The 72089-nt window shown below is 39.3% G+C and overlaps 1 protein-coding gene across 1 annotated transcript; it reads right to left on the reverse strand.

Moving 5' to 3' along the window:
- Window positions 1-7108: 7108 nt before the first annotated feature.
- RHAG (Rh associated glycoprotein) lies at window positions 7109-37739 on the reverse strand. Its single transcript, XM_004605958.2, has 10 exons — window positions 37595-37739; window positions 22275-22458; window positions 21220-21370; window positions 19454-19601; window positions 18639-18805; window positions 15687-15824; window positions 14970-15091; window positions 8337-8410; window positions 7814-7887; window positions 7109-7390 (listed from the first exon to the last, which is right to left on the reverse strand). The coding sequence occupies exons 1-10, from the start codon at window positions 37737-37739 to the stop codon at window positions 7316-7318; spliced, it is 1278 nt and encodes a 425-aa protein (XP_004606015.1). The 3' UTR covers window positions 7109-7315.
- Between the last annotated feature and the right edge of the window lie 34350 nt (window positions 37740-72089).

Below are 72089 nucleotides of genomic sequence, written 5' to 3' on the forward strand. Positions count from 1 at the left end.
ATTCTTCATGATGATCAGCAAGGGAGATAGCAGTGGAATTTATGTTTATAAATGAACATGTTTCAGAAAACTTACTTGGGAGAGAAACTGATGCATATTGAAATATTTTATTGACCTTGTAAAATATTTAGTATTGGAGTTGGAGTGATAGCACAGCAGGTAGGGCATTTGCCTTGCATGCGGCTGACCCAGGTTCGATTCCCAGCATCCCCCGTATGGTCTCCTGAGCACCGCCAGGAGGAATTCCTGAGTGCATGGAACAGAAGTAACTCTTGTGCATTGCCAGGTGTGATCCAAAAAGCAAAACAAACAAACAAACAAACAAACAAATAAACAAATAAATAGATTAGGATCTCTACTTGGAGTACTTTTCCCATAGAATCAATACTATATTATTCAGTTTTCAATTTTTATGTTCTAGCATTCAGATTCTAAAGTTTTGTTAATTATGCTAAGACTGATTTGTTCATGAGTACTTTGTCATATCCAGGGAATATTTTGGAGTAGTGATAATACAGGCAAGTTCCTAACATTTTCAAAGAGGGTAAAAGTGTTATTTGGGCTTAACCCCTGCACCATCTTTTCAGCAGGTCACCTCCACGTTTCTTGGACCACTGTTTGGTGCTCCAACCCTCCAGTTGAGGGAAACCTCCTGGGTGACATCCCAAGGTCTTTTCCAGTCTGGAAGCAGATTCCTTCCACCTGGGTCCCAGTAGCCTCCATGCCAAAACCTTTTTGCCTTAATCTCTTGACCATGTCATAGCTTTACTCATCCTCATCGCCGCTCACACAGCTCACACTTACACACATTCTGTTCTTAGGTGAAAACAAGTAGAGCAAGAAAGGAGCAACATGCTTACTATTTGCTCAAAGACTCCCAGGGGGAATGACTAGAAATATTTACCCGTAGCACAGCAGGGACCCAGCAAACACAATGGGGAAGACACTTAGAAGCCAATGAAGTTCAAAGATAGAAAACAATAATAACACAGAAGACTCTACCAGTTGCAACCAGTCCTATAAACTCTCAGAGAGTTATTTTACTTACCACAGTTAAGGATCTTTAAGGAGCTCAAAGAAATGATGGCACAGGTAGTCAGCAAAGCACAGAAAGTATGAGTGAAAATAAGAAAACTACATTCAGAAGTGACAGATATGAGGAGTATGGTTAGTGAATAAAACTCACTATAGAAGGTTCGAGGAGCAGAATAATAGCAGCTGAAGAAAAGATTAAGGAGCTCCACAATGAGTTGCTAAGAATCTTTAGAGAACAACAGAAGTCGAAAAAAGCTTGAATGGAAATGAATAGCACATCAAAGAACATTGGACACCAGCACATTCAGACACAGATCACACATCAGGTCAAGAAGAAGAATACTAGAAGAATCATCGAAGTCCCTATAGAAGAGAATAGCAAATTCAATGAAGAATGATTAGTTAAGAGGGTTGGAAGATGGAAGGCACCCAGATCCAAGAAACCAGAAAAGTCCCAGAGAAAATAGAATCAAATAGAAAAACTTCAAGATAAATTATAATCAGAATTACAAAATAAAAAGATAGAGACAGAATATTGAAAGCAACAAGACCAAAAACAGGAACTTATGTATGAAAGAAAGACCCAAAGATTAATTCAGCAGATCAATGGCGATTCTATGAACCAAAGAAGTAATGATGGTATAAAGTAACAAACAAACAAACAAACAAAACCCTCAATGAAATACAAACCTCACCAAGAACACTTTACCCATCTGGAGTATCATTCAGATTTAAAGGAAAAATACAGTAAAGGAGAGTCCCTTTCTCCCCACATCCGCGCCAACACCGGTTGCTTTTGTTCTTTTGGATGTGGGCCAGTCTCTGTAGGTGTGAGGTGATATCTCATTGTTGTTTTGATTTGCATCTCCCTGATGATTAGTGATGAAGAGCATTTTTTCCTGTGCCTTTTGGCCATTCAGATTTCTTCTTTGAGAAAGTTTCTGTTCATTTCTGATGGGGTTGGATGTTTTCTTCTTGTAGAGTTCAACCAGTGCTTTATATACCCTTGATATCAACCCTTTATTGGATGGGTATTGGGTGAATATCCTTTCCCATTCTGTAGATTGTCTTTGTATTCTGGTCACTGTATCTTTTGAGGTGCAGAAGCTTCTTAGTTGAAGAAAGTCCTATTTGTTTATCTCTGTTTCCACTTGGTTGATCAGTGGCTTGTCATCTTTGAAGATTCTTTTAGCTTCAATGTCGTAAAGGGTTTTGCCGACCTTGTCTTCAATGTATCTTATGGATTCCGGTCTGATATTTAGGTCTTTAATCTATTTTGATCTGACTTTTGTGCATGGTGATAGGTAGAGGTCTGAGCCCAGTTTTTTGCATGTGGCCGTCCAGTTTTGCCAGTACCATTTGTTGAAGAGGTTTCCTTGCTCCACTTCACATTTCTTGCTCCCTTATCAAAGATTAGATGATCATATTTTTAAGGGTGTGTGTAAGGATATTCTAACCTGTTCTATTGGTCTACTGCTCTACCTTTGTTCCAGTACCATGCAGTTTTAATCATTACTGTGTTGTAGTAGAGTTTGAGGTTGGGGAAGGTTATGTCTCCCATCTTCTTTTGCGCCAAAATTGCTTTAGCTGTTTGTGGGGATTTGTTGTTCCATATGAATTTCAGGATTGTTTGTTCCACTTCTTGAAGAATGTTGTGGATATCCTTATAGAAAACGCATTGAATCTGTATAATGCTTTAGGGAGTATGCTCATTTTGACAATGTTAATTCTCCCAATCCATGAGCAAGAAATATGTTTCCATTTTCTCGTGTCTTCTTTTATTTAGTGAAGCAGAGTTTTGTAGTTTTCTTTGTACAGGTCCTTTACTTCCTTAGTTAAACTGATTCCTAGGTACTTGATTTTCTGGGACATGATTGTGAACGGGATTACTTTTTTATGTCACTTACCTTGGTCTCATTATTTGCATATAAGAAAGCCACAGACTTTGAGGCATTGATTTTATAGCCTGCAACTTTACTGTGCAAGTCTATTGTCTCTAGGAGTTTTTTGGTGGAGGCTTTGGGCTTCTCTAAATGTATTATCATATCATCTGCAAATAGTGATAGCTTGATTTCTTCCTTTCCTATCTGGGTGCCCTTAAGATCTTTTTCTTGCCTAACTGCTATTGCAACTACTTCCAGTAATATATTGAACAGAAGTGGTGAGAGTGGGCATCCTTGTCTTGTCCCTGATCTTAGAGGGAAGGCTTTTAGTTTTTCCCCATTGAGGATTATGCTTGCCATAGGCTTGTGGTAGATGGCTTTCACTATCTTGAGGAAAGTTCCTTCAAAACCCATTTTGGTGAGAGTTTTCATCATAAATGGGTGTTGGATTTTGTCAAATGCTTTCTCCGCATCTATTGATATGATCATTTGATTTTTATGCTTTCTTTTGTTGATATTATGGATTATGCTGATTGATTTCCAAATGTTAAACCATCCTTGCATCCCCCGGAGATGAATCCCACTTGGTTTTAGTGTATGATCTTTTTGATGAGCGGTGGATTCTATTTGCTAATATTTTGCTGAGGATCTTTGTGTCCGTGTTCATCAGGGATATTGGCCTGTAGTTTTCTTTTTTTGGTAGTGTCTTCGTTTGCTTTTGGTATTAGGGAGATATGTGCCTCATAGAAACTGTTTGGGAGAGTTCCTGCTTCTTCAATTTTCTGGAAAAGCTTGAGAAGAACTGGCAACAGTTCCTTTTTAAAAGTTTGGAAGAATTCACTAGTGAATCCATCTGGACCTGGGCTTTTGTTTTTAGGTAGAGAGGGACAGACATAGAAAGATTGCACTCATTTGTGGAATATAAAGTAACAGAAAGGGAGCCTAACACCCAAGAATAGTAGAGATAAGCACCAGGAGGATTGCTGCATGGCTTGGAAGCCGGCCTCACATGCTGGGGTGATAGGTAAAAGACCTATCACAGGCAGATAGGTAAGAGACCACCAAATAAAGGGTGCTTGGAGGGCCCACTCAGGATGGGAGATGCTTTCTGAAAATAGATTATAGACTGAACACAACGGCCATTCAATAACTCTATTGTAAACCACAACACTCAAAATGAGAGAGAGAGCAAAAGGGTATGCCCTGCCACAGAAGCGGGGAGGGGTGGGGAGGACAAGGTGGGGGTAGGGGGAGGCACACTGGGATCATTAGTGGTGGAGAATGGGCACTGGTGGAGGGATGGGTACTGAGCATTGTATGACTGAAATATAAGCACGGAAGTTTGTTAAGTCGATAACTGTACCTCACGGTGATTCACTAATAAATTTTTTTTTAAAAAGTAAGATGCTCAAAAATATAAATAAAACTAGCATAACTACAAATCCATCTAACAGGAACCAATTATAAAACTGTAGTTAATATATATAATGAAATACTATACTGCAAGGAAAGTGAATAAACTTCAGCTACTATGTGATGTAGTAGATGAACATATACATTAAGAAGAATTTACTCAGTAATTATTATGATATTAGTATACCTCAATAAGTAAAACAAAGATTACTACATTCATCAAGAAAAGTGGTATGCTAGAAGGTAATAAGTGCTTTGAAAAAGAAAAATATACAACAGGTTAAGGGATGATCAGAAGACTAGTGGTAATACACTTGTTGCAATTTTGAACTTGGTTTGGGTAAGTCTCATTTAAAAAATGTCATTTCAATGAAGAAATGGGGAAATAAAGTAAACTATCATATCAATATTAGAGTGAAGACACCAAAATAGGAGTATGTCTCAAAAATTTAAAAAAATTGGAAATCACACAAGTATTAGCAGTCTCTTGTAGAAGAAATCTGATAAAACACAAATATCTGGAAATTAAATGACATGTGCCCTATATATCCATAATTCATAAAACTTATATAGGAAAAATTTAAAATCCTCAACTAAATGCAGATACAGAAATGTCAAAACTTATGGCTAAAACTAAAACAATGCCCATAGAGCAATGTTTAGCTTTAAATATTTGTGACAGAAAAAAAAAAAGAGAATGCTTTTCAAAATAAAACCTAAGCTTCCAACTTGGGAAGCTAGAAAAGAACAAACAGAAACCAAAGCAAGCAGAAGAGAAACAGACCAACAGAAAATAGAAACATGTAACAGAACAATGAAAGCAAAAGCTGCTACTTTGAAAAGGCTTGCAAAGTGGCCAACCCCTAGTTAACTTGAAGAAAATAAGAGAAGACAGAAAAATGACTAAACTATAACTCTGCGAACTTGTCTATAGAATGGACTTAACGGCAATGAGAAGAGGGGAGAGGTTGTGAGGCGAGGAGGTGGGGAGGGATATAAAGGAGTGATCCAGGAACAATATAGAAGGGAAATGGGCACTACGGTGCAAGGCATGTGTTGGAACACTGTATGCATAAAACCTACCATTGACAATATTGTAAAATTGTAAATCACAGGGGCTAAAATAAAATTTTATAAAACAGAATTAAATAGGTTTCTTACCCTATAGAAATGGAAATATTTATAGAGGCAGGCAGGGGATGGGAGATGGGGTATGATGGGAGGGAACCTGGGTGCTGGGAAATGTACACTGGTGGAGACGTGGGTGTTGGAATACTGTATGACTAAAATCTAATCATGAACAGCTTTGTAAGGGTCTATCTCACACTGATTTAATAAAACAGTTAAAAACAATAAAGGAAAAATACATGGCTTCATGAACAGACAACAGCTTAGGGAATTCATAGCCTAAAACAAGTTTTGCAAGAAATACTAAAGGATCTTCTTTAAAAGACAAGACAAACTACTCAGCTTAGGGAATTCATAGCCTAAAACAAGTTTTGCAAGAAGTATTAAAGGATCTTCTTTAAAAAGACAGGGCAAACTTCTCAGCACTTTGCCATTTAAATGTGGCACTCACTCCTGGTGCTTATGGTAGCTTCTATAAGATTCATAAAGGTCTGTTTATTCTGAGATACCTAAGGGATTTTATATTTTTTGATAATGAATTAATATTTCATTTATATTGAATAAAGTGATTTAATTTTCCGAAGAATGCTTTTGCAAGCCTATGTTAATTATCTTCTAAAACTCAGCTATCTAAAACTTATCCAACAATGCAAACTATTTGTTTGATATTTCTAGTAAATGATATTATCATTTAGTTCGATTCAATATGGACCAAATAGAAGAAATGTATATGTGTGTGCATGCTATTAAATATCTACCAACAAAAGCAAGGGAAGTCAAAGACTAATGTTTGAAATTATTTTATTTTGATTTAGTTTTGCTCTGGGGATCAAACTCAGGGCGTCACATGTATGAAGCATGCATTCTACCACTGAGCATTCTACCACCCATCTCTGTTTTTTTTTTTTATAATATTTCATCTATTGAAGTTTAATACAAAATAAACTTTGTTTTGGTAATATTCAATCTTTTGCTGCAAATAGTAAATATGCCAAAGGAACCAAACATCAGAATACTCAAGGAAAGATGTAACAACATTAACTAGATTACCTTAAAAGTAAAAAAGTTACGAAAAACAATATTGATACAGCTTTACATACATATTTTTGTTTATATAGTTTTTAATATATTGTTGTATTAGCTTCTGATTTATAATCTTTAGAATTGATGTGCAATTTTTACATCAAGAAACTTGTGTGATTGCCAAGTAGAGGATGTTGGGAGGATCCATTCTGGAAGATGAGAACTAAAAGTAGATTATAGACCAAACATGAAGGTCACTCAATACCTCTATTGCAAACTACAACACCCAAAAGGAGAGAGAACAAAAGGGAATGCCCTGCCACAGAGGCAGGGTAGGGTGGTGGGGGATGGGGTGGGGGTGGTGAGAGGGATACTGGGATCATTGGTGAAGGTGAATGGGCACTGGTGGAGGGATGGGTCACTGTATGAGTGAAATGCAAACACAAAAGTTCATAAGTTTGTAACTATAAATCACAGTGATTCTCTAATAAAAATTAAAAAAAAAGAAATTTGTGTGATTAGAAAGCACCGATATCATTGGAAAACTATGTCCATGGGGAGAAAAAGATGCATACAGGTTAATATACACAACATATTCACCTGTAATGTGGGAATTGTGAATAGAATTCATTTGACCATGGATTATGGACAACATTCCTTCAACTAAACTCTCATTGAATATCAAGAGAGGCATCAGGCTAAGACATTTTATACTACATATTATGGACTCAGGATTTATCTGTTCTGTCCCATTCGTTCCTTTTATGTTACTTTGTATTCATGTAAATTTGATTCCAGATTATGGAAAAGAAGACTGAGTTCAGGAAAGGTATTTAGATTTCAGGTTGCAGGTAGCTGTGACCTTCATGTTCCTGGAAATGATGGTCGTGTTCTCTCCACCTAGGAACCTTTAAAGAAAACATAATTAGGATATTTGGAAGTATCTTTACCAGCACCTCTCAACAGATTTGTGTCCAGGCTTAGAAAAAAAACTGGGGATAAAAATGGCCCAAGTTGAAGAAAAACAAAAGAACAGAAGTATTCCATTCTTCCTGACTACATTCCCTCTTTCCCAAACTCATTATCCCTGAAAATCCCATTGAATACACACACCTATCACTCTTCAATTTATTTGTTAACTAAATTCTGTGTTTTATTTGTATGGTTTCTGCTTTGGAAACCACGTGAGAAAAACAACTTCTAACTATCTGGACATATTATTTTCATTTCTCTCTATAGGTAGGGAGTTTATTCAATTTCATCGCATGCATTCCACACAGACACCTACATTGAGTCATTGTTTGTAAACTTATTTAGAACAGAATACATACCTCCCAATAAACAGAATCATCATAGCAGTTCTGATCAGATGGCTGTCCCCATATAGGTAACCTTAGAATTAAACCTGAGAGAGTGGTGGGAATATATCATGTTATGATACTGAATACAAGAATCTACCAGCATATTTGTTAAAATTCCATTGTAAAATCAGCCCCCTGAGCTTGCTTACTTGCTTATGTGTGTGTATGTGTGTGTGTGTGTGTGTGTGTGTGTGTGTGTGTGTTGTTTTGTTTGGGGGGTCACACCCAGCTTTGCTCAGGTTCTGAGCTCAGGGATCACTTCTGGAAAACTTGGGATCCATATGAGATGCTGGGAGCATGCATGAATGCATGCATGCAGGCATGACAATTGCCTGACCCTCTGTAAGACCTCTCTGACCCACAGCCCCTTGAGTTTACCAACTTTATTCCAGGTCAAACTTTTGCAAATTTATCAATGGGACACTCACCACATTTCTAATTTATCCTGCTAGGAATATCCTATATAGAGAAGGCTTTACTTTTTTACACTGACCTGTAATCAGCCCCCCAGCAAGCGCTGTCCCAACGGAAGAACCTAAAGCAGCTGCCTGCATGGTCACGCTAGACCTAGAAAAAGGAAGAACAGTGTAAGCTTATTCAGAACCTATCCTGAGGGTGTGGGCGCCTGCCATCTACAGGACGGAGTGCAATATTGCATGCCAGCAAATATTCCTAAGATTTTTTTTTTCTTGAAGTGTTGGAAAAAAACCCCAAACGTACAAACACTATTCACGTTTTCCCCCTTCAAGAATAACAAAAACAATAAACAACAAAACAAAAAAACCCACAACTTTCCATAAAAAAGGGCTTAATTTTTTAGGGGAGAGGGTGATAGGTACTGGGATGCTCCCAAGCTCTGCTCAGGGTACCCTCGAGTCTTTCCCAGCAATTCTAGACCTGTCTGGCTTCAATACATCGGCCAAATGATGCGATGCCGCTGATGGGATAAATTAGACCTTCATCAACACTGTGCCCGGGACTTCCAGGGACACACCTAAAGGGGCTGAGGACTGTCTCAGGGAGGGGAGAGCATTGGAGGGAGCGGGGAGATGAGAGGACACGTGTAACTGAATCGAACTACGGTCAGCTGCATGCACGCAGGGCATGTGCCTTAACTCCTACATTATTCTGAGCCTCGTGTTTTCTAGAAGCATGGTACTTGATTGCTGGTATGACTCATTTAACAAATATTCATCTAGCACTCGCTCATGCCAAATTCTCTTCTAGACGCTGATGGTAGCATACAAAATAAACAAGAACTGTGTTATTTCTTTTCACCCCATCGCTAAAGAAGCAACTTTGATGAAACTCCCCCCAAGTCATCTAAGGTCAGAAAAGCTGATTTTACCATGTATTACAGATAAGACTATATCTATATGTCTTTAGAAGTACGTACTTTAAAGATGAAATGAGTTTTAAGATATCTTGCACTTTGGATTGGAATAGTTTGGTTAAAAAAGAGATTGAAAATGTGTAAGGGTGTAAGGGTGTCAGAGGAGTGAAAAATGAACTAGAAAGATTGGGTCTCATAATGTGTCACTTTTGGTTATTGGTTTTTGAGAGACTGAGTGAGTGCAGGAAAACAAATGAAGGCAAATAACTAGTAAAGTTTGTTGGTATTTTAATTTAATTGAAGAGAATGAATGAATTAATTTTAATTTAAGAGAATGAATGCACTAAACTCAGATTTCCTCTTATAGCTTACTTTGAAAAATTAAAACACTCAGTATGGAAAATATTTATTGAGCACATGACACATGACCAGTGAAAAATTAGAAGTTACTAATTAATAAAAAGAAGGGAAGGAGGCTGGAGAGACAGTACACGGGTTAAGGTCTTTGCCTGCATGTAGTGAACCCCAGTTCAATCCCTGGTACTATATATGGTCCTCTTAGCAACACCAGGAGTGATCCCTGAGCACAGAGTCTAAAGTAATCCATGAGCACTGCAGGTGTGGTCCCCTCCTCAGCGGTGGCGGGGAGTAGGGGAGAAGGGAAGACATTTAATTTCTTTCAATTTCTTTCAGTTCAAAATATAAACATCTTGCTTCAGTATCACTGTCATTCCATTGCTCATTGATTTGCTTGGGCGGGCACCAGTAACGTCTCCATTGTGAGACTTGTTACTGTTTTTGGCATATAGAATATGCCATAGTAGCTTGCCAGGCTCTGCCGTGTGGGCGAGATACTCTTGGTAGCTTTCTGGGCTCTCTGAGAGGGGCGGAGGAATCGAACCCAGGTCAGCTGAGTGCAAGACAAACACCCTACCCGCTGTGCTAATACAATGACAGTATAATACTGATTTTTCCTTTAAATTCTCATGTCCTGTATTAATATAAGTTGGGATCATAGTCTTAATTACCACAGACTTTTACATTACACAAAAACTAATCATAGTTACATTAGATACTTAAGTTTCTCCCAGTGTTTCACAATTTAAAAAATGCTCTTAGGACAAGTTCTTATTGTGTCTTCTTGAAAACATGCATTAAGTTCCCTAAAATAAAATCTACCAGAAATGAGATTATATTATGAATTTAAATTCGTTTGAGCATTTTAGAAAGCATCAGGAGGCTTTTTTAAGAAGTTAAAGATAGGCTGGAGAGATAGTACATGCAGTAAAGCCTTCATACCTGATCCAGTTTCAATTCTCTATACCACATATGGTTATCCAAGCTTACCAGGAGTGATCCCTGAGCTCAGAGCCAGGAGTAAGCTCTGAACATCAGAAGAAAAAGGATGAGGAGAAAGAAGAGAAGGAGGAGGAGGAGGAGGAGGAGGAAGAGGAGGAGGAGGAGGAGGAGGAGGAAGAGGAGGAGGAGGAGGAGGAGGAGGAGGAGGAGGAGGAGGAGGAGGAGGAGGAGGAGGAGGAGGAGGAGGAGGAGGAGAAAGACTAAGCCGCTATGTTTGTTTTTGGGGGCATACCTGGCACTGCTTAGGGCTTACTCCTGGCTCTGCTTAGGGATTATTCCTCACAGGGTTTAGAGCAATGTACGTGGGGTTAGAAATTAAACTCAGGTTGGCCACATAAAAGGCAAATACCCTATCCACTGTACTACCACTCCATCCCCGGGACTTCGCCACTTAAAAATATATGTGCATTTAAATTGTTTAGGTAACATAAGTTTACAACTGTGTATTTATGGTTTTCTTTTTGTTTTGGTTTTGGGACTACACCTAGTGGTGCCAGGAATGGAACACAGCTAGATGTGTTTACCTTAAGGGTTGTGCTAAATCTGGGGGCCCTGGTGATGATATGTTTTAGGGATACAATATTATTACACCACCATCTCACTCAACCACTCTTCAAAGGACTCTTATTTCCTACTTCCTTCTACCTTTTGGTAATCTCAATTCTCTGGTCTAAGCCTTAGGGTTTGTTTTTGTTGATCATTGCATCATTTCTTTATCTTACTGCTTTATATACCAGTGAGTGAGATCATCTGGTATTTGTCCTTTTCTGTCTGACTTATTTCACCTTGTAAGATATTCCCAATATCATATATATTGTGGACAAAATAAAATGTCACCTTTATTAGTTCAACTGTTGTTGGGCACCAGGTTTGTTTCCAGATTTCGGTTCATTGTAAATGCTGTTGCAGTAAACATGTGTGTTTATATCTTTCCAGATGAGTTTTTACGTTGCTCAGATAGGGAAGGGCAGAAGCAGTAATCCCACTTATGTAAAGCATAAAAGGCTAATAGGAAAAAGGCAAGTATTAGATGAGTTCACCTGGGGCTGGGGCGATAGCACAGTGGGTAGGGTATTTGCCTTGCATGCAGCTGACCTGGGTTCGAGTCTCAGCATCCCATATGGTTCCCTGAGCAGCACCAGGAGTAATTCCTGAGTGCAGAGCCAGGAGTAATCTCTGAGCATTGATGGGTGTGACATCCCCCCAAAAAATTGATGAACAGAAAAAAATGAGGCAAATCAGTGGACACTGGTAACAGTGTTTTAAGTAGAATGGTATAGAAAAAAGGAATCAGGTAGGAATGCAGAAAACAATTAAATAATTTAAAAAAAGAAATTATATGACTAGTAGATAGTTATATGCCTCTTAAGACCCTGTCCAAATAAAAAATATACAATTTATACTTTAATTCTTTAACTGTAGACACTAGTACTAGATCGAACTGTCAGCTTCATAACTGAAAAAACTGATTTAATTTACATTTGTTTTCTAGTGAAGTTAACTTTTAACATATGTTTAATTGATTTTCAGTATTGTAAACAGACTTTCTAGACCTAAAGGACAATGTTTATTTTAAAAGGATAATGTTTACTTTAAAAATAATGTTTATTTTAAAAATAATTTTGTTGTTGTTGTTGTTTTGTGTATGTGTGTAGGTGTGCCAGGGCATTGCATACTTGGTGACATGGCCAATAATCACACAGCTGAGTTGGGACTGATACTCTGTGGTGCTGTGGGGTGGGGTTTGATTTTGTGGTCTCAGGGATAAAGAATAGGAGCTTTAGCATCGAGCTACATTCCCTGGCCCTACACTGCTTTCACATTTCTTTACAATTTGCCAAACTTTTTGCTTATCATTAAGCATTCTTTTATGCCCTGCTGCAGAGGCAGGGTGGGGTGGTGGGGGATGGGGTGGGGGTGGTGAGAGGGATACTGGGATCATTGGTGGAGGTGAATGGGCACTGGTGGAGGGATGGGTAAACGATCACTGTATGAGTGAAATGCAAACACAGACGTTCATAAGTTTGCAACTGTACATCAGAGTGATTTTCTAATAAAAAATAAAAAAATTCTTTTAATGAAAAGCATTCTATGATACAAGAGATTAGAAAAGCAGCAGATTAAAGAAAATTAGCACTCTAAAGTTAGATTCCTTGTGATTTGCAAAGTGCCCATTTAGAATAAGTTCTCCTTGTTCTACACTATCAAGAAAACTTGCATTTTACCATTCTGAGTGCACACATGTAAATAAGTAGTTTTGGCTTTGCACGCCATATTGTATCTCACATATGAGAGGTCTCTTACCCAGGTGAATGGGCCTTCAGGGGTGTCTGCCTGTCAGTTCCCTAAGAATAAACTGAGTTGATGCTAAACCTGCACATATAAGAACTAGACTCTCCAGTGTGAAATCTACCCTGAATCTGGCCACCTAGTGAGACCCAGTCTTCCAGAGCTGGATAGACTTGTTTTGCTGCATCTTTGGAACCAGTATAGGCATGATCTCAAGAATTCCTCTATTCCTCATCCCAAATTAGAATGTTTACATAGTGATTAGGCTCTTATAATACCTAAAAGCTGAGCTCATTCCCTGATAATTGTATCATGAATCTTGATTTATATTAAAATCTGATTTGCTTTAAAATATTTTTAGTATTTAGGAAAGAGAGATATCAAATTGGAATGCCCCGCCACAGAGGTGGGGTGGGGTGGGGGCATGGGACTGGGGGTGTGTGGGAGGGATACTGGGTTCATTGGTGGTGGAGAATGGACACTGGTGGAGGGATGGGCTCTTAAACATTGCATGAGGGAAAAACAAGAACAAAAATGTGTGAATATGTAACTGTACCCTCACTGTGACTCACTAATTAAAAAATAAAGAAAAATAAATATATAAATAAATAATATATATTTTTAGTATTTGATCCCTATATCTAGTTTGGTCCCAGAGAAAACTGAAAGAAAATAAAAATGTAGCTATTTGGGCATAACCCTACAAATTTGCAAAAAGGATAAAGAAAAAATAGGTAGAAGAATTAGATTAATTATAGACTTGAAAAAGTAAACACACTTTCCATTAATAGAAAATATGAACATGAACTTTTAAAAATATTATTATTGGTATCACTGTATCACTGTCATACCATTGTTCATCGATTTACTCGAGCAGGCACCAGTAACGTCTCTATTATATTCAGCCCTGAGATTTTAGCAGCCTCTCCATAATAATAATATTATTATCAATAATAATAATAATAGCAATAATAGCAATAATAGCAATAATGCTCAATAATAATACCAATTATTATTGGTATTAGCAGAAAATTGAGAATGTTTTTTTGTTTGTTTTTTGTTTTGGTTTCTGGGTCAGACCTGGTAGTGTTCAAAACTTACTCCTAGCTCTATGCTCACAGATCATTCTTCGTGGGGCTCAGGGGACCATATGGGACGCTGGGAATCAAACCCATGTAAAGGGCGAGCACTCTACCTGCTATTCTTTCTCTATGTAGATAAATTCATATACCATTCTGGAAAGAACACAGGTGTTTTACAACTAAGTGAGATTTTAGAATATAAACGGTACAGTTCGTTCATAAAAAAAGAAAAAGAAGGGGCTGAGGGAATAGCACAGCGGGTAGGGTGTTTGCCTTGCACGCGGCCGACCCGGGTTCGAATCCCAGCATCCCACATGGTCCCCTGAGCATCGCCAGGGGTGATTCCTGAGTGCAGAGCCAGGAGTAACCTCTGAGCATCGCCGGGTGTGACCCAAAAAGCAAAAAAAAGAAAAAAAAAGAAAAAAAAAGAAAAGAAAAGAAAAGAAAAGAAAAGAAAAGAAAAGAAAAGAAAAGAAAAGAAAAGAAAAGAAAAGAAAAGAAAACTGAGAACCAGAAAGATTGGGTGCCTTTCAAAAGTCACATGAAGAGTAAATAGCAAAGCTGCAGCCACATGTCAGTCTGATTTCCCATATTTAAATGCTCTCCACATCAGGTAACTCAGTTTCCTTTGTGCGGGTGGGAAGAGACTGACCTCTCGGCTTGGCATTGTCTTCATGTTAGTGCATCCAAACAAAATATAGTAAGACTGGAAGTCCCGGATCCCTTAATTTCACTAATAGCATACAGTTGCTTATGCACTGTGCACTGTCATGCACTGTCATCCCTTTGTTCATTAGGAATCATACCCCGCTTGGTCACGTGTCAGGCAAACGCCCTACCCTCTGTGCTATCGAAGTTGCTTATGGCAAAAAAAATTTTTTTAATTGCTACTGTTAATTAAACAGAACATCAATAGTATTAAAAAAAATCCTTAATACCCATTTTCCAAAGCCATTCTATTAAGAGAAAACTTTCATTGACGAATTTTGCAGAGTTGGAACAGATTACAGCAGTGGGGGCTGGCTTCGGGGCGGAGGGCAGGAAAGAACACCACTTTACTCACGTGTCTGATGCGCCCATGGCCACCGCCACGATGCCCGCGATGCCGCCCACTAGACCCGGTAAGCCGTGTAGGTTGTGGACCCCACATGTATCTTGGATCCGAAGTTTAGTAGCAAAAAACGGCTACAATTATAAAAAAGGAAAACAGTTGTGTTATTTTATTGAATATGCAGAATTCTGTAAGTAAACTGAATGACCAAGCAGGACAATTTAATCAAGTGTCCATATTTAAAGTCCACCAAGGTGAAAGAATCTGAATACACAGGTGGCAAAATTTTTTTTTTGTCTTTAGTAGGTGGATGTAGGTGGATTTAGTAGGTGGATTCACTGAAGAAGAGTGAATTCAAATCCTATGCCTATTTATTTATCTATTGATGATATCCTAAATCTCACACGTACAGAAAGTTCTTAGCGTCCTAGAATATTTTACATAAATGACAAAAGCAAAAACATCAGAAGAAATAAAATAAATATTTAAATTCAACTCAGACTAAGTCATGAATAATGTGTCTTTCTTTCCTGCTACATAAATGAAAAAAGACTAGAAGCCGCTGTGGCTCACTGCAAGGTGAGCGGTACTTCTATTAGGTGGCAAATGACCCTCCAAAGAAGAAAAAAAATTGAACGAAGGGAATTTTCCTGGCTTTTCTCAGCTAGTGGAATGTGAGAAGCCGAGGTTGCAGACTCAATTCCGATTTAGAGTATTTGGCACACTTACAGTCAGGAACTTGAACCCAAACACAGAGATCATTGCCGCAACGCTCCCAATGATCATGGAGCCGTAAGGGTTGATCTCCATGTCCGCACACGTGCCCACAGCAACTCCCCCAGCAAGAGTTGCATTCTGAATGTGAACCTGCATGGAAGACAAACAAAGATGGGGTGAGCTCAGCCAGACAGGGCTCCAGAGCACAGAAGGAACCCAGAACTCACTGCACCTTTTAGAAGACAAAAGACTCAGTCTTTTCCAAAGTGGGTGTTACCAGGAGGTGCTGGGAAGAGGGAGGGGATGGGTGATATCTTCAGATACAACTGAGGAGAGCTTTTTTGTTTATTCTCTTAATGATGTTCAATTTCTAGGTAGGGAGGGCTGAGTGATTCTTTTTTTTTCCCTCTGAAAAGTGGCCAGTAGGTCATATAAATTTGGGAATCTTTTTTTTTTTTTTAATTTTATTGAATCACCATGAGATAGTTACAAGCTTTCATGTCTGGGTTACAATAACACAATGATCAAATACCCATCCCTCCACCAGTGCACATTCCCCACCACCAATATCCCTGGTATACACGACCCTTTCCCATCCTCCCCCTGCCTCCATGGCAGACAATATTCCCCATACTCTCTCTCTACTTTGGGGCATTATGGATTGCAACACAGACACTGAGAGGTCATCATGTTTGGTCTGTTATCTACTTTTGGCATGAATCTAGTTTGGGAATCAAAAGCCCCCTACCTGCTCTACTATCATACAGGCCTCAGAGATTCTGATAATTATTCCAAATGAGAGTTCTTAGTTATTATAGAAGGCCTTTCTTCTGTGAATTGACAGAAGTTGACATTTGTTGTCTTGCCTGCCAGGATTGTGGTAGTGTCTGAGTGAGTTGGGTAGTGAGTCCTGTGAGGGAAGGGATAGGAAGAAATCTGGAAAAGTGGGGCCAGAGAGATGAGATATAGTTCTGCAGGTACAGTGCTTGCCGTTTTTGATCCCCAGCAAGCCATACAGTACCCTGAGCAATGCCAGGAGTAATTTCCAAGTGCAAAGCCAAGAGTCACCCCTGAACACTGCTGGCTTTGACCCAAGAACAAATAAACAAACAAAATCAAAGAAGCCTTAGTGGAAGAATGGGATGATAGAGAGGAGTGTTTTGACTCTTGACGTTTTTAAATACATTTGTGTTTATTACATGTTGCTAGTGGTCTATAGTTGCTGTATGTTTTGTAGAGTCTATCATATGACAAAATTCAAAGAGGAAATAATGAGATGCTGAAATGGACATGCTGCTTACTAAAGACAAGCTTTAGCAAGTGTTGCTGTACTGAAGACATTTAAGAGGAGGGAGTTTCTGGCTACCATTTGCTGTAACCAGAAACATCCTATATTGCTGTTTTAACCCAGAACAGGTCAGCAGTACTTGTACAATAAAACCTCTGAACTGTTTACTACTTTCTATTAGGGGTCAATTTGCAGAAAAATTGTAAGAATACATCCCTAGCTATGCTAAAACAAAATCATACTATATATATGTATATATACATGTATATATCAAGTCAGAAAAGAGTACTTGACAAGAGGATTACTTGTTTGTTGCCTTTTCTGAAGCTTTTTGGCAAGAAATTCAAATGACTAACTAGGTGTTTGTTTTTTTCCCAGTGGTTACCTTGTGGCCTGCACTGGAGCAATAGCACAGCGGGTAGGGCTTTTGCCTTGCATGCAGCTGACCTGGGTTCGATTCCTCCTTCCCTCTTGAAGAGCCCGGCAAGCTACCGAGAGTATCCCGCCTGCACAAGAGCCTGGCAAGCTACCCTTGGCATATTTGATATGCCAAAAACAGTAACAAGTCTCACAATGGAGACGTTACTAGTGCCCGCTCGAGCAAATCGATGAACAATGGAACGACAGTGCTATAGTGCTACCTTGTGGTGTGGTAGTAGCATTTGTGGTACTTCCAACCATATCCAGTGGTGCTAGGAATTGGAATCAGCAATGTGGGAGTAATCTCATAGCCCTACATACACACAGGTGTGTGCTTGCCCACTAAGCCACACTCCTGGGCCCCAATTTGGGGGACGTGAAAAAAATGGTTTCTTTTGAAATAATTTTAGATTTAAGTGAAGGTTTCAAAAATATGAGAAGAGTTCCCATTTATGCCTCACCCAGTCCCCCAAAGATGACACTTTATATAATCATAAAGCTGGACATTTAACACTGTCAATTGTTATTGAATATAATACGTTAGATAACTTATTTGAATTTCACCATTATTTCTACTAGTGCTCCTTTTCTTTTCCAGAAACTATTCTGGATCCTGCATCACATTTAGTTGTTAGTTCTTGGGGAGAAATGTTTGCATTTTGGAAAATAGAGCCAGTTTGCTCCACCCTAGGAATAAAAAAACCCTACATATACGTATATGTATATATATATCTAGATATATATACATATATGTATATATGTATATATATACTTTTTGTATATATACATATATATATATATTTGCTACTTTTGAAAGCTCTCTTTCTTTCTTTTTCTTTTTTTTTGCTTTTTTGGTCAAACCTGGCGATGCACAGGGGTTACTCCTGGCTCATGCATTCAGGAATTACTCCTGGTGGTGCTCGGGGGACCATATGGGATGCTGGAAATTGAACCCGGGTCAGCCGCGTGCAATGCAAACGCCCTACCCACTGTACTATCGCTCCAGCCCTTGACAAGCTCTCTTTCTAAGGAAGATCTTCTAAGAACTTGGAGTTATCTTCTGCACTAAAAAAAAAAAAAGCCTCAACAAAAATAACCTGCCTTGCAAATCACAAATTGGTATTCAAATATTCTTTGTGGTCTGCAGTTGTTGTGATCTGTTGGGACAGCTCAGCAGTAGCACAGAAAAGACCCACTCATTTAGCAACTATCACCGTGGCTTAGTGAAATCTGCATGGACTTCCCGTGGCACTTACCATATCCAGCTTGCCTCGGTGCTCCACAAGACTGGAGAATGCATAGGCTATTAGCACACAGGCAGCAAGAGAGAAGTAGGTGTTTACAATGGCTCTGTACTGTTTTGCTGCTGGTTCAGCAATGGCTGAGTTAAAGCTGGGCCAAAACATCCACAGGAAGAGGGTTCCTGCAGTAAATCAGAAAGGGGGCTATTAGCACAGTGTTTTCCAAAGTGGTGATACTGGATTCTGGGTTTGAGGGCTGGGGTGACCCTGGAATGATGCAGGGAGGTGGTGGGCGGTAAATGTGGAGGAGGGGCTAATGTTAAGTGGTTAGTAGTCTTGGGTGCACTTGGGGGGTGATTTCTGTTTGCTCTAGATTGACGGGGTGGGTCCTGAGTAATTTCTTTTTCTGGAAACAGGGGAGGTTGGTCATATAATTTTGTGAGCTTGTGGTTCAGAATATGGAAAACAGTCCAGGAGAAACTGAGGGTCTTAAACACTGACACTATCTCTACTTCCAGCCTCAGTTGCATAAGAGTTAGAGGACAAAAGAAGCACAGAGCCAAAATCAACAGAAGAAATTTTCAGAGCATGTTCCTTCCATTTTGGGGATAGATGGTTGGGTTGCACTCTGCTGTGTTCAGGATTTACGGTGGCATAATGCTCGGGCATTCTTGGGGGACCCTGGAGATAGAACCAGGGTCACCTGAGTGCAAGGCACATGTTCATTTCTGGACTATCTCTGTTCTTTCTCTTCCATCTTCACACCTGCTCTGGGGTCAGCCTTCCCTTGATCGACAGTGAAAATATCAGGGAATTCCATATCTACTCACCAATCATTGCAAACAAATCTGAATGGTACACAGACTCCTCATTTTCATGCCCCCTTCTCAGGCCAGGTCGATATAAGACACCTGCGACTGCCAGGCCAAAATAAGCTCCAAAGGCATGGATGGTCATTGATGCTCCAACATCAGATGCCTAAAATACAATCATTCATGTAAATAGAGGTGGAGCTAGGTGTCAGCACTGGGGCGAAGTCAATGAAAGAATGCTCCATTGGTTAAACAATAAACACATCAAGAGAAAGGAAAATAATGTGTCAGGGAACACGGGCTATAGTGGGATTATGAAATGAAATGAAAAATAATTTTCACAGCCATCCAAAGCCATTCAATTGATTGATATTAAATTCTAAATCAGGTATTTTTTTTTTTTTGGTGAGGTGGATTTGGACAAACTAATATACTTCTCTTAATCTCAAGTCTCATCAAGTGGGGAAATAGAGCCTGTAACATAGTTGTGGTGAGACTTAGATAAGCCCATGTATGTGATATTCCAGCTCCTCAGTGGAAACTTAATACATTTTCATTAATTCTTTAGACTAGGAAGACGCAGAGTTACATGCTGTACTTGGCACTTGATACTAAACAAAAATAATTTTTTTTGCGTATATGTTCATTTGACATTGCAATTGAAGTTCTCTTAACTCTTAAAGTTTTGAAAAGCCTACACTTGCCCCATATTTTTTCACTCTGCTATAAGAGGGCATGGAAAGCAGCTGAAATCCGAGATTTATTCGAAGGGAAATATTGTAGCTTCCCTTAGAGGGCCGTACACATTTGACTCACTTCTTTATATTTCCCACTTTTAGAAGAAAAATTCAGAGAGCCAAACCCAAGGTATTGATGTGTATTGAGCAAGGTAGGTCAATTTTACAAATTTAGTATTTCCAGTGAATACAGCTTAAGTTGATTCCCTTTTTAAAAAAAAATGTTAGATTGAAATTCTTACACACTTTTCACATATAACTTATTGGTCTCTTCTTCAGAGTGCCCTTTCTTGATCCCATAATTTAAATTAGGTCTGCATTTTACACTCTCTCATAGCTTTTTCTAGTTGTTTTTCATAGCATGTAGTTCATAGTAATATTTGTATGTGTCTATGATTGGATGGGAGAATGTAAATTATTTGTCTGATGTCTGCCTCCCCTATTGTACAATGAGTTCTATAAAGACAGGGACCTTACCTATTTTATTTATAACTACATCACCAACACATAGCACCCAGGAAGTTGCAAAAGTATTTTCTCTCTGGTTACGAAAGCATGCACAATATACTCAAAAGTACCTCAAAGTATTTCATTTATTATCCTTGGGAAATCACTGAGATTTTTCATGGAAGAGAAAGAATTTAACCTAGAATTAATGAAAGTCTTCAAAAGGGAGATTCACCTAGTTGTTGAAATAGAAATATAAACTAATCATTGGTAGGAAATATAATGCAATAAAGAGTTGTGAAGTTAGAAAAATGTGGTTTTGACATTCAGATTCAGGCAAATAATTAAAATTTATTATCATAAATTTTATAATTAATAGATAGAACAAAAACAATACCTATTTAAAGGTTTTGATGAATTATAAAATGAATATCTGTAAAGCTCATTATTTCCAAAGAAACTCAAATGATGACTATAGTTGCTGTGTACAATGGTAATGCTCTCACCAAATTTGTCTCCATTTATAGTAGGTATCTATTATGTGTTAGGACTAGAACTAATGTACAAACCTACATAAGGATTAATTCTATTGCCACTTACCTCAAATTTCTCAACAACCAGATATTCATTGCCAGCAAAGACTGTAATTTCTATAATGGTCATAATCAACATTTGTATTGGGCTTATTTTACCCAGGACAGCTCCAAAAGAAATCAGAACTGTGGCTGTGCTGAAATCTGCATTTATCATGCTGAAGGAAAAACAAACAGAAAAATATATTGAAGAGTAAGAACACATTGAGGTAAAGCTTTGAGTAACTATGAGCTAGGGTCTCACTTTATCCAGGCCCCTTTCTCTAACATTTCCACCAGGCGGTTTCCCCAGGACTACTTTTACCCTTTTACACGTTCATACTCAAACTCTCTCCCACTCACTATACACTTTTTAAGGGGCTGTGTGTGTGTGTGGGGGAGTTGCCCCATGTGCTGCTCAATGAGCCCTATTGTATTTGCCCATACTTCCCCAGTCATACTATTTTCTTAATTTTTAATGTACCTATTCTTTTTGTTTCATTTTGTCTTGTTTTTTTGGGTCATACCCAGCATTGCACAGGGGTTACTTCTGGCTCATGCACTCAGGAATTACTCCTGGCGGTGCTCAGAGGACCATATGGGATGTTGGGAATCGAACCTGGGTCGGCCCTATGCAAGGCAAACGCCCTACCTGCTGTACTATCACTCCAGCCCCAATGTACTTTTTCTTGATCTCATTTAGGCCTTTGTTTTGTTGATCTGATGGAATTTTCCCAGGAATATTTACAATTTAACAAGAACAAGAGCATGTGTTTACACATCAAATATGATCTTAGGAAAACAATTCATAGAAATTATCTGTCCCCACCCTCCATGAATGAGATGAGGAAACATTAATTTTATGAAAGGAAATTTCTTATACCCTAATGGTGAAACAGAAAGAACCTAGACATCAGTGTATGATACAGCTCAGTAGAGCAAGGCATCGGTTTATACTCCTAGATCCCAACAATCTTCTCCTGCCTAAGGGAAAGGATTTGGCAGCAAGATTGGGTGTTGACTGATGAGAGACTTAGAAGAGAAACAGCTGCAACAAAATGGGTGAGTAATATGGATGCGCACCTTTTGATTCCAATATGCATTTTCTTTCCGTGAGTGTGCAGGAGCCCCTGAGCAAGTGTACCCCATTGAAGACCCAGAGAAGCAATGAGAAGGTTGATGCCCACACTGCTGAAGCCATATTTCTTCAGGAAAGTCATGAGGAAGCCAAAGCCAACAAATATCATGACGTGTACATCTTGGAATACTGGGAAGGAACAGAGGGAACAAAATCTGAATTAGGGGATTATAAATCATAAATATTTCATCATACTCTAGCTCCCAGAAGCATGTGACTGTTCGACCTCTTATTATCTAATTCTCCCTCTCGGAGAACCTGGCAAGCTACTGAGAGTATCCTCCCCGAACAGCAGAGCCTGGTCCCTGTGGTGTATTCGGTATGCCAAAAACAGTAACAATGATGGGTCTCATTACCCTGACCCTGAAGGAGCCTCCAATGCTGAACTGTTGGGAAGGACGAGTAAAGAGAGGCTGCTAAAATGTCAGGGATAGGACGAATGGAGATGTTACTGGTGCCCACTTGAGCAAATTGATGAACAACAAGATGACAGTGATACAGTGATATATACTCTAGCTCACTGTAAAAGGACAAACTGAAAGGGCAGCTCAGGGGCCAGTGGTGTGTGAAAGGCCTGAGTTTGATTCTTGACACTTCATGCTTCTCAAGCACTGCTGAGGTGGTCCTAGCAGCCTTCAGAAACACAGGGCCCAAGCAGCATTTGTTTCATTGGTCCTTGACATTGAGCCATCTTGCCCTAGTGCTCAGTACTGCAGGAAAGGACCCTTCTGCGGCTTCCTGAGCAGTGCTCAGTCATCCACTCCTTGTAAGGAACATTGAAAAGGGAAAGCAATTAACTGCCGTAAAATATCAGGTTTCAGAAAAAGTTTACCATGAGACAGCAGATAAGTTAGTCAGTTTTTCTTAGAACATTACATATTATCATTAAAGCTTGTCTTTCACATACCTATTTTCAGGTATATATATGAAAGCTCACATCACTCAACCTTTAGCAACATGTTAGTGATATCCTAAAGGATATCTTAATGACCCCTGAAAAAAATAGAAAAATCTTAACACTGTTTTCTTTATGGACACTTTTTTGTAGCATTTTCAGCAGTGTTTCATAACAGACATACAAAATATATTATTTTGGTTGTGCTTTGGGATAGGGATTTGGGCTTGGGATGGAAACATCCCAAAATGTGTACTGGTGGCAGTGGGAGGGTGTAATGGTGGTGGGATTGATGTTTGAATATTAGATGTAATAAAATATTGTGAACCACCTTAAAAATTAAACATTTTTTAAAAAGTTTGGCTTTCATTTCCTCCCTGAAGAGCTTTTCATTAGTTTCCATCCAAGGAAAACTTTGCAAAAGCACAGAGCAAGCATCACTCGCTCTTGAGAACTTTCCAAATATAAAAGGAAAAGGATATTTTTTTCTCATTCATCATTTAATTTTCTGTATATACCTTAGTATGGGCAATTTATAAAACGTTATCTCACATGAATCACACTGCCATAGATAGTCTATGAGGTACCTATCCTTTGTACTAGACTGTGATTTCATGATGAAGGTTGTGTTCATTCTTCATTACCCAGAATTTGCCATAAAAACATGCATATAGAAAATGAGGCAATGACAATGAAATGAATCTGCTACAGTCTCCATCTATCAAATAGATGTATGAACTTCAACCCTGGGAAACTTACCTGATTCTTTCTTTTTTTTTTTTTTTTTTGCTTTTTGGGTCACACCTGGCTATGCACAGGGGTTACTCCTGGCTTTATACTCAGGAATCACTCCTGGCGGTGCTCAGGGGACCGTATGGGAAGCTGGGAATCGAACCCGGGTCTGCCGCAAGCAAGGCAAACACCCTACCCGCTGTGCTATTGCTCCAGCCCCCAACCAGATTATTTCTTGAGAAAAATTTTCACAGAATTTTCTTTTTGGGGGAGAGGGAGTGAAAGTTTTCTGCCCACACTTTACTGTACTCAGAGATTACATTTGGTTCTGTGCTCAGGGATCACTCCTAGAAGTGATCATCTACAAAGCTGGAAACTAAACCAGTATAGGTTGTGTTCAATGCAAGCACCCTACTCCCTATACTATCTCTCTAACTTCCTTCACAGGAAGCTTTCTAAACAATGAAATGCTAAACAAATTTTTTAAGAAAGGCTGAATTCTTTTAGAGGATAAATACTGATTTGGTATCTGAAGATATAAGTTCAGGTCCTCCAATTGAATAGTGTAATTATATACTAATGGGTAAGTCACTTATTCCCTGTAACTTCATTTGTTTCAATTGCAGTAATAACGAGGCCCTGATCACATAGTTATTTTGATTGGAATTGCCTTGTAGGAGGGAATGTGCAAGAAACCACACATGCAAAACATATCATTAAGTATAAGATAGTGAAAACACAGGTCCTTCCCTCAAGAAACTTAGTTTAGCTTGTGAGACACATAGAAACTTGGATTGCAAGAAACTACTGATGTCGCATTGAAATTGGCTACAATAATGCCCCCCTTTTTTGGTTTGCTTTGCTTTGGGGTCACACAAAGTGGTGCTTAAGGGCTACTCCTGGCTCTGTGCTCAGAGATCACTCTTGATGATGCTCAAGGGACCATGTGCAGTGCTGGAAATCCAACTGCATTCAGTCACATTCAAAGCAAATAAATACTCTCTCTCTGGGCCCAACAATTTTTTTTTTAATTTATTCTTTTATTGAATCACCATATGGAAAGTTACAAAGCTTTCAGGTTTAAGTCCCAGTTATACAATGCTCGAACACCCATCCCTTCACCAGTGCACATATTCCACCACCAAGAATCACAGTATACCTCCCCCCACCCCCCACTTTTCCAGGCCCCCACCCCGCCTGTGTAACTGATGAATTTCACTTTACTTTCACCTTACTTTGATTACATTCAATATTTCAACAACAAATAAAAACCTCACTGTTATAATTTGGAGTTTCTCCCCCCCTAAAGTCGGACCTGCTGAAAAGGAAGCATTGGATAATTTGTTTTCCATTGCTGAGAGTGAAGAGATATGAGGTCAAGCGGCTGCACTAGCAGCAGCATAGTTTTGGATTTCTGTATTTTAGTATTTTAGTAACTAAGTCCAGAGAAATATCTGTCAGAAATTGCATCATTGCAAGCTCTAACAAAAAAATTTTGACTATTGATCATTTTATATTGTTCAACCTAGTAGATACACAAAGCAAATGGGGTTTAAACCGGAACAGACATAAGAGCAAAGAGAGAAATACCATAACACTTATTTTTTTTTTAATTGAGTCACCGGTGAGATACAGTTACAAAGCTTTCATGTTCGAGTTTCAGTCATACAATGACCGAACACACATCCCTCCACCAGTGCACATTTTTCACTACCAATTCCCCATTATCCCCTTTATCACGAGGCAGGCTTCCAAACATGGAGCAATATTCCTGGCCCTGGTCTCTACTGTCCTTGGGTGTCAGTTTCATATTATGAGCATAACACTTTTAAATATTCAGTTCACATGAATCACTGTGGCCAGAGGATTCAGTGAAGATGGGTGAAGGAAGAAGACCATGTTAAGGAAATGCATCTCAGAGGAAATTGATGTTGAAGTGCAATTCATTTGTCGTAAAGTGCAGTGAGATTACAGATTCCAACCTGATCCCGCCAATTCCTCCATCTATTGATCAATATAGGGAAGGTAGGCAAGGGAGCAACTTGGCAGCCTCAGCCCTCAGAGATTTCGGCTCTCTTATTGTATTATCAAGCTAAAGAGTTAGCACATAAGAGGGTGGGAGTGTGTGGAACTCCATTCCCGCTTATCTACCATAGTAGATGCCATGATGCATGCCAGTATCTTTCCCTTTAGAACAGAGGAACTTCTTCCTTCTATTTCCATTCCATAGGGAGTGCTGCCAGATGATAGCTCTAGGCAATCCATTTGTTAGGGAGAAATGCTCCTTTCTTTTTTAGAAGCCACATTTTTTTTTCCGGGAATGTTTGCTTTTTTTTTTTTTAATAGTTTATTTTTAATTAGTGAGTCAACGTGAGGGTACAGTTACAGATTTATACATTTTTTGTGCTCATGTTTCCCCCATACAAAGTTCGAGAACCCATCCCTTCACCAGTGCCCATTCTCCACCACCAGTAAACCCAACATCCCTTCCACCCTCCCCAGTCCCGTCTCCTCCCACCCCACACTGCCACTATGGCAGGGTATTCCCTTTTATTCTCTCTCTCTGATTAGGTGTTGTGGTTTGCAATAAAGGTGTTGAGTGGCCATTGTGTTCAGTCTCTAGTCTTTATTCGGCCCACATCACCCTTCCCCCACATGACCTCCAACCACAGTTTACTTGGTGTTCCCTTCTCTGAGTTGCCCAGAATGAGAGACCAGCCTCCAAGCCATGGAGACAACCTCATGGTACTTATTTCTACTATTCTTGGGTGTTAGTCTTATAGTCTATTATTCTATATTTCACAGATGAGTGCAATCTCTCTATGTCTGTCTCTCTCTTTCTGACTCATTTCACTTAGCATGATACTTTCCATGCTGATCCACTTATATGCAAACTTCATGACCTCATTTTTTCTAACAGCTGCATAGTATTCCATTGTATAGATGTACCAGAGTTTCTTCAACCAGTCATCTGTTCTAGGGCACTCTAATCTTTGATAAAGGAGCAAGAGATGTGAAGTGGAGCAAGGAAAGCCTCTTTAACAAATGGTGCTGGCACAACTGACAACCACATGCAAAAAAATGGGCTTAGAACTTGACCTGACACCATGCACAAAAGTCAGATCAAAATGGATTAAAGACCTCAACATCAGACCACAAACCATAAGGTACATTGAAAACAAGGTCGGCAAAACCCTCCACGATATTGAAGATAAATGCACCTTCAAAGATGACACAGAACTAAGCAATCTAGTAAAAACAGAGATCAACAAATGGGACTACATTAAACTAAAAAGCTTCTGCACTGGAAAAGATACAGTGACCAGAATACAAAGACTATCCACAGAATGGGAAAGGATATTTACACAATACCCATCAGATAAGGGGTTGATATCAATGGTATATAAAGCACTGGTTGAACTCTACAAGAAGAAAACATCCAACCCCATCAAAAAATGGGGCAAAGAAATGAACAGAAACTTTACCAAGGAAGAGATACGAATGGCCAAAAGGCACATGAAAAAGTGCTCTACATCACTAGTCATCAGAGAGATGCAGATCAAAACAACCACGAGATACCACCTCACACCACAGAGACTAGCACACATCCAAAAGAACAAAAGCAACCGCTGTTGGAGAGGATGTGGGAAGAAAGGGACCCTTCTACACTGCTGGTGGGAATGCCAGCTAGTTCAGCCCTTTTGGAAAACAATATGGACGATTCTCAAAAAATTAGAGGTTGAGCTCCCATTTGACCCAGCAATACCACTGCTGGGAATATGTCCCAGAAAAGCCAAAAAGTATAGTCGAAATGACATCTGCACTTATATGTTCATCGCAGCACTGTTTACAATAGCCAGAATCTGGAATGTTTGCTTTTGATGGCTAATTCACATGAGCATCCTCAGGCCTCAGGAATGAGCCATTGAAGCTGAGTAATACCAGCTCCAGAGTGTCCTGAGACTTCCTCTCTGTGTCTTCTCCTGCAGGTCTGAAGCTGACTTTGGCCTGAGCATCTGTTTCTGGAGCAACCTCCACTCTGTTGCTTCACCCCTCTCTGCTGAGCTCACCTGATATTCTTCCCTGACATCACTTGCATATTGTATTCAATTAAAAGATTTTTAAAATTACCTATGATAAATGAATGTGTGACAGTATCTTAGCCAGAAGAGGGAAGATGGTACCTAGCATTAAAAAGGGCATCTTAAAAGGAACTAATGGGGGCTGGAGCAATAGCACAGCGGGTAGGGCATTTGCCTTGCACGCGGCCGACCTGGGTTCTGTTTCCAGCATCCCATATGGTCCTCTGAGCACCACCAGGGGTAATTCCTGAGTGCAGAGCCAGGAGTGACCCATGTTCTTTGCTGGGTGTGACCCAAAAAAAGCAAAACCAAAAAACAAAAGAAAAGGAACTAATTCTGAATTCATACACTATGAGAAACACAGGATAGACACATATAGGTGGCATCATGAGTTGACTGACAAGGTCTTTTGGTGGTCTAAATTTCAATCAAAATTTTGTATTTGTGTGTTATAAATATAAAAAGAAAGAGCAAGAGAAAACAAGAGCAATAGTTTGGGTGTTTATTTTGCAACACACCCAGCAGTGTTCCAGTCTATTTCCAGCTGATCACTCTCTGCAATGCTCAGGAGACCAAAAAGTGCTGGGGCTTGAACCTAAGGTTCTCACCTATATATTGTGTGTTCCAGTCCTTTGAGCCAAGTCCCTGATCAAGAGCAACATTTTCATGATTCAGGCATACACTAATGTCATTCCCTCTTTTCACCTTATCTGTTCTCTGGGCCTTTGGAAATTATGACGGTCATTGGGATTACCTCCTGAGACAGAGAGTGGGAAGAGGGTCAAGAAGGAAAAACATTCGTCACTGGCAGCTCAGAGGGAAGTATCAGAGAGAAGACAGTCTTAAAAAAAAATTCTAGCTAAATAATGCTAAATAATGCTGATTTGATTTTTTATATATATAATTGTTGACAGATGTTTCTTTTTCTTTTTCTTTTTTTTTCTTTTTTTTTTTGCTTTTTGGGTCACACCCAGCAGTGCACAGGCAGTGCACAGGGGTTACTCCTGGCTCTGTACTCAGGAATTTCTCCTGGCAGTGCTGGAGAACCATATGGGATCCTGGGTCGGCCGCGTGCAAGGCAAACATCCTACCCGCTGTGCTATCACTCCAGCCCTGACAGATATTTCTTTTATTTTGCAAGTTGCTTTGAACCAGCATCTTTTTTTTTCTTTTTGGGTCATACTTGGCAATGCACAGGGGGTAATCCTGGGTCTGCACTCAAGAATTATCCTTGGCAGTGCTCCGGGAACCATTTGGGATGCTGGGATTCGAACCTGGGTCGGCCGTGTGCAAGGCCAACGCCCTACTCACTGTGCTATCACTCCAGCCCCACCATTTAATTTTTATAGGTAAAACTTTGGTTTAGAGAATAGGATGAGCTGGAGTGGAACTAACAGAACAGACTGACATGATTTTACTATTCTGGGATTCAATTCTCTCTCTATTAAAGAATAGTTTTGATGATAAAACCCCAAATATCACCTAGCTCTACAATTCATTTACTAACAGTCATGATAAAGATAAGAGTTAGAATTTATTTTTATGGATTTCATTGTTCAACTAAATTCAGCAATTTATTTTCCTAACTATTTTTTTTCTTTTTTCCCCTTAGAGTACTCATATTCTTCCTGTGATATATTAATTATTTTTGCTATTGTCCTGAGAATTAAACTCAGGGTCTCACACATGCAAGGCAAGAATCCTATCCCTGAGCTATAACCTATAAATCTACTGATTTAAAACCAACCAATGTAAAACTCTGCTTTATTTATTTATTTTTAAATTTATTTATTTATTTTTTATTGAATCACCATGTGGAAAGTTACAAAGTTCTCAGGCTTATGTCTCAGTTATACAATATTTAAACACCCATCCCTTCACCAGTGCCCATATTTCACCACCAACAACCCTAGTATACCTCCCACCCCTCCCACTCCAGTTGGGAGTCCCCCCACTCCCAACTGCATAACTGATGAATTTCACTTCATTTTCTCTTTACCTTGATTACATTCCACATTTCAACACAAAACTCACTTATTGTTGTTGGAGTTTCCCCCCAAGAAAGACAGCCCTACTACCAAGGAAGCATTTGATAATTAGTTTTCCATTGCTGAGAATGAAGAGATATGTAGCCCCACTACTCCAAGCACATAACTTTTTTTTTCTTTTTCCTTTTCCTTTTTTTTTTCTCTCATCCCCCTTCCCGCGCCTCATAGTATGGTGGATGCCAAGCCGCATTTCTCCCCGAAAATGGGAAACAACCGGGAAAGAGGGATATTTCCTCTTCTTGGCCTGTGTGGGGCTGTTGCTTAGTTCACAGTCCAGAGAAATGGCTGCTACTTTGATTACCTTCAAAATTTCAACAAAAAAAATCACTGTTATTATTTGGAGTTTCCCTCCAAAGTCATATCTGCTAAAAATGAACCGTTTCACATTGCTGACAATTAAGAGATGTTAAGTCACGCGGACGCAGCAGCGTCCGCACGGTAAAACTCTGCTTTATTTAATTTTGAAAATATCATACACTCCGATTTAATAATTATTTAAATGGTGTCTTTACTTCTTTTAGTGAAAAACAGACAAAATAAAACAACCAAGTGTTTTATGTGGAGGAAGGTATTTCCAGTGTTAACCATTTTTCAATGTTTTTGGCCTCCTGTCTAATGCTAGTCATGTTTTTTGCCACAAGGGGGCCTAATAGCCTCATCTATTATTTAGGATGATGGAGTTGTTTAAGTTTTGAAATCTTTTGAAAAATAATGCTTCTGCAACACTAAAGGTACAGATAAAATGTTTATGAGTAATTAGGATTATGCATGGTCTTGCATCCACCTCTAATAATTCCTGAGTGTGTACTAAGGAGAACGCCATGAATTTAATTTGTGGAGTAGGCTCTTTCCCTAAAGCAACTAAGAATTCTCTTTGTTCAGTAAAAAAAAAGTTTTCTTTAAAAATTTAAACTTTTAAGAAGCCTTCCAACAAGTTGTAAAAATTTCCAAGAATTGTGTAAATCAAATATTCATGAGGCTAGAGCAAGAGTACAGTGAATAGGGCATTTAATACTTTTTTTTTTAAAGAAAAAACAAAAACAAGTTATGCTTCTAAGGAAATGCTTCTAGGAAATTTTACATTTTTGTTAAAAGTTCCAGAGCACAGGGCGAAAAATGTGACTCTTATACTTAAGAAGTTTTGTCTAGTGGCACAGGAAATCCTGGACCTTTTTAATTTTAGAAAACCAGGTTCCTAGTTCTTCCTTGCTTCCTTCTCCCTTCCCCACTGTTCTTCCTTACCAAAGTAAGACCACCTTTATTTGAAGGATTTTTATGAAAATTGGTAACATAAAACAAAGGAATATATCGAAAAATTTAAAAATTGGAGAAATGTCAGGGTTTTAGATGCCTGCAGGGTTTTCATAATTAATTCTGGTATACCCAGTTGAAATAAATTTGTATTCTTCACATTTCAGGTACAAAAAATAGTTATTAAGAGAGCATGGAATTATCTTTATGACAAGATTAGTTATATTTTGCTAGCTATGCGACCTTAGATAATGAAAGGATCAAGAATATGGCTTCAGGGGCCGGAGCGATAGAACAGCGGGTAGGGTGTTTGCTTTGCACTCGGCCAATCTGGGTTTGATTCCCAGCATCTCATATGGTTCCCTGAGCACTTCTAGGGTTAATTCCTGAGTGCAAAGCCAGGAGTAACCCCTGTGCATTGCCAGGTGTGACCCAAAAAGCAAAAATAAAAAAAGAATACGGCTTGAAAGGCCTGGAGCACATTCTTCACCTACAGGAATCCTGGGATTGACTCGTAACACTGTCTGGTCTGGCTACTACTGTGAGTGGCCTCCTGATCAAGACTAGATGTGTGTCCTTCAAAAAAGAACATCCCCCTGAGCCTTAGTTACTTTAGTCTGTAAGATGGGAATAATACCATTTCATTCATCTCAGTGAGGGTATAGACTGTTTTATTTATATCGACAGTAACTGGGTCAGAAGGCATATTAAATGAAGACATTTATTAAATGAAGACATGCAGAGAAAACATGCAGAACTGGTATCTTCCTATTAAAAATAAAAGAACAGCTTTAGGCTCTAAGAACAGAGATTATTACTCCTCATCACTTTGTTCATGCTGGGGGTTGAACCCAGGTCAGCCACATGCCAATAAGCACCTTACCTGGCGTTCTATCTGTTTTGGTCTCCATACCTTTAATTTTTATATACCTCAAACATTTAGGAAAATGCAAAATAAAAAGTTATGTACAATTCCCTTTAAGGAATGTTTGGGAGTGTCCTGCAAACAATGCAGGACCTCTATCAGCTATTCTCTAATTTGGTCAAGACAAGGGCCCAAAGACATGATGCTGCTCTTGGCCTGCAGTGCCAGGCTGCCCTGAAGAAGTTGGGGCCCCTCAAAGTTGCACCCACAATCAGGGCTGGCTGTGTGTAAGGCAAGTGCCTTACTCCTTGTCCTATTCCTTCAGCCCTTTAATGTGTTACTACTACATCATCATTGTTTCCATTGTTCCACTTGTCCATGTACCCCAATTGAACTAGTTGGTGCTTCTTCAAGCAGAATCTTTTGTTATTTGACATATTACCATTGATGTATAAGCATGTGCTTACCTTATCCTTTTTTGTTGGTAGTGATATTTTGGTTTTTGTTTTTGGGCTACACCTGGCAATGCTCAGGGCTTAATCCTGGCTCTGCCTGAGGCGCCAGATGGGGTGCCAGGGATCGACCAGGGGTTGACAGCGACAGCAAGCAAGACAAGCATCTTACTAGTTGCATGATTGCTCCAGCCCTACCTCGTGCCTTTTTTTGTCCTGACCTAGAATCAACAATACTACAATTAGCTCCCAAGTAGGGAGTGACATTTAGAAATGGATTTGAATTCTAGTTGTGTTCATTGCTTTTAGATTTTTTTCTTTCTTTCCCTCTCTCTCTCTCTCTCTCTCTCTCTCTCTCTCTCTCTCTCTTTGCATAGCACATCCAGCTATGCTTAGGGTTTACTCCTGGCTCTGCACTCAGGAATTACTTCCTGGTGGTGCTTCAGGAACCATATGGGATGCCAGGGATTGAACTCAGGTCGGCTGCGTGCAAGGCAAATGCTCTACCCACCATACCATTTCTCTGGCCCCGCTTTTAGATCTTTTAAGAGGAAAAGACTATTTTATTAAAAGGCAGCAGTCAGGGTCTACTGGAATCTTACGTCTTACGGATGGTACGTGAGAGCAAAATGACAGAATATGAAAGCAGGCAACACAACTATTCTGGGAAAAAATTAGAATGCCAGCAAAATATTTCCTAGGGATTGCTTATATTGAACATTAGTTACTTTTTGCCCATAACATATAATTAGTAATGCACTTAATGATACCTGAATAAATATTGGAACAAAGTCTTAAATGAAGATCTAAAAATAAATACTTGTACTTGATCCCTTGCTAACATTGAACTGTGTATAGTAATTCCAGTGTTTTGCACACTTTTTACTGGTTTATGTTCAGTGGTTCCCAAGATATGATGTGTAGACATCTCGGAGACTTTTTCAGGGAGTCTGAAAGGTTAAAAGATTTGCCCTGATCATTCCAAGCTGCATTTTGCCTTTTCACTGTGTTACTATTTTCATAGATGGTGGAAAATATAAGTATGTATAACTCTGGTACTTTAACACAAATGAAGGGAAAGGTACCAAATTAATAATTATTAGTATTTAATTATGACCTTATTTAGCATTACACACTTGTGGGGGGGAGAACTTCTTTTTTTGATTTCTTATTGAGTTACATTTTTTTTTAGATTTTTAAAAAATTGAATCACCATGAAATACAGTTACATAGCTTTCATGATTGAATTTTAGTCATAAAATGATTGAACGCCCACCCCTCCACCAGTGCACATTTTCTACCACCAACGCTCTTGGATTACATCTTGAGATATTTGCTTTTCTTTTGGTTTCAGGCCTGGCAACATTTAGAAGCTACCTAGACGTGGTGTCTAGGGGTCACTCCCTGGAGGCATTTGGGGGACCAGGCAGTGCTAGAGTTCAAGCCATGGTCTTCAGACAAAGCATCTATTCCAGCTCTCCTCCTGGCTGAACATTTTAAAACAAGTAAATATTTAGTAATTTTATCTCCAATGACTTATGACTTGTGTCAAAGTTTAATTTAAGTTGTGTTTGAAATGTAAGAAAAATACATGTAGAATACAGTCAGATGTCATCTGGGCTGTTATATAAACTAGTTAAGCCAGAGATAATACAATTGAATTGGGAGATTAGTACAGCAAGAATTTTAGGTCACTTTATAAAAGAAAGAACTTTCAGTTGTGTATAGAGTAGGTTATGGTCAGCATTTTGAGTAAGTGGGGGCTGTTTTCTGTATATGTTTTTACTTTGTGGTGTGCTTGATGTTCATCTGGGATTCAGGAAAAAAACTATTGCTTGAATCCTTTCCTCTTTTCCTCACTCTGGCCTCATTCTCCTTGTCATTGTGGGTCATGTATATGCACACCTGCATGTGTATGTGTGTGAGGGGGGTGGGTGGTTCACATGCATATCTATGTGTTAAAGTACCTGTCTCCACATAAAATGTTTATTTGGTTCATGAGCAGAATATATGATTTTCCAGTTATTAACTGCCATTGGCAACCATGATTTGATATTTCTATTATATAGCGAAAAATTTCTTTATCTAGTCATCTGTTCTTGGCCACTGAGTTGTTTTCAGATTTTTGGCTATTGTGAATAGTGCTGCAATGAATACAGAAGTGTAAATGTATTTTTATGAATAGAGTATTTTGGGGATCTGTGGAGATGCCAAGGAAGTAGAATTTCTGGGTCATATGGAAGTTTAATTCCTAGTCTTTTTTTTCTTTTTGGGTCACAGCCAGTGATGCACAGGGGTTACTCCTGGCTTTGCACTCAGGAATTACTCCTGCAGGTGCTCAGGGGACCATACGGGATGCTGGGATTTGAACCCGGGTTGGCTGTGTGCAAGGCAAATGCCCTACCCTCTGTGTTTTCACTCCAGCCCCTAATTCCTAGTTTTTCTGAGAAGTGTCTGTGTTGTATTCCAAAGTGGTTGAAGCAGACTTTTCCACCTGCGGTAGATGAGGGTTCCTCCCCATCCCACATCCTCACTAACACTGGTTGTTTTTGTTCTTTGTGATGTGTGCCAGTCTCACTGATGTGAAACAACATCTCACTGTTATTTGGATTTGCAGAGAACTTTTGCCTATACCTTTTAGTCAATTTTGAAGAAGTTTAAAATTTTAAAAGAAAGTAAAAAATATTTTTGTTCTTGATATTATTTGTGAGTCCTCTTCGTGTTATCTACCACAAGACACTACCCCCACCCCATGCCACACAATCTATTAAAAAAAATTGCACTCCTGTGTTTATTGCAGCACAATTCAGAATAGACAAAATCTGAAAACAAAATCTGAAGGGGACCACAGTTGCATAAAGGTTGAGAAACTCTTGCTTAGAGAACCAAGGCAACAGAAGTGGGAAAGTAGGAAGAAATGGTCACATTTGGACTGTAATTATTTTTTAAAGCCTGTACCTAATTGGATTTTCTGACACATCTACTGTATCAAGCACAAAAAATGGGAAAAAATCATGCAGAATTGGTGCTACTCTAGATGCATAAGAAAGAGGTTAACTATATGTAATGGGGGCTTGGGATATGCTATTAAAATTTAATTCTCTCACATAGCAATGATAATTTAGATGTATCTATTTTCTAAATATTACTCCATTTTTGTGGTATTTTATTAGAGATGACTATGTGTGTTTTTATGAGTGTATATATTGAAGGTAAATAACAATATGTTATATATAATAACTGGTATATGACATATACCAACATATATATCATAGGTAATATACACAATATATATATATAAAAACAGGTATAATATGTATCTATGACATTATATATGTGGTGACATTAAAAAGTTTTTTGCTTATATGTTTTAGTCTGCCTTTCCTGGCTTGAATATCTTTATAAGAATATCAACTTTATAAGAATGTATATTTTGTTTTGTATGTTTTTCATTTTGTTCACTGTTTAGAGCCTTTGACTTCAAAGATTCTTGACAAAACTGGGGGCTTATTAACATTTTTCTTAAAGAATGATAAAGTGATTGAACTTCCACATTTACTGAAAGTGGAGTATGTGTCCTAAGGTTGGTAGCTCCAAAATTTAAAAAGCCACTTTTAGCAACTTGGTGTTTTCCAACTTGGCTCTTTATCTCTAATTCCTAAAGTTGTATCTTGAGAACTTAGAGAATTCACAATTAATTAAACAAATTATGAAGCTTCTAAATTCTTAAAAGAAATTGATTTGGAAAATATGAACTATAGGTTGTATTTTAACATTCTGTTTCCTGTACTGTGGCAGCTATTTATTCACATGTGTAAGGGACCTGCAATGTCTTAGATTAAAAACAGCATTTACTCTAATCTCTGAATAAATTTTCTGTGGGACATGTTAGGCTTTTAAAAAAATACTTAATGGATGTCAAAGAGTTGGACAGAATTCTGTTTTGCTTTAGTGTTCTCTAATTTGTAAGTTTACAAAACCAGGAAACCTCCTGGTCATCTATCTAGTACAAAAAGAACTGAATTTGGAGTCTATGTATCTGATGTATGGTCCTCACTCTGACCTTCATTTGTAATTTTGCATTTTTGCTGAGTCACCTAGAAGCTCTGGATGTAATTTCTACATGAAAATATCACCCATTATATAGACTCCTAAAAAAATGTAAGCATGAAAAAAAGAAAGTATATATTGTTTTTTAAAGTTTGTACTTAAAAACTGTAATAGATATTGCTACATCTCAGAGAAACTGCCTTCTTTTAAGAATATTATAAAGCCTGCAACATACTGTTTAATAAAAATTCTATTTCCCATATCATACTAAATGTCTCACATATTCTTTAATGCATCCATATTAAATACAGGTTAACCTCAATATTTCATTTTTGCTACATTATCTCCCCTAAAGTTACATTGAGTAAATTTCTTTTAATAAAGTATGGCACTTTTTTCTTTTTTAAGTTTTTTTTGGGGTCACACCCAGAGATGCATAGGGGTTACTCCTGGTTCTGCACTCAGGAATTACCCCCGGTGGTGCTCAGGGGACCATATGGGATGCCGGGAATCAAACCCTGGTTGACCGTGTGCAAGGCAAACGCTCTACCCTATGTGCTATTGCTTGAACCCCAGGGTATGGCATTTTTATATCTTATAAAATTAGTGCTCAATTGAAGAGGAAAATAAGGATATCTAGAAAATGTAGCCACACAAAAAACTATCAATTAGCTTATTCTAATGTTTCAATGGGCGCCGATCCTGTTCAAACATTAATAGCAGAGAAAAGTCCACATGCCTCACTACAAATGTATGATAGCTTAGTATTTATAAATATCACATAATTTTATGAGCAGTTTCAACATTAAGCTTTAGTGCCTACAGTACTCGAAGATCTCACACTCTGAGAGCCCAAGAAACCCCAATGAAGAAGTAGATTGATTACTCACACGGATATAATTCAAGGGTTCTGTCCACGGTGCTTGACTTGGTGCTGTTGGGCTTCTGTTCCATTTCATACTCAACAAAAAAATGAAATAAAACAATCATGGTAATTTCCAGGCCAATGGCCACGAGAGGAAATTTGAACCTCATGTTTGTGGCAAAGCACAGGGCAGACTGACTGAGGCCTTCACAGGCTGTGCGCAGTTGATAAGAACAGAGGGGGCAGCTTGCTATATGGAATGAGGCATGTTGAAGCCACTCCAATAACATCACAAGAAAAGAAATGGGTAGAGTGGTAAAAATGCCCCACCCACTGCAGAGAGTTATGCTCTGTAATCAAATAGTTGCTCTAAATCTAAATACTGTTTAGAAAATTATGCATTAGACTGGACCAAGCCAAATGTCGAAAGTGATCTAGTTCATGAAAATAACTATGATCCTATAAGCTGAATCAGAAAACGCTTCTTGAATGTTTGTAGTATGAGTGAAATACAAACCTGTTGTATACACTGAACTAGGTTCTATTGGGGAAACAAAAATAAACAAAACAGAATAGTCTACTACTTTTCTTCAGGGTAAGAAGGAACATATTGAGAAGGCAGAACTATGAGTAAGTGTATAAAAGTGGTAGGCAATATAATTGTGGTTACAAAACTATAAGAGAACATAGTGTAGCGATATGTTTTATATTAGTACAAATAATTTTAATGTATAAAATAATTTTGATGTGGCATTGAAAATAACCAAAAAAGCATAATTCTTAGAAGAATATGCCATGTTTGAAGAACATAAATCAGTTAATTAAAGCTTAATTACAGGAGAGGGAACGGCTGAGTTGAAGCTCTAACTGGACTGGATTGTGAGTGTATTCAATTGTATTCAATGAGTATTAAGAATCTTAGATGCTGTGTATGAGCCCATGGACAATGGAAGAATGTTAAGCCCTGTTAGTGCAATTGGTTGTTTTTTTTTATTTTATTTTTTTTGCTTTTTGGGTCACACCCAGCGATGCACAGGGGTTACTCCTGGCTCATGCACTCAGGAATTCCTCCTGGCAGTACTCCGGGAACCATATGGGATGCTGGGAATCGAACCCAGGTTGACCGTGTGCAAGGCAAACGCCCTACCCACTGTGCTATCGCTCCAGCCCCGGGATTCATCATTTTATCTTTAAAAAAAAAATCTTCAGGGGCCGGAGTGATAGCACAGCGGGTAGGACGTTTGCCTTGCACGCGGCCGACCTGGGTTCGATGCCCGGCATCCCATATGGTCCCCCAAGCACTGCCAGGAGTAACCCCTGAGCATCGCTGGGTGTGACCCAAAAAGCAAAAAAAAAAAAAAATCTTCATAGTTAATCCTTTCTTGACAAAGTCTCATGCAAATAAGATGCTAAATAATTTGAATTACCATGTTCATCCTATTTTTGCCCCTATTCGCTAACAGTTCTCATAACAGAACAGACCAGTGTTTGAAAACTTAGAGCAAGTAGTTCAATAAAATTTCTTTCACTAAGCTTCATTCCAAACAATTCTTTGTGCAATGTAAAGTATGAGAAAAACACAACTTAATTTCACATTGCTATACATATTATTATAAAGATAAATGTTTGTCAAGGAAGCATTTTTTTTTCTTTCTGGTATGTTTTTTCACAGTAGAGCCTAAGATGTTAAGATTAAGTTATTTCTGATATTTGTATTAACCTGTAACTTAAAGGTTTAAAAACCAGTTCTTTCCATGGTTTGTTATAGGATGGCATCCGGAGTAAGCTCACATACTTAACTGTAGGAATTCACTGTTCATTCTGTACTTTGATTTCTGGTGTTGCAGTGGTCCAAGGAGTGCTCTTAAAAACTCCAGAAAAGGATTTTAAAGCAAAGGATTTATGTTGACAATGTATGCACAAAGTTTCAGAAACTAAACAACCAATTATACAGTGGAGAAAGTTCTAAATATCAAAATCAATGTAGTTTGTAGTTTTACTCCATTTAGAAAAATATTAAAATATTACTATACACATTAGAATATTAGGTACAAAAGATTTGGGTTTTGTTGCACTCATTTAAAGCATAGCCTTTGTACTGAAATAAACAGAATTCTGCATAAGTTGGGAAAATAATCATTCATCACTTTCATTTTTTAAACAAGCACTTCTCTATAAATAGTATACTCTTCCCACATGCTCCTTTCCACACTTTAGGTACATCATCCTTCCAGCTAGAATCTTCTTCCTCAGAAAAGTCTCTTTTGAATGTCATCTTAAGCCAGTTACTCACTATGCTTTATCATTGAGTGGTGGTCTTTACTTTCCTATTTTAGCAATATTTGATTATGGGTGCTACATTAATGAAGTATCTATATGTCATTTTGCAATTTGGGCTTTCCTCTCACTGAAAATGTCTTTTACACATTACTTCCTATCTGGAATCAATCCTGAGTCTAGTAAACAGAGGACAACTGCTAAATGTCACTAGAGCATTAAATTAAGGACAGCTTTCAAGGAGGAACAAGCTCAAAAGGTAATTCAAATTCTGTAAGAGAGAGAGAAAGAAAGAAGAGGCAGTCGTATCTTAACAAATTGCTCCTGTGTGTGTATATGTGTGTGTGTGAGTGTGTTCATCATTGTTGTGGGTACCCACACACGGTGGTGCTCAGTGGCCTTTACCCATTCTAACCATGCAATACACTTTTTTTTTTCTTTTTGGGTCACACCCGGTGATGCACAAGGATTACTCCTGGCTCATGTACTCAGGAATTACTCCTAGTGGTGCTTGGGGGAACATATGGGATGCTGGGAATTGAACTCAGGTCGGCCGAGTGCAAGGCAAATGCTCTCCCCGATGTGCTATTGCTCCAGCCTTGCAATGTTCTTTTTTTTTTAATGGCTTTTGGGGTCACACCCAGCAATGTACAAGGATTATTCCTGTCTCTGCACTCAGGAATTAGTCCTGGCAGTGCTCAGGAGACCAGGGATTAAATCCAAGTCAGTCACATGAAAGGGAAACGCCCTACTCACTGTGCTATTACTCTGGCCCCTAACCATGCAACGTTCTGAGGACTCTGTGGTACCAGGACTAAACCTAGGGTCTTGCACATGTAAAGCATGTGCTCTATTATTCTGAGCCATATCCCTGGGCTTTATGTTCTATGAATATATAGAATCCCAACATTAACATTAATGAGGCTATATGTTCTGTTCTTATTCCAGGCAGTGAGAGCTTTTTGTCAGGATATCAGTGCCTTTGATAAAACTAGGACAAAGTTCTAATTATGGAGCTTGGCAGGACAAGAAAGCTGGCATGGTCAGCACAAGGCACATGCTAGTGTGACCTTGCCTACTCCAACAACCTTTAAAAGAAAAACAATCATTTTACAGTTCTTGGCTCCAAGGAGACTAGCTGAGTATCGGGGTCTTCTACGGTGTAGAAGCTTAGAGACAATTTTCTCCAGTACCTTCAGAGATTTAGAGTCAGTGAGGCAAATCTAAAAGTATCATGGAATGGGTGAGAAGTATTTTTATTTATTTTTATTTTTTATTAGTGAATCGCTGTGAGATATAGTTACAGACTTACAAATTTCCATGCTTGCATTTCAGTCATACAATGGTTGCGTATCCATCCCTCCACCAATGCCCATCTTCCATGAGTGAGAAGTATTTCCGTCCAAGATTGATTCAGTAATTTCTGTGTAGCCCCATGCAGATGGCACAATTTCCTTACTTAATTTCTGGATATGTGTAAAATGGTGTGACAGCTATTAATAGAAATTTTAATTTGTTTATTTTTGTTTTTAAGGATATTGAGGGCCAGGGATAGACATAGATGGTTTAGTACTCAGAAGACACTGAGGTTAATTCCTGATATTATAAAACAACAACAGTAAATCATACTAACCACGCACTTCTCCCTCCTCTTATCCCCCACATACAGAAGAAAAAAAATTAAAATGTGGTGACCTCTACATTTAAATTTTCACTCTTATTTTTCTTTTTGGGTCACATCTGGCGATGCACAGGGAACTATATGAGATGCTAGGAATCTATTACTCCTGGCTTTGCACTCAGGAATTACTCCTGGCAGTGCTCAGGGGACCATATGGGATGATAGGAATCGAACCCTGGTCAGATGCATGTAAGGCAAACGCCCTATCTGCTGTGCTATCAATCCAGCCTCTAAATTTTCACTCTTGGGGTTGGGGAACTAGTTCTCTCATGGGGCTGGACCTGATTCTTGGCACCACCAGGAGTGATGGAATGATCCCCAAGCACCAAACTGGGAATAGTCCCTGAACCCTGCCTGGTGTGAATGCAAATCAAAACAAATGTAAAAAATATAGCATACGAATAACACCCAAAGTCAACAGTAATGAGGGCCAGGAGCACTGATCCATGGCGGGAAGCCTCCCACAACTGGGGGCGGGGGTAGTGCAGTTAGGTCAGAGAAGAAACCACTGACAATGATGGATAGAAATGACCACTGTAGAAAATAACTGAGTGCTGAAAGGAGGTAAAGTCATATGCATGATAAACTTTCATTAACAGTATTGCAAGCCATAGTGCCTAAAAGAAAAACAAGAAAGGGGGGAGGGGGAAGGAAAATGTTTGCCATGAGGCATAGTACTCGGTTGCAGGGTGGGGGGAATGATGGGTGGGGGAGGAAGAGGGAAATGGAGGACATTGGTGGCAGGAAATGTACACTGGTTAAGGAATAGGTATTGGAACATTTTGGACTGAAACACAATCATGAACAATTTTGTAAATGTGTATCTCATGGTGATTTAATAAAAATATTTAAAAAATTATTTGATAAACAATTACACATCTACAATAGAATTAAAGTGCTGGAGAATAAAAGTGCTAAAGTGTTTTAAACATTTTCTAAGCCCTCGGCATTGATTTAGGTGTTCATCCCCTGCGTTTAATCAACTACACAAGTGACTATATTTTCTTCGTGAAATATATAACTGTCTCAATTGATTTAAAATATTTAAAAAGTTACTCAACTAGCAGCTGCTATATTGGGTATCCATTCCAGCGCCTTCCTTTTGGCCTTTTTAATTTTTTTTATTATTTTTTTTTAACTTTTTATTGAATCACCATGTGGAAAGTTACAAAGTTCTCAGGTTTATGTCTCAGTTATACAATATTCAAACACCCATCCCTTCACCAGGGCCCATATTCCACCACCAAAAACCCCAGTATACCCCCCGCCCCCACTCCCCCGACTGTATAACTGATGAATTTCACTTCATTTTCTCTTTACCTTGATTACGTTCCATATTTCAACACAAAACTCACTATTGTTGTTGGAGTTTCCCCTCAAGAAAGACAGCCCTACTACCAAGAAAGCATTTGATAATTAGTTTTCCATTGCTGAGAATGAAGAGATATGTAGCTCCACTGCTCCAAGTACATAACTCTTTTTTTTTCCTTTTTCCTTTTCCCTTTTTTTCCCCCTCCCTCATCCCCCTTCCCGCGCCTCATAGTATGGTGTACGCCATGCCTCGTTTCTCCCTGAAAATGGGAAAAAACCTGGAAAGAGGGATATTTCCTCTTCTCGGCTGGCGTGGGGCTTTTGCTTAGTTCACAGTCCAGAGAAGTGGCTGCTACATGAATAACCGTCAATATTTCAAAAAAAACCTCACTGTTATTATTTGGAGTTTCTCCCCCAAGTCAGACCTGTTCAAAAGGAACCGTTTCACATTGCTGACAATTATAGATGTTAAGTCTTGGTTTTGTATTTCTGTATAAAGTCTAGGGAAAATTCTGCCAGAAATTGCTTAGCCCAGCTCACAGTCCCAGTGCATTGCTGTAAGAAGTCTCTGGAATCAAAGTCTTTAGGTGCAGAGGATCCGTTTCACTCTCAGCAGCTCCGAATTTATCTGGGCCGAGGGCGTGCCAGTTACACCCAATTCCCATGATTCCCTAGGAGCCCCAAGTGTAAAAATCGTATACCTCTGGGTTAGGAGTCTTAGAAGATGGCGCCTGTCATGTGGATGCTGCCGCCGCCGCCATTTTCCGTGCAGGAAGACAGTGTGGGGAGGAAAGATCCACCCCGGGCAGCACAGAGTTGCAGCCCAGTTTGCAGTCCCAGTGCATTGCTATTAGAAGCTGCACTGGATGCCCGAATGTGTTAGGTCTCTGGAATCAAAGTCTTTAGGCGCAGAGGGTCCCCCTTTTGGCCCTCTTTAAAGTTTTCTTTTCAAAAGACATTGGGCTTTATTTTGTTTAGAGTAATTCTCTGTCCACCTTTGTTTCCCAAGACATAGAAAGATCAAAACATTTTCTGTTGTCATTCAGTATCTTGTGAAGAATAGTATCTTCCACATTATCACAAAGTCCTTTTCCACCTCTTAAATTTGTCTTGGAATGCTCTGGGCCTTCCATTGTTCCCCTTCAGGATTTTACTCTTCAACTTTCACAGTTGTATTTCATTTGTCAGTACTATACCTCTCCCCCCACCAGCTGAACAATGAGCACCAGCAAACCCCAAACAACTGTTTAAAGCTTAGGCCCTTGCTAAAATCTAGAGTTTGCAACCATTTTTGTAACCTGGCTACTTTGTCAGCTTGTTAAAGCACCTGAATATTCTCAAAAGGTCTTATAATGTACAAAATAAAATACATACAAATATTATGGAAACCAGTTGAAATTTGATACAATATAACACAAAAGCAAGATGTAGGGCAATAACTAGTATAATTAAAGTAGGAACAATGAATATAGTCAATCATGACACTTTGTGAGTTATATAAAACATATAATGTAGCACTGTCACTCTTTTGTTCATAGATTAGCTCAAGCAGGCACTAGTAACATCTCCATTGTGAGACTTGTTGTTACTATTTTTGGCATATGAAATATGCCACAGGTAGCTTGCCAGGCTTTGCAGTGCCGGCGGGATACTCTTGGTAGCTTACCGGGATCTCTGAGATGGATGGAGGAATCGAACCCAGGTCGGCCATGTGCAAGGCAAACGCCCTAGCTGCTGTGCTGTTGCTGCAGCCCATGAAACAGATATAATAAGAGAAACAGATTTTGTGGTTTCTATTTGGTGGAAAAAATCATAAATCCTTCTAATCATACTTTTATTCACTACATTCTCAACACTAAATTGTGATACACATAATGGAATACTATTCAGCTGTAAAAAAAGATGATATCTTGCTTTTGCTATAATTTGGATTGGAACAGAGTGTGTCGTTAAGAAGTAAAATAAGTTTGAGGTATCTCACTCATAAGTGGCACATTAAGAAAAAAAGTAAGAGAATGTATCCTATCAGTGCAAATGGAGATGGATTCTGGAACTGAGATTGCAAAATGGCAGGGAAGGAGAGGGATTCCAACAGTAGGAGGAAAGCAACCAACTAGAAGTGACACAGGACAGTGGTATAAATTCTTGGGCATTTTGGTGGCTTTGGAGGTGCAGTAACTTTGTCCAGCAAAAGCATAAACTTTTACACCTATAACTATGTCACCTCAATAAAAATAAATTCAAAAATTATTTATGTGGGGCTGGAAAAATAGTATAAGGGGTAAAGCACTTGTCTGTATATGACAGACTGAGGTTCAGTCCCAGCATTCCATATAGTCCCTTGAGCACTGCCAGGATTTTTTTTTAATTGAATCACCATGAGATATAGTTACAAGCTTTCATGTTTGAGTCACAATCACATAATGATCAAACACCCATTCCTCCACCAGTGCACTTTCCCCACCACCAATATACCCAGTATATCCCACTTTCCCACGGCAAACCCCCCACCCTGTCCCAAGCCTGCATGGCAGACAATATTCCCTATTCTCTCTCTCTACTTTTGACTTTGGGGCATCATGGGTTGCAATGCAGATAATGAGGGGTTATCATGCTTGCTCCTTTATCTACTTTAATCACACATTTCCCATCCCAATTGATTCCTCCAACCATAATTTTCTTAGTGATCCCTTCTCTATTCCAGCTGCATTCTTCCCCTCCCCACTCTCCCCAGCTCTTCATGAGGCAGGCTTCCAGCGATGGAACAATCTTCCTGGCCCTTGTATCTACTGTCCTTGGGTGTCAGTCTCGTGTTATGTTATTTTATACTCCACAAATGAGTGCAGTCCTATATCTGTCCCTCACTTTCTGACTCATTTCACTCATTTCACTTAGCATGATACTCTCCATGTCTATCCACTTATAGGCAAATTTCATGACTTCATCTTTCCTAACAGCTGCATGGTATTCCATCATGTAGATGTACCAGAGTTTTGTTTAACCAATCATCTGTTCTCAGGCACTTGGGTTGTTTCCAGGTTTTTGCTATTGTGAACAGGAGCAGTGCCAGGATTGATCCTTGAACATTGCTGGGTGTGCCACCCTCTCAAAAGAAGGAAAAAAACACACCCAAACAACAACCACCCTCCCCCCAAAATGAATTAGGATACCTTGCAGGGTATCCCTTACTCTGGGTCTGTTTGATGTTTTCTCATGATTAGTCTAGGTTCATAGATTAGGGATTAAATACTACAGATGTGAAATGCCTTTCTTATCCTATACATCAGGAGCACAGCACATTGATATGCCTCATCACTGCTGAAATTCACCCTGTCATACAGTTAGGGTTAAATGAGATTGAAGTTTAAAAATATTCTTTCTCCACAGTCTTATCAAGAAAGGACTTGTCTTCACAGTGGCAGATCTGGAGCTGCTCATCTACTCTGGTGGTGGACCTGGAGAGTATTCTCAACACATAGAAGTAAGAAGCTGAATGCCTGAGATTCCACACTGAAAAACAATAATAAATCAGTATTAAAAAATAGGTCTGGTGGGGCTGGAGAAATAGCACAGTGGGTAGGGCGTTTGCCTTGCCCGCGGCCGACCCGGGTTCGATTCCCAGCATCCCATATGGTCCCCTGAGTACCGCCAGGGGTAATTTCTGAGTGCAGAGCCATGAGTAACCCCTGAGCATCGCCAGGTGTGACCCAAAAAGCAAAAAAAAAAAGGGCTGGAGAGATACCTCAAGATCAATCCTCAATACCACAAGTTCCATCGCACAAATTGCCGTGAGTATCACCAGGAATAACTCCTAAACTCAGCTAAGAGATTCCAAATACCACTCAGGGTGGTCCAAACACAAACAAAAAATAAAAATGATTGTGCCTTAGCTAGAAATTTGCAGAAATGCTTTTCTGTTATTTCATCTGCAGAGATTGCTTATTCATCTTTTTAAAAATGTTTAAAGATGTGGCTATAAAAATTAATCAGAGAGATTCAAACTAATTTATTCATATTTATTTCTACGTTTATGTTCCCAACAGCCTTAGAACACTAAAACATACATGTCTATTAACAGTATTTTGAACCTAGAGTGTGACTATGAAGGCAAAGCCTTCTGATGTTTTTGAAATGCTCAGTGAGGCATTTCTGTCCACAATTTTATTTTTTATTTTATTTTATTTATTTAGACAGATCAATTTTCATTTTATTTTCAGTTTTAGTACAATTAAAAAAATTATCAGTGAATAATACAATGATCGAGTACCCATCCCTGTATCAGTGCCCATTCTCCACCACCAATGATCTCAGTATCCCTCCCACCACCCCCACCCCATTCCCAGCCCCGCATCTGTGGCAGGGAATTGCCTTTTGTTCTCTCTTTCTTTTGGGGTGTTGTAGTTTGCACTAGAGGCATTGAGTGACCATTGTGTTCCCTCTATAGTCTACATTCGGTTCGCATCTCCCAACCAGAGCTGGTCCTCCACCTTTATTTGGGGGTCCCTTCTCTATCTGAGCTGCCTTCTCCCCCAGCATTTGAGGCTGGCTTCCAAGCTGTGGAGTAAACTTCCTGGTCCTTATCTTTACTATTCTTGGGTGTTATTCTCCCATTCTGTTACTTTATATTTCACAGATAAGTGCAATCCTTCTATGTGTCTCCCTCTCTTTCTGACTCATTTCACTTAACATGATACTCTCCATATCTATCCATTTATAAGCAAATTTCATGACTTCATCTCTCCTAACAGCTGCATAGTATTCCACTGTGTAGATGTACCAAAGTTTCTTTAACCAGTCATCTCTTGTTGGGCACTCAGGTATTTTCCAGATTTTAGCTATTGTAAACAGTGCAGCAATGAACATACAAGTACAGATGTCATTTCTACTATACCCTTTTGCCTCTCTGGGATATATTCCCAAAAGTAGTATAGCTGGGTCAAATGGGAGCTCAATTTCTAATTTTTTGAGAATTGTTCGTACTGTTTCCCCAAAGGGCTGAACCAGTCAGCATTCCCACCAGCAGTGAAGGACAGCCTCTTTCTCCTTACATCCGTGCCAATACCGGTTGCTTTTGTTCTTTTGGATGTGGGCCAGTCTCTGTGCGCACAATTTTAAAGAACATAATAGAAATAGTAAAACTTAGCCCAGACTGGTGGGCACTGTTGTTGAAACAGGGCCTCTATAAGGGGGGTAGGAAGATCGTTCAGATGTGAGTTTAACATAATTTCCCAGAAACAGTTCCTGAGCCAGGAACAAATTTAGCAAAAAGCATAAGGAGATGACAGCCACCCCCTTTCCCTGATTTAAGGCCCCAACCACTGCAAGTCCACAGACTCAAAGGAGCAGCAAACATTTGGTCCCTAGGAATCATTGAGAATTTTTGCTTGTGTAAATACAATTGGAACATTTATTTTCTTCATTATTTGATCTGTCTTACCATCCACACCCTACTCTGGTCCAAACACAGAAAGCCAAGGAGTATCCCAAACCACACTACAGAAAATGTAGTGGTAGGACTACCTTATAAAATAAAGATCTCCAACAGTCAGAATGGCATTATTAGATTGTATGTTTTCTATTGTTGGTAACAAAGAGCATACATATGATGTTGCACAGTTGCGAAAGTTCTGATTGTTGGAGGAAAAACTCCAAATAATAATAGTGAGTTTCCTGTCGAAAATTGAATGTAGTCAAAGTAAGGAGAAAGTATAGTGAAAATCATCTGCTACACAGGCAGAGGGGGAGCCGGAGCGGGGGCATGCTAGGTTTTTTGGTGGTGGAACATGTGCACTGGTGAAGGGATGGGTGTTTGAGCATAGTATGACTGAGGCTCGATCCTAAAAGCCCTGTAACTGTTCTCATGGTGACTCAATTAAAAAAAAATTTTTTAATTTAAAAAAAATTAAAAAATTAAAAAAGAAAAGACCTCACGATAGCGGCTATTTGTGTGAATTAAAATATTTTAAAATGAAACAAATAATAGAGTAGTATGCCCTAAATTTACGACTAGTTGCTAAACCATTTGGACCCAATTGCAATAAAAGCTTTTTAAAAAATGGGGAGTAGTTGAGGAGGAGTTTTAGGAGCAGAAGGTGGCTTCTGTGTTTCAGGGAGATCCCGCCCACCAGATTAGTTTCTGGCAGTTGGGCCCCAAGGAGTAAGGAGCTGAAAGGAAAGGGAAGTCTCCTAGAGCAGCAGCCTACAGCAAGCTGTTTTCCACAGATAAGGTTAGAGCTGAAAGGCTGCCTAGAAAGCAAGACAGCTCCCCCTGTTTTCCCTTCCAGAACTTGATGCATTTCTCCACCACCACTTGTTATCATTCTGCTTATCAGTCCCCCTCAGCTTGCCGAGCTTTAGGCTCTGCTGTGCCTTTGGGGTGTTCGGTGGCATTTTGGATGCCCACTGGTTCCTGATACTGGCTGGCTCTTCACCCATGCTGCTTAGGATCTTTAAAACAGTCTAGCAAGATGCTGTGTTTCTTATTGTTATTTTACAAATCAGAATACCCAGAAACCACCTGACATCCAAAGTGATGTTACATAACATCCAAAGTTATCCCTACCATCAGGACAATTGTTTTTGTCTCAAATTAAAATGCAGTATTTTCTAATTCTGCGACCGTTATTCTTTATTTATCTGGCTAATTTAATTTGGTGTTTTTATACTCTGTGCTACCATTCATAGACATAGAAACCATTGTGTATATATATAAGCATACATAGAATATTTATCTTGTCAATTTCTAGATGCAAGAATGCACTTGGCAATAGATGGGCTTATTTTCCTAGGCATCTGTAGACTATAGCAAAAAAAAAAAACCATCTCTTGTTGTCATCCTTTTTTAAGAAATAAAGTAATACTGTCTTTCTCTCATTATATAATCCATTCATTTCTTTCTCAGGGCATATCTTTTATTCAGTTGTAGTTTGCAGTTCTGGTCCAATATCACTGCATCTGGTAAAGGGGAGAGGCTGAGGTGATATGTAAAAGAGTTAAAAACAAAGCAGCAACAAAAACAACAGCACAGTCATTGAGAGCAATGTCCTTCCTTCTTGACAAGATTCACATTAGCGAACAAACATCCTCGGCCATCCGTCTTCACCGGATACACTAGGAAAAACCAGAAACCTGTTAGAGACTTCCTGCAGACCCAATATCTGACCGGAAGCACATACTTACAAAGGTGACCAAGTCATCCCTGCAAGCTTTTACTGCCCTGTTTTGGACAAAAAATATTTAAGTGCCCAGTCTAATTATCTATTTAACTTTTACTATAAGGATCACATCCTTCTGTTCATTACTCAATATTATGGATAATAAGCTATGTTTTGTGTTTGTAACCATGAGTAACTGGTTCGAACTGATGCAATATATTCTGTTCTGATTCTTTTATAACATTGAGCATTTGTTCTCATCAGGACACATTTCTCACTTTCCAGGACCACATGCCTATTTGTTCAAGGCCTTCCTATCAAGAAATAGCCATATATTCCTTGTACTCTCTGTCTCTTGTACTTGAATTCACGTTAAATTTTTTTTTATTTTATTTTGTTTTTTGGCTTTTTTTGTGTGTGGGGGACATCACACCCCCACAATGCTCAGGGGTTACTCCTGGCCCCTGCACTCAGAAATTACGCCTGGTGATGCTTGGGGACCATATGAGATGCCTGGGATGGAACCGGGTTCAGTAACATGCAAGGCAAATGCCCTACTGGTTGTACTATCACTATAGCTCCTCAGAATAGTTTTTATTTTTATTTATTTATTGAGAGCTTGTTTGGAGTTTCTATCCTGCCCTCAGGGCAGAGCCTGGCAAGCTATCGGTGGCATATTAGATATGCCAAAAACAATAACAACAAATCTCATAATGGAGATGTTACTGGTGCCCGCTAGAGCAAATTGATGAACAGTGGGACGACAGTGCTACAGTGCTTTTTATTTATTCAATCACCATGAGATACAGTTACAAAGCTTTCATAATTCAGTTTCAGTCAGACAATGGCTGAACATACATCCCTCCACCAGTGTACATTTCTCACCACCAATGTCCCCAGTATCCCTTCCACCGCTCCCACTTTACCCCAACCCCTGCCTGTATGGCAGGCACTTTCCTTCTTTCTCTCTACATTGGGGCATTATGTGTTTGCACACAGATACTGAGAGAACATTATGCTTGGTCCTTTCTCTACTTTCAGCATACATCTCCCATCCCGAGGGATCCCTCTAACTATCATTGACTTAGTCCCTTTAAGAAGGGATTTAGTAGTCTCTAATTCAACTGCTTTCTTCCCCAGCATATGAGGTAGGCTTCCAAACCATGGAGCAAACCTCAGGATAATTTTTAATTGGTATTGGAGCCATAGCACAGCGGTTGGGCATTTGCCTTTCACTCAGCCGACCCGAGTTCGATTCCTCCGGCCCTCTTGGAGAGCCTGGCAAACTACCGAGAGTATCGAGCCTGCGTGGCAGAGCCTGGCAAGCTACCCGTGCGTATTAGATATGCCAAAAACAGTAACAATAAGTTTCTCAATGAGAGACGGTACTGGTGCCCGCTCGAACAAATCGATGAGCAACGGGATGACAGTGACAGATTTTTGTGCCTCAGGACGTAAGGAGTCTGAGTCTTGATTCAGCTCATCTCTGCATTGTAATGTCCACTTATTGTATGGATCCAGGGGGCCATCTCTAACAAGTACACCAGGATGTCTACTTTTGTGACCTTAGTTACCTTTCCAACTAGGGAGGGTGTTTTAATGGGAATCAGAATGTCCAGATTTAAAGTACCTCTTTGATTTCAATAGGACTGTCAGGAACCATGAATGAGCCATTCCACCAGGTCATACCCCTTTGAGGTATTTCTTTAATAGGACGGGTTTCCATTGTTCTCCTGCATAACGTATGACTAGGTCACTGGCAATTGCAAATCTGTCAGCAAAAACTCAACTCTGGAGACTTTTTGTATTCAATTCTTCCATTGCAGCAAGAAAAACAACATGCAATTCAGTACACTAAGCCAACCTGGATTTACCTTTTTAAACCATAGTGGTAGTCTCTTAATTAGGACGTTGTCTATTTACTTTGGAACTTTATCCACAAACCAGTAGCTCATTGTCAGTCAGTGGAGATCTGCTTATAGGGAATTTTCCAAGTGACAATTCTTTCACAGTATCAGAGTGATCTCAGATCAGAGGATGCTCTCTTCCTTGCATTATTCTAATAAAAAGATTCTGTATAAAAAGTTTCTATGCCATTAAGGAAGTTTTCTGGGCACTGCCATCCCCATTGGAGCATATCTCCATCATCTTCAACGTTCTGATTATTTTAAGTCTTAAGATCACTTCAGGTCCCACAATCATTGGGACAGCTTCAGTTAAGGTCTGATAATAAGGTCATTGAAATGTCTCTCCCATAAAAATGTTTCAGTTCAAGTCTCAGTGTTTGTTATTGGATGACACTCAGGCTTTTGCTGTATGTCAGTCTAGCTTACACATTAGCTAATAATACAGATAATTTGTTTTTGTCAACATCTCAGCCTTTATACACACTGGGTCCAACAATCTTTCTCATTTTGCATGGCAATTAACATTGCTCAAAGGATAAATGTACATGTTGTATATTTAATGATATGAGATTAAGAAATATTCACCAATCAAGTCAGTTTCTATCTCCCATGAGGCAAATAAGTAAAAGAAATGCAGTCAATTCATAGAATGCCTAATCAGAAATATCAGTTCTAAGAACTTATTTTTATTCCATCAGTTCATACATTGCTCCATTAGGATTTAATCAATTCCTTTTGTTTTATAATATAGACTAAAGGTTATCTTTTTCAGTATTTCCTATTTCCCATTCTATGAACATGGATCTACTGGCAAGGGGAAACTGTGAGCTCCCCTCTTTTTGGTAAGGGGAAACTGAGGCTTCCTCTTTCACTCCCTTCTCTGGAAGTCATGAAGGATGGGAATAAAAATTTCAGTCCTCTACTTGGTTGGCTGTGTTCTCAGAGCATGCCAGAGAGCCTGTATTAGCATATGATCCACTTAATGTTTTGTGACAAAAAAAAAAGAGAGACAAGAGAAAGAAGAAAAGAAATGTAAATTAACTTTTGAGAGAGAAGTGCCTGAAATGTTATTCTAAATATGACTGGGTTGTTCACTGAGCATATTAGAATAAACCACATTTTAGAGATTCTGCATTTTGTTTCTGAGCGTACAAATCATTTTGCAGTCAAATAACAAAAGGACAGATTTATACACAGTTAAAGGGTACAATGAATACTAATCCGAAAACCTGCCTCAGGCTGACATATCTCTTAATGTTCTTTGGGATTTGTTCCTGTAAGCCAGCCGTGCTCACCTACATGATGAGAGCTCCACGGTCATCGTTATCGTGTAATTAGATTAATTGTAAAACCCAAGCCCTACTATTAACTGTGAAAAATTTGAGACACAGAAGAGTTAAGTAACATATCCAATGATAGTTGAGCCTGTACAAAATTGGAGTCTCCTGAACCACCATCTAATTTTGTAGGGACGTGATAGCACAGCGGGTAGGGTGTTTTCCTTACATGTGGCTGACCGGGGTTCAATTCTTCCGACCCTCTCAGAGAGTCCAGAAAGCTACCGAGGGTATCCATCCCACCCGCACGGCAGAGCCTGGCATGCTACCTGTGGCATATTCGATATGCAAAAAACAGTAACAACAAGTCTCAGTATGGAGATATAACGGGTGCCCGCTCAAGCAAACTGATGAACAACCAGACGACAGTGCTATAGTGCTAAAGTGTTTTTTTTTTTCTAGCAAAGAACATAAACACCCGACTCCCTCATAGGTTGTCAGACAGAGGGACAGAAACAAGTGAAGTGTTAGAGTCTGGAACTGACCACCCCTCAAAGGCAGAGAACATAGATGATAATGCAAATCACATAGTGAGTGATTATTGCTCCAGTTAGCTGGGGTCCAGGTATCTGCCCGACACAATGAGGTTCAACAAGGACCTCGAGCACTAAATTCAGTGAGTTCTTATACTTTCATTTTGGCAAGTAAGTATTACTCAGCAATTTCCTATTACCTACAGAGTACACAGGGACTGGAGTGATAGCACAGTGGGTAGGGCATTTGCCTTGCATGCGGCCAACCCGAGTTCAATTCCTCCATCCCTATCGGAGAGCCTGGCAAGCTACCGAGAGTATCCCACCCACACGGCAGAGCCTGGCAAGCTACCCGTGGCATATTTGATATGCCAAAAACAGTAACAACAAGTCTCACAATGGAGATGTTACTGGTGTCCGCTCAAGCAAATCGATGAACAATGGGACCACAGTGCTACTGACAGACAGTGCTTCAGAGTACACATATATTTTTCTTATTGTTACTTTGACCCACAACATCCAGCCCATCTCCCTGACAATTACATTCCAGAAAACTAATCTTACTCCGGGGTATGTAATCTTTGACAAAAGCATCTGGTTTTTCTGCTTTTCTTGTTCCTGGAAGAAGCCTAGGTCACTCAGAAGGCCACACAGCCAGTCATGACAGTTCTCCAGCTAAGTGGATCCTAACAGAAGAAACAGAAAAAACTTTTGTACAGGTGCACTCCCCTATTGGCCTCTGGTGAAGATGGGATAGAGCTGCACCTGAGAGATGCTCCTGGGGGAAAGGGGGTTAAAGACTTTGGCAGAAATTTTAAACCAAAGACAGTGTGGTTGCTCTGGCAGGAAGGGGATAAAAGGAAGGTGTGTTCTTTGGTTGGAGGGAGATTGAGGATGATGTGGTTAGTCTGGCATTCCTTTATCCACCAAGGTGGATGGAATGCAGATTGGTAGGATGCAATCTTGTTTTCTCTGCTGGTGGAGTGGGCTGGGGGATCTAGAGCAAACCTTACACTCTCTAGACACAAAAATTTACACTCTGCAATCTAGATGTTGAACCTGTGCATCTGAACAAAGGCATGCAATCTTTTTAATAGTGTCTTATTATTTATGTTCCTATTCTTATAATGCTTTGTCAAGAAAGTTTTCATAGGGTACTGTTGAACAAATGAGAAATAGAATCCAAAAACCCATAAGAAGAAGTGAGAAATGAACTTGACAGTAGGAATTTGCCCCATTGTTTCTATATTCTTTATCTTTATTCTGATTTTGTTGATGAATTATCTATGAGCTAGTTGCCTGGAGCCAAAACCCAATAAAATTAAAAATATAATAGAAAAAGAGGTATTCACGTATTAAGAGCAATTAGGATAGAGAAGGGACCAGCATGACAATAATAGTTAGAAATGATCACTCTGGGCAAGAACTGAGTATTTAAATAAGTAAAGAGATATACATGATAACATTTCAGTATCTATATTGCAAGCCAGTATCTATATTCAGTATCTATATTGCAGAATCTTGCATGGCAGAGACTGGCAAGCTACCCATGGCAAATTCGATATGCTAAAAATGGTAATAATAATGGGCCTCATTCCCCTGACCCTGGACGCGACAGGGACGAATGGAGATGTTACTGGCCCCCACTCAAGCAATTTGATGAGCAACAGGACGACAGTGGTACAGTGATACAGTGATATTGCAAGCCATAATGCCCAAAAGGAAAGAGAGAGAGTGATAGAGGAAAAGAACTTGCCATAGAAGCAGGCCAAGGAGGGGAGAAACAGGAGGGAAACTGGGGACACTGGTGGTGGGAAATGTACACTGGTGAAAAAATGAGTGTTGGATTATTATATGACTGTAACCCAATCATGAACAATTCTGTAACTGGGTATCTCACTGTGTTCAATAAAAAAATTAAAATAAATAAGTAAATAATCACACACACAGAAAAGAGGTATCTCAGAGTTGAGACTAGTTCCAGTTATCCCCTTGGGCTGACGGAAGAGAAAAATTGACAGCAAAAATTACATATGTGTAGATGGCTTTTCTGCTGTGTGTTTTTTGGGCCCCAGAGTATATTTCTAGCAGTGGAATTGATGGGTTTTATGGAAGCTCAATGTTTAGTTTTATGAGGAATACCCATATTGTTTTCCAAAATGACTGGATCAATTGGCATTCCATACAACGATGAATAAGAGTCTCTTTTTCCCCACATCAATGCCAGCACTGGTTATTTTTGTTCTTTTTGAAGTGTGCCAGTGTCTGTGGTGTGAGAGGATATCTCATTGTTGTTCTGAAAAAAAATGAGAGGCAAATATGGCAAACAAGTAAAGTTAGAATATGTAATCTTTATCCAAGACATTGGTATACATTAAAAATAAAATACATTACATTATTATAAAAATAAAATATAATTTATCCAATGCAAAAAAGAAGAATTGTGTATGTATAAAGATCGAGGAGGGTTTCGCCACTGCCGCCGCTCCAGTATGACCGAGGAGGCCAAAAGAGCTACTTTGGACTCCAGCAGCCCACTGAACAACTTGCAGTATGTAAACTGAGTGTTTCCGCCAGGCCGCCCCTGCGGGGGCCCAGCGTTCCTCTTTTTTAAAATCTCTCTCTCTCTCTCTCTCTCTCTCTCTCTCTCTCTCTCAACCTCTCCTGGGCACAGCACAGCCTCCACCCCACTTCTCTGAGCACAAAATGGAGACACAGACCCAAACGTGCGGCGCAGCGCGGCTTGCGGGAGATCAAGGTGCGGGGATGTACCGGTCTCCGCCCACCACGGACACTTAAGGACAGTGCACCCGGTATTTCTCTAGGTTTTCCCATCTTGTGAGCACCATAAAAGGGTAAAAGATTGTAGTGATAGAATTTCAGGCAGAATTTTCCCTGGACTTTATACAGAAATCCAAAACCACGCGGCCGCTGCCGTGGCCACGCGACCTAATATCATCCAATCATCAGCAATATGAAATGATTCCTTTTCAATGGGTCGGACTTTGGTGGGAAACCCTAACAAGAATAGTAAGTTTTTTGTTGAAATATTGAAGGCAATCAAAGTGGTAGCCATCTCTCTAGATTGAACTAAGCCATATCCCCACTCCGGCTGAGAAGAAATATCCTTCTTTCTCGGGAAGAATCGCGGCGTGGCATTAACCTAGTATGATGTCCATTAAGTTGACACGGACCTTGGGGCATGGGAATGGGATACAAGGGAATAAAGTATTATGTACAAGGAACAGTGGGACACTGGTGGAATCTCGAGCCGGGGCCGATACGAGCGCACTACTTTTGGTTCCAGAAACTGCTTGCAGACTTTCTACCAGACTATCAACTAAGCCAGAGCCCCACGCCGGCCGATGACGGAAAATAACCATCTTTTTCATTTTTTTTCCCCTTTTGTCAGGCAGCGTGGTGACTACTAAACAGGCGTGAACTCGGTGGCGCGGGACGAGGGGGGAAAAAATAGAAAAGTTATGCAACAAACAGCGGGACTTAATATCTCTACATTCTCAGCAATGGAGAACTATCAAATGCTTCATTGACAGTAGGACTGTCTTTTTCTTTTTGGGGGGAAACCCCAGCAACAATAGCAAGTTATGTGTTGAAACATAGAATGTAACCAAGATAAAGCATAAACGAAGTGAAACTTATCACTTACAAGGGCGGGGACGGGGGGGGGGACGGGGGAGCGGGAGGGGGCAGGAGGTATATTGGGGTGGTTGGTGATGGAATAGGGGCAGTGGTGAAGGGAAGGGTGTTTGAATATTGTATAACTGACATAATCCTGAGAACTATGTAACCCTCCACATGGTGATTCAATAAAATTAAAAAAAAATAAAGATAGAGGAGGGTGCAGAAAAAGCTGGAACAAACCCAAGAAATTTAAATTGGACATTTTTCACTGTACTGAACAAATCCTAGAATTCCTATGCCATTTTTTATATTTTTGTATACCCTCACAATGTTCTCTGATTTAAGACTATGTGATTTCTACTTTGATCATAAATTGCTACTCCTTACTTTGATTTAAGCTTATAGGTCTTCAGGAAGACTAATTGTCAGTAAGACATGATGCTTGGTAATAAGATTGATAAGGCAACTTTCATGTGGACGCAGTATTCTTACCTAAAAAATATATATTGACACTGCAGTAAGTAATTGTTACTGCTTAAATTCATTTGACAAATTGTAGTGGTCACCATACTCCAGTTATTATTCAAAGGCTATTTGCAGACCACATGTGGTAATGCTAAGCATTTAGATTGCTTGGCACAGAAAAGAAAGTTATTTATACTGTTGGAATAAATAAATATGGACGCAAAAGCTTGTAACTATATTGTCATAATGCTGCTATTATGTAATAAAGAAAAGCACAATACATTTTTGAAATAAACTAAAGAGGTGAAAGGCCAAAAAAAAAAAAACCCAAAGACAGAGAAAATTGTAGTTCTATGAAAATACAGTGTAACTCACTTGTTCTTATACATATGATATTTGATTATGATGATAATAATCAATTACTTTAAAATGTGATTGCTTAAAAATTTAATGCCTAATATTTTAAGCAAGTTTTTCCAATTTGGTTTTCATTTTGGTCTCTTAAAACTTTACTGGATGAATAATCAGAACTCCATAAAAAATGTTCCATTATAATTTGAATACAATGACTAACTGGTTTTTGTGGCAAGGAAATTGCTTAACTGTGGGCTTTGGACACTATGTTGGGAATGGGGAAGTTCTAGACAGCAAAGCCTAGACTTGGCTCATGTGGGTGACACTAGGGATTAAATTCATTACATCATGCTCTCATGGCACTGAGACATCTCTAATAAATTATTTTTATAATCACAGTTCAAGAGATAATGTTGGCTTACTCAGTTTATTGTAACAGAAATGAAGTAAAACTAATTAAACGGGGGTAATAGTTTGCAGGGAAAGCCAGCATAATTTGTTAGCCTGTATGTGAAATGTGAGTTGAAGAAAGTGATAAAACACAGCTCAAACAGCTTCTTCCTACAGGAGGAGGCTGGAAGGTATATTTTGGTTGCTGTGGGGAGGGCAACTACCATTGTTCTTTATCAGTGAACTAACACAGCAAGTGAATGACCTTATACTATCTCTGATACCATATAAAATGAGGATACAGATCAATTTTTCAGTCAGGTCTTGTACCACCCCTTACCCTGTCCAAAAAATAAACAGCTAAGTGATGTTTGGCAACTAGTTCCAAACTGAAGACTTGTTCACCTGTTCTTTAAAAAGTTTGGGAACAGTGTTGAATGGTCTCATCCTAAACATCTTGTGCAAAAGAAATAACTGAGAATGTTCAGTCTGTCTTTATTAATTTATTAAGTATTCTAGATAGCTTGATAAAGGTCTGAAGAAATACAAAATTAGAAAAGAAGCCAGAATATATTTACTATTTATTTAATTTTCTAACCTAGGGCCTTTCCAGATGTGAGGCAGGAGCTCTGCTACTGAACAACTTCCCAACATTAGAGGCTACTTATTGGGACAAGCATGTAGAGTCACATTGATTGCTGGATATGTACATCACTTTCTGCTAGCCTTTCTCTTCACATGGACAGTGATGTACATATCCAGCAATCAATGTGACTCTACATGCTTGTCCCAATAAGTTAGAACAACTTTGAAAGTCATGTTGGACCATAGAAATCTTAATGCCTTGAAATATCTGTTTCGGAAGCATCTGTATGAGTCATGGAGATGACTCAAAATTCCGTGACTTCTTTGCATGGTGATTTACGCACAAAGAAACAAGAATAAGAGCCTATTATGGTGCCAGAGATTAAACCAGCATCAGTCACACACAAACCCCTATACTCTTCAGTTTCTTTCTTTTGAGGTTTAAAAAATTTTTTCTTTTTGGGTCACACCTAGTGATGCTCAGGGGGTTACTCCTGGCTCTAGTACTCAGGAATTACTCCTGGCAGTGCTGGGGGACCTTATGGGATGTTGGGGCGGAACCTGAGTAAGCCACATGCAAGGCAAATACCCTACCCGTTGTGCTATCGCTCCGGCCTCTCTTTTGAGTTCTTCAATGATTGTTGAAGGACATGGTCCTTCTTTCACTAACTCCACCTACTTAACCACACCTGCTTTGACTTTTCTTGTTGATGAACAAAGAAAACAAACTTGTTTTGAACACTGGAGTTTCTTTCTGCAGTTTCTTCTCTTTTCCCTGACCACTACCCCCTGCCCCAAATTCTTCCCCACCAGTGTGTTTGTGGATCATTTTCCTTGTGTCTGGGGCACTCTGTTAACCTTTGTTAACTAATAGGCTACTAATTATCCCAGTGTAGTCAGGGACCAGTAGTATTAAGATCTCTTGGGAATTTGTTAGGAATGAAAATTCTAGACCGCCCCCTAGCACTACTACTAAATCAAACTCTAACAATGTGATTCAGGAAAGCATAGTTTAAGAAATCTCTAGATGATTCTGATCAACATGCAACAGTAAGAACCACTGATAAACAAGGGAATAGGTAGAATCAAAGATGATAAAAACCCTTGGTATTAGACTACATAACTCAAATTACTAAGTAGTAGTAGAGGTAGAATGAAATTAAGAGGTGGACTAAAAAAGATATGAGGATTTTAGGCATTTGGGGGTTGGTGTATATTAACACCATAAATGTTTATTACTATTTTATTTCATTTATTTCATTATACTAAGATATAATGAAAATATATCCCTGTATCATCTGTATCATTGTATCACTGTCATCCCGTTGCTCATCGAATTGCTTGAGCGGGTGCCAGTAATGTCTCATTCGTCCCTGTCTTGTTCAGGGTCAGAGGAATGAGGCCCATTATTGTTACTGATTTTGGCATATCGAATATGCCACGGGTAACTTGTCAAGCTCTGCTGTTGGAAATTCTTCCAATTAAAAAAACATATATAAATAAACAAAAGAGAATGACTGATAAAAGTAATCATTTTTTTAGTAAGCTTTTTTCAGATAATCTTTTCCAGATACTCATTTTTGATACTTTTCTTTGTCTGTTTTCTATTTTCCTGCATACAACTCTTCACTGATTTGCTCAATGAACTTCTGATCTCTAAAACTGAAAAGTCCAGTTTAAAAAAATATAGTCTGTTAAAAAAAACTGCTGTATGTAAAACATTCAGGCATACATTTTTTTTCTTTCCCAATTTTCATTTAGGCACTTCAATTTACAATACTAACAGCATTTCAGGCTTTCAGTGATCTAACACCATTACCAGAATGTCAGCATCCTTCCACCAGTGGCCAAAGTCCCCTCCCACCCACCCTCATATTCTCTTTAGGTAAACTCAGTTCTATAGCCAACTCTCAGGGTGTGTTGACATTGGGCATTTATTGTTCCCTTACTATATTTTTTATACCTCATCACTGTCATCACTGTTATCCCGTCGTTCATCGATCTGCTCAGCAGGCACCAGGAATGTCTCCACCGAGAGACTTGTTGTTACTGTTTTTGGCATATCAAATACACCACGGGTAGCTTGCCAGGCTCTGCTGTGCGGGCGAAATACTCTCGGTAGCTTGCCCGCCGGGCTCTCTGAGAGGGGTGGAGGAATCAAAGTTGGGTCAGCCACCTGCAAGGCAAATGCCCTTCCAACTGTGCTATTGCTCTAGCCCAACATTAATGATAGGATGGCATTATTTATGAACACAGTGCTGGAACTTAGTTAAGGTTTAATAAAAATTCTTCTAATTTGCTTTCTCTTTCTTTCATACCCAGTGGGTGCTCAGGGCTTACTCCTGGCTCTGCACTCAGGGATCACTCCTGACAGTGCTCATATATTAGATTATACCTCATATATGAGATTATTCTTGTTCTTCACAGACCTTCAGAGGGAAATCTGTTTCTAACTAGATAGCTCTCTATTTGGCAATCACTTGGCCAGTCCCATCTTTTTTCTCTAAGCATGTCTTTAGCTTATATTTTTGGGCTCCAGAGACTCTAAAAGACCATAGCTCAGGACCTTTGAATTTTAAACAAAAGGGGGAGGAAATACTCAGCACCTTTCTGGGGGAGAGAGCAAGCTAGACTTACTCTCAAAAACACTGTCAAAAACACTATACCCTCAAAATCACTATCTTTCCTTCTTTCATAATTAAAGAAGGAATTGGGTTAACAAGTAGAAAGGCAATTGTGGGCTGATTTGCAAATCTTTTCAGAAACAAACCAAGTCAATCACATTGTAGTGTCAAAATGATGTCGGTGAACCCCACAGGTGGCTCACATGAGTCAGGAGGAGAAAGACAGTCACTTTCTCCTTATCCGCCTCTGTCACTTGGGACCTAGGGTTACTGGGTTCTTGTCTTGCTTGCAGAAAAGAATTTCAGGAGTGGACAAGCAGTGATGTAAAACAGATTTTATTTGGAGGTTTTGAAGGGAAGGAGGGAGAGAAAGGGAGAGAGAGAGAGTGGAGAGTAATGCATTTCAGACAGAACACAGGCTTCCCCAAAAGTAGAGAGAGCCCCTACACACATCCCAGCACTAGTAAGGAAAGCATAAAAGTACGCATCTCAAGAGGGGAGATGCAGGCGACACATGTGCTCAGGCACCGCATGTGTTCAAGGTGGCTTTTATAGGCTCTTCTCGGGTTGTCTTGATCCAGAAATTCTGGAGTCTTCTCGAGGCTGGATCACATTTTAATTAGATTAAGGGAGAGGTCTGAGGGTTTGAGAAATTTCATGCGGAAGTATCCAATCTCCTCAGGGTCTGCTGCCAAAGGTCTTATTAGGTCTCTCTTTTCTGTATCCATACGGTAGATTAGTCTTAGAATTTTTCTCCCAGAACTTTTGTGGACCTAAGTTTCATTAGTGTGAGAGCCTTTCCCTGTCTACCTGCCTACATCAAAAAGAGTTAATTATTTTAGCTCGGTATCTGTATTACAAACCATAATGCCCAAACATAGAGAGAGAGTATGGAGGAAATTGTCTGACATAGAGGGAGGAGGAGAGGTGGGATGGGGGAGGGGATACTAGGGGCATTGGTGGTAGAAAATGTGTACTGGTGAAGGGATGGGTGTTTTTTGTTGTTGTTGTTTTGTTTTTTGCTTTTTGGGTCACATTCGGAGATGCACAGAGGTTCCTCCTGGCTATGCATTCAGAAATTATTCCTGGCGGTGCTTGGGGAACCATATGGGATGCTGGGGATTGAACTCAGGTCGGCCGCATGAAAGGCAAATGCCCTCCCTCCTGTCCTATCGCTCTGGTCCCGGAGGGATGGGTGTTTGATCATTATATGACTGAAACTCAAACATGAAAGTTTTGTAACTGTATCTCGTGGTGATTCAATAATAAAACAAAAAGAGTTAATGAATAAATGAGTTTGTGTGTGTGTGTGTGTGTGTGCGCGCTCGCTCGCATGTGCGTGTCTGTAGGAAAAAGGAATTAAAACTCCATGCAGAAATACTAAAATTCCATGCAGAAAATAAAGGAATGAAGAATGCCTCCTAACTTTCTCCCTAAGATGTTGGGTGAATAATGAATATTAAAAAAATTAGGTTTGAGAAATAAATATTTGTACATCCTTGTGTTTACAACTATGACTTTTGCTAAATAATACTAAGGTGGACTTGGTTTCTGTTCATAAAGTTCCTACTCATCATCATTGAGAAACTTGATTACTATGAAATTTCCATTTAACTAGAGATTGAACTGGTAGCAATTAGAAAGACATAATAGCAAGCATAGTATAAAGGTATATAAGCCTCAGTCTATTATTAAAAGTAAAAATGCATTTTACACAATATACTCTCTACAAGACTGGAGGGATAGCACAGCGAGTAGGGCATTTACCTTGCACGTGGCCAACCTGGGTCCGATTCCTCTGTCCCTCAAGGAGAGCCCAGCAAGCTATTGAGAGTTATCCCGCCCAGATGGCAGAGCCTGGCAAGCTACCCCTGGCGTATTTGATGTGCCAAAAACAGTAACAAGTCTCACAATGGAGATGTTACTGGGGCCCTCCGGGGCAAATCAATGAACAATGGGATGACAGTGCTACAGTGCTAACCCTTTTTCATTTCCTAGTAGAATTAGCCAAATTCATAAATCTGTGTAGCCAAGGTACTGGTTATGGATCTGTTCTATATATCTTCTCAAGAGACAGGAGAAGACCCTAAAGTGGTCAGAAAATAATACCCAATGGTAGTATCATAACAAGTCTTACAACGGAAATGTTACTGATGCCTGCCAGAGCAAATCAATGAACAACTGGATGACAGTGCTACAGTGCAGTGCATTCTCTGCAAATTTTGTTTAGCATAGTCTTTTGTATAGGTTCTTCAGTAAACAGAGTCTGAGGCAAGAAATATATTAATTTACTGCATAGTGTTATTCAGGGAAGCAGGGGTAGGGATTAATGAGTGAGATAAAGCAGAAAAGAGAATGCATCTGAAAGGGTGTTTCACTAAGTTCGCAAATAACTTTTGGCAAATGCAGTTGTCTGTCCTCCAGTGACCTGCAAACAGACAGTACATGATTCTTAGAATAGTTATAAAATAAAAAGATTTATCTGCCAGCTTCCTACTTCCTGCCACTTTCTCCCTTGGTTTAAATCTTTCTCAAATATCACTTGTGTTTAACAAGCAGTATTTCTACATCTAAAGAAAATGTAACGACTGGGTATTAAGGAAAGTTGAACTACAGTGCAGTACTTTTTTAGCTTGAGAGAGCATTCCTTATGATAATTTAATTATAAGGAAAAGAGCAAAAAGGTCTCCCTTATTTATTTCTTATTTTTTGAGAGTTTAAAGAAATAGATAAAAGCACGTGTGCTTTTTTTATTTTTAAATAGAGGGAGAGATCTGGCAAAGCCAAATCTTAAGTGCTATCTTTTAAAGAGCTTATCTAATGCAGTCCTTTCTCTCTCTTCCTTTTTAGATCAAGACAATTATTTATTTATTTATTTATTGAACCTCTGTGGGTTAGTTACAAAGCTTTCATGTTTGGGATTCAGCCATACAATCATGAAACACCCATCCCTCCACCAGTGCAAACTTTTCACCACCAATGTCCCCAGTTTCACCCGCCTCTCTATACCCCAGTTCTCACCCTGCCTCTATACAGACAATTGCTCAGATACTCTCTCTATTTTGGGCATTATATTTCGCTCAAATTTTCCCACCACCATTCAAGCCCGCTTTCCAGGGGCAGATGCTTGATCATTTATTTTCTATTGTTCATTTCGCATATCATGAAAGGTCAGCTTCTGAAACTCTCAGATTAAAAATGGTTGGGTTCCAGAGACATCTCTGTAGGGAGCTATTCCATTTTGGGATTCAATTAGGAGTTTCTGGGCCTGGGGTTGTTACAGCACCAAGATGGCTCCCTGGGGGCGGGTTGTGGGCGTGACTTCTGGCATCAGGAGCCGTGGAGAAGTTGGGGGTGAGACTGCCCAGTTCCACTGCTGCTGTGCAGTTTGGAGCGTTAGTCCTGAAACCCACATACCGGAGCCTTGCATGTGTTAGCTCATGGTCGCTGAGATTCCATCTGGAGAAGGCGGGGAGACTGCACCTGCTCCATCTGGGGCAGCCCTGTGAAATTGGTTCCGTCATCTCAGCGCTGTGGTGACCTCTGGGACCCGTTGCTGCTGTATGCGCCAAGATCAAGACAATTTCTTAAGCCACAGTAAATATTTATAACTTATGAATTACAATTGCAATAATAGAGTGCAACAGGAAAAGCTATAATATCCATTTCTCTATGCTACCATTATCTTTTAAAAAACCATCAAACAGGATGATGATATTGCTATTTATCATTTTGTCTTGCAGATGAACTGGAAGCTAATATAAATGAGTTTGTATAGTCACTTGTTTAGAACAGCATTCCTCAGCCATCTCTGTGTGGACTGGTACTGAAAGATTGAACATTGTGGGTTTACTACATTGGTTAAAATTACCAGCCTGTAGACAAATATGCAGGACAGGTGCGGGTCTGCTGGTGTAGAAAGGCTGGTTTAGAAAGGAAAGAATATAATTTCAGGGACTAGAGTGCTGGCATAGGGATTAGATATGCATGCCTTGCATGTATAGGACCCAGATGCCATCCTCAGATACTCATTTCCTTCTTCCTCCCTTCCCCCCAGCACCTGCTGGGTATAGTCCTGGAGACCTTTGAGTCTTGTTGGAGTAACCCAAGTGGTCCCCGACACTGCCAGGCTCAAGCAGCGCCTCATCTTCTGACCTTAGTCTTAGCTCTAATCTGCCCACGGAATACAGTTTCAGATCCTATCTTTGCATGACACACTTTAGTTATATTGTTTTATTTTAAAATTTATCAAATATAGATGATACTACATGAAAAATTATGAGAGAAACTGTTTAAAAAAGATATCATGTTTGTGCTCTTTGTGTCATTTTCCTAATGTCTTTACAAACAAAATAGACACCATATGGCTCCCATGGAAAACTCTTGTAAAAACTGAATAAGAGAGGAGACAGAGAGCTTTATGGGTGCAGGTTGGATGTACGAAGTAACATAAAAGAATGAAGAAAAAACAGTATTTTGACAAGCAATATAAATAGTCTCTGGATGCTATGTAGTCCCAGGGAGAAAAGAAGAAAGCATAAGCTTTTTTTTTTTTTTTCATTTGGAATAGAAAATGGTTAGGAGTTGGGAAATTTTAATGAACTTTGATATCTTGGAAAACATTTTCTTACATAAACTTACTATACCTGAAAATTCCACTATGTGCCCTTACAAATGTGATATTCAATCACATAAACAAAAAGTACAAAGTATTTCTAGGAAAAGATGACTGGTTTATTGATAAATTATATCTAAGATCTTTATGAGTACATCTTAGTGCATTTTGGAACATGTGATAGGTTCTTGCTTAATGTAGTTGATTTCATTACATGAGAAGATTGAAGAGATGACTAATATTTTTATCAGTTTTAAAATGCGGAGACATCTTAATTTATTTAAAAATATTTATACATTAAATTATATCATATCTGTATACCACAAAAATGGCTAACGTTCGCATAAACCTTTCAGATTTATTCTTTCTCAAGATAAAAAAATGAAGCTGTGAAAGTGTGAATTAAATAAAAGTGAAATTTCAATGTAAATCTTTTTCTTGCATACACTCTCTTCACTCTAAAATAATTTGGAAATAAGAGAATGTTCCAGAACCCTGTGATGGCAGTGACAGGCAACAATAGTAGCATGAGTTTAACAGAGTGAGATGTCTGGGATGAGGACTTCTCTTCCTAACTCAATGCAAAATTTTTTGCTTCCTAATTAGCAATATGTTGCAAATATTCTTTTTTTGCACTGCCAGAACTGAAACCAAAAAGCACATCTTGCTGTTAAAAAAATGTAGAATGAAAGGCCACTGGCTATAGTGTGTTAAATGATGACTTGGAAAATTCATTTAACATTTTTTCCCTTTTTTTTTCTTTTTGGGTCACCCTCAGCAATGTACAGGTGTTATTTCTGCTGGTACTCAGGGGACCATATGGAATGCTGAGAATTGAACCCGGGTCGGCCGAGTGCAAGGCAAATGCCCTACCCGCTGTGCTATCTCTCCAGCCCCATCATATTTTCTTTCTTTCCCTTACAAAACTTACAGAAAAGTGACAGAAATTCTGCTACAATTCCTTCCTGAAAATCATGAGGACTCTCACAGAAATGCCTTGTGAGGGTGCTCAGTGTCCTGAGAGCTTTTTACTATAATGTCTAAGTGAGATAGTTACTGGTATGTACTAACTACAAGTTATGTTTTACACTCTTCTGAGATTGCTTCTAAAAAGAAGAAGCTTTCTTTTTTTTCTTTCCTTTCAGACATGAAGTGGTATAGCCTGGGGCACTACAGCAAGAAGAAATGCTGCTTATTTTTAGGGAATCTTTCAGAGTAGCATTATCCTGCTCTGGGAAGATAAATGGCTGGAAACATAGTTCATGATCGACTTGAGAAGTCACAACATATCAAATTAAGTGTTTAATTATACAAAAAGAAAAGCTGTACAAAGATTTTTAAGCAGAAAAGAAGCACAATAATTATGCTTTAGAAAGCACAGTTTGACAGCAGGGTACACAGTGAATTAGATATTATAAGTAAAACGTTTGTCAATAGAACTTAATGGTATTCAAAAATGACAGTCATATATTGCAGTCTGTTTTTCTTTTTGTTTCAAGAATTAAAAGAAATGAGTTTCAACTCATCCCTTATTTAAGGCCTCATATGGAATCACACATTAGAACATAATTCTTAAGTAGTCTGAACAGAAGAACAACATTCATGTTTGTATAATGTTTTACTGTCATCAAATGTTCAGAAATACATTGTGTTGTCACAAAACCACAACAAGACAACTGGTCAAAATGTTTTATTTTGACACTTAGAAAAGTTGTAGTTCAGAGAGTCAAGTAATTATAAGATGTTTCAATTTGTAGAATTGGAGTAGGTAGAGATAATGATTCTCTAGAGAATTATTTTTGCCAGATAACTTCAAAGAAGATACAATGAAAAGCAGCTTAGTCTACCAAAGGAGATTATAATTGATTTCTCAGAAAAAGCAATCAGAAAATGCAGAGAGAATTTGAAAGATTTAATATTATTTTCTAGTAAAGATACCCAACCAAATGGATAGAAAGGGAATGTAAGATAATAAAAACGTATAAAAATTACGCAAATTGGAAAATACATAGAAACATCACTATTTGCGTATGATCATGTCACCAAAAACAGACAGAGATTCAATATGATTCCTATCTAATAATAATACAACTCACTTTTTTTTTAAGAAATCATAAAATTTATTTGGGACCCAAAGGAAAAAAAATCTGATAGCAAAAACAATTCTGAGAAAAAAGGAACAAAAACGGAGCTGTCACACTCCTGACTTCAAACTGTACATCTGTATTACATTTTATATTACAAGACGGAGTCGACGGACCCCGAGAACCCGTGCAGGGGGCAGGGGCAGCCGGCACGTTCATGCACACAGACTGTCACCCCTTAAAAGTCTTTATCGATCCTGGGTCTTTGAACCCCGTGCAAGCAGCCGAACACAAGCGCGCGCGGCGCACAGCGGCAGGGAAGGGTCTGTCTCGCCCGGGGTCGGGGGTGCGCGGGGAGGCAGCGATCTGTCCCGGAAAGTGACCCGGAATGAATTCAGAAGGGGCAAAAAGGGTCCGCGGCTCTTTCGCCCCCTCTTTTGCACCAAACCTCCACTCAAGGCAATATCTCTAGCCTTGAAAATAAGTTCTGAGTCCTCGCCAGCTGGTTTCACGCCGAAACTTATGGGTAGTAACTACCGCCGATTATGTACATTTAATGAAAGTCGCTTTTATCTAGTCCTGGCTTCCAAGACTTAATTTTGAATCCTGGGCAAAGTCATGCACATAACCCCATAAAGAGACCCCGCCGTGGGCAGCCAGGACGACCCTCTCCTCTCCCCGCCCCCCCGCGCGCCCCTATCCTTTTCTACTTCGACAGTTGAGAAACGCTTGCGATGAATTCATGATCCTGGGAATTTTTTTGTTCTTCTCTTTACAAAACCGAGCCTCGTTTTCTTAATGTCAGTGTTGTAACAGGGGAGAATTGGGGGCTGGAGAAGATTGTACCCGCCTAAAGCTGATGCGGTTGTGTGTGTTTGGCGGGGTTGGGCGGTGGGGTGAGGCAGTTGCTGGGGTTTCCCGCCCGAACTGTCCCAAAGCCAAACCGAGCTTGAGCAGCTTCGTGGACAATCTTCCCTGCAGGCGCGGGTGGATTTTCACTAAGGGAATGCGCACAGGGTTCCCCACCGCACCCCCAAACCTGTCTTTGGAGAGCAAGGAAGAGAAATTCCAGTTAGCAAGTCCGACCAGAAACAGAAACTTCTTCTTTACAGATTAAACTGTTCTTTTTCTGTTCTGCACGGCAGATGCTATCGCTGATTCAAAGAAAATGCACTGGTACAGTTTATCTTGGTACATAATTTTAAACTCTCTGCTCTGCCCCTTAAGGTTTTTTTTTTTTTCTTTTTGGGTTCTACCCGGCGATGCACAGGGGTTACTCCTGGCTCATGCACTCAGGAATTACCCCTGGCGGTGCTCAGGGGACCATATGGGATGCTGGTAATCGAACCCTGATCGGCCACGTGCAAGGCAAGTGCCCTACCCACTGTGCTATCACTCCAGCCCCTCTGCCCCTTAAGTTTTATGGCAATTTCTGATCTTTGTCAACAGACATGTACCTTCTGACAAGGCAATCAATACCTGCCTAAAAAGCTCTGACTTCCCTGTCCAAATATATCAAACTTCTTCAGAGAATATAATGTCTTGTTATACTCAGATCAAATATATAAATTTCTCTGAATGTTCTTGTATGTTAATAATTACACATATGTATAAAGTATAATAAATTTGACCACAGATATTTTTGATTGCATACATAGATTTTCTGTTTTTTTTTTTTTTTTTTTTTTTTTTTTTTTTTGCGGGGGAGTCAGTTTGTTTTGCTCTGTATCCAGGTCACATATGGTGGTCCCTAGGGCTTACTCCTGCATTCAGGGAATCACTGCTAATGGGGCCTGGAGGATGTCTCTGCTTGGTGTTGGGGATCAAACCCAGTGGCCATGTGCAAGACAAGCACCCTACCTGTTGTACCATCGCTCTGCCATCGTTTGCTGCTCAGTATTCTCTGCAACTGGACTGGAGGGATGGCACAGTGGGTAGGGTGTTTGTCTTGCACGCGGTGGACCTGGTTTGATTCCTCCATGTCTCTTGGAGAGCCTGGCAAGCTACCGAGAGTGTCCTGCCTGTACAGCAAAACCTGGCAAGCTCCCCGTGGTGTATTCGATATGCCAAAAACAGTAACAACAAGTCTCACAATGGAGATGTTACTGGTGTCCGCTCAAGCAAATCGATGAACAAGGGGACGACAGTGCTACAGTGCTACTACGAGATGTAGTACAGTTTGCTGCTTATTTATTTATTTACAATTTATTGAAATAAAAATATGCACATTAGATCAATGGAACAGCATTGAGAACAGCATAAATAAACACACACATACATATATACATATAGCACAGTGGGTAGGGCATTTGTCTTGCACACGGCTGACCCAGGTTTGATTCCTCCGTTCCACTCTGATAGCCCGGCAAGCTACTGAGAGTACCCTGCCCACACATCAGAGCTGGCAAGCTACCCATGGCATATTTGATATGTCAAAAACAGTAACAACAAGTCTCACAATGGAGACGTTACTGGTGCCCGCTCAAGCAAATTGATGAACAAAGGGATGAGAGTGCTACAGTGCTACATATATATATACATATATATATATGCACAACTTTAATATGATGAAGTCAGAATCTTAAGATAAGACATGGAAAATATCTTCAATAAATGGTGTTGGGAAAACTGGGTAGATACTACAAAAGAATGAAATTAAACCATTATCTAACATGGAATAAATATTAATTCAAAATTGATTAATGAAGTCACAAAATTTGCTTATAAACAGATGGACATGGAGAGTATCATGATGAGTGAAATGAGTCAAATGAAGAGAGAGATACATTGCACTCATTTGTGAAATATAAAAAAGCATAATATGAGACTAATACCCATGTATAGTAAAAGCATTGCTAGGAGGACTGGTCCAAGGATGGCAGTTTGCCGTAAGAAGGGTGGAGGGAGGGAATTTAGAATAGAGAAGGGACCAGAATGACAATGCTAGGTGGAAATGATCACTATGAACAAGAACTGAGTGCTAAAAGTAGATAATGAGATATACATGATAACGTCTTAGTACCTATATTGCAAACAATACCTAGAAGAAAAGAGAGAGAGAGTGAGAGAGAAAGAAGAAAAGTGCCTACTAGAGTCAGGTTGGGGCAGGGTTTGTGGGGAGGGAGGGCACATGGGGAGGGCAGTGGGAGGAAAACTGGGAACGTTGGTGGTAGGAAATGTACACTGGTGAAGGAATGGGTGTTGAAACATTGTATGACTGAAACCCAGTCATGAACAACTTTGTAAACTGCATATCTCACAGTGATTCAATAAAAAAAGGGGTATGAGCTGAATGATAAGATATATATATATATATATTAAAAAACACTGGTGATATACACCTTGATATTGGCTTTAGAGATGTGTTTGGGGACTTCAAGTTAATTGCATGGAAAATAAAGCAACAATTAACAAATGAGATTTTGTCAAATTATAAACCTGTTGCTGAGTAAAATAAACTATAATTAAAATGAAAAGGATTGAAAATAATAAGTCCAACAATGGATTCATGTTTGAATCATGTAAAAGGCTTATAATAATCAAAAAGAAAACCAAGTAACTGTTACAATATGAGCAAAGGGTATGAAGAGATAGATTCCAAAGAAGACATATTCATTTTAC

The sequence above is a fragment of the Sorex araneus genome, chromosome 4 (assembly GCF_027595985.1).
Source record: "Sorex araneus isolate mSorAra2 chromosome 4, mSorAra2.pri, whole genome shotgun sequence".
NCBI classification, from domain to species: domain Eukaryota; kingdom Metazoa; phylum Chordata; class Mammalia; order Eulipotyphla; family Soricidae; genus Sorex; species Sorex araneus.

Bases quoted from the DNA above. Each gene is read 5' to 3' on its own strand.
- RHAG (XM_004605958.2), bottom strand. From the start codon at position 37,739: ATGAGGTTCAAATTTCCTCTCGTGGCCATTGGCCTGGAAATTACCATG. The intron at 21,371-22,274 runs GTGCGCATCCAT...TTTTTCCTTCAG, and splicing joins ATGCATATTGGAATCAAAAG to CATGATAAATGCAGATTTCA. The intron at 8,411-14,969 runs GTGAGTAAAGTG...TCCTTTTTCTAG, and splicing joins GCCATGGGCGCATCAGACAC to GTCTAGCGTGACCATGCAGG.